The sequence below is a fragment of the Gobio gobio genome, assembly GCF_949357685.1.
Source record: "Gobio gobio genome assembly, chromosome: 22".
In the NCBI taxonomy this organism is placed as follows: Eukaryota; Metazoa; Chordata; class Actinopteri; order Cypriniformes; family Gobionidae; genus Gobio; species Gobio gobio.
In genome coordinates, this window is record NC_137118.1 from 7,090,377 (window position 1) to 7,162,465 (window position 72,089).

The 72,089-nt window shown below is 38.0% G+C and overlaps 1 protein-coding gene across 3 annotated transcripts; it reads left to right on the forward strand.

Moving 5' to 3' along the window:
* The first annotated feature begins 4,166 nt into the window (after positions 1-4,166).
* bbx (BBX high mobility group box domain containing) lies at positions 4,167-60,318 on the forward strand. Of its 3 annotated transcripts, none has more exons than XM_079804840.1 (17): positions 4,167-4,702; positions 15,835-15,916; positions 29,408-29,579; positions 39,044-39,301; positions 39,515-39,716; positions 41,655-41,722; positions 44,255-44,335; positions 44,494-44,568; positions 45,292-45,369; positions 48,441-48,518; positions 49,900-50,764; positions 51,191-51,329; positions 54,455-54,603; positions 54,789-54,878; positions 55,246-55,434; positions 57,180-57,372; positions 57,481-60,318. In XM_079804840.1, the coding sequence occupies exons 3-17, from the start codon at positions 29,421-29,423 to the stop codon at positions 57,560-57,562; spliced, it is 2,706 nt and encodes a 901-aa protein (XP_079660966.1). In that variant the 5' UTR covers positions 4,167-4,702; positions 15,835-15,916; positions 29,408-29,420; the 3' UTR covers positions 57,563-60,318. The 3 variants fall into 3 exon arrangements, with proteins under 3 accessions (XP_079660966.1, XP_079660967.1, XP_079660968.1); XM_079804841.1 differs by having other exon boundaries at positions 57,183-57,372; positions 57,481-57,638; XM_079804842.1 differs by having other exon boundaries at positions 4,377-4,702; positions 48,444-48,518.
* The last annotated feature ends 11,771 nt before the right edge of the window (positions 60,319-72,089 follow it).

Here is a 72,089-nt window from a genome sequence, read left to right on the forward strand (position 1 = left end):
CCTCTCAAAAGAGAGGGATTGTATACAAAGCCGTTTACAGAAAGGGGACAATGGAATTCTGAAGCCCTTATTATCACTCTCAGGACTGTGAAAGATGGGAGGGGTTAATAAAGACCAAAGCAAACACCTTGATTTATTTCTGAGCCACTTCTATTGAAAGCAATAATCTGATCAGTCATTAATGTGTTTTTCTTCAACTCACTCTCTCTCTCTCTCTCTCTCTCTCTCTCTCTCTCTCTCTCTCTCTCTCTCTCTCTCTCTCTCTCTCTCTCTCTCTCTTTCAGTCCCTCAACGGCTCCCTTTTACAAAAAGCCTCATGCTGTTTTAATGTGATTAATCAAAATACAACTTTTGTGGGAACAGAATGTCTCATCAAACTTATCTGACCAGGAGGTTAATGATTGGCCAATTAGATTAACTTACAGAGGCTGATTCCTTTGGTTTGAGTGGTAGTTTTGTTACAGTCAGTCCACTTTCATTAAGCAGTCATTAATAATCACATGGTTGCTTATGGAATATCACGTTTCACATTCATGTGGTTGTGCTGCAACTCATCATAAAAATGTGATAAACATGTGACAAACTACTAGAGTGATTCAGGTACATTACATTTAAGTAGTCAAGTAATCATCACATTCTTCGCTAAACATTATAACTTGTCATCATAGTCCATCAGAGAAATAGCAAATCTATGAATATAAATTTGCCAAATGACAATCTTGTAGAACATTTTCAAGGTACAAAAGGTATCTGCCTACAAAAGACAGAGTAAGCTACACACATGTTGGCTATACTGCAAAAAGAAAAAAGTTTATTAGGTGATTTACTGGTCAAGATAGCTTGACCAAGCTTGAAATTGCTCAAAGGCCATTTAAAGCCAGCAAGCTGACTAACTTAACCAGCCTGGGAGAAAAGCTACCAGCAAACCAGTTTAGGCTGGTATACACGCTGTTTTTGTTTGTTTTTTCAGCGGAAATAGAGTTAAATGTCGTATTGCACGAAATATTGACAGAAAAGCGTGAACTTAACAGTTATAAAAGCATCGCGTCGTTCAGGTACGATTCTGCCTCTGTTGACCCCCCCCTCTTCCTCTTCCTCGATCCTCATCATCATTCATCAATATCAACGTCATAAATAACAATAAACATAAATAGCTTGTTTTATTACAGCTCGTGTATGACCAAAGTGACATGTAGAGGTGATAATGCGATGCCCACTCTCGTGTTAGCACGCAGAGCCGTATCAAGAAAAACTCTCATAAAGAGGGCAACGAGACAGGAAAACCGTGGACCAGTGAGTGTGTGTGAGAGAACGAGGCTGTGACACGAATGTTCACACGCATGGTTTATCGTCTTTTAACCACACCGAGCTTTCAATAGTCGTATGTAAAGAGTGAATACGGGGCAAATACATCAATGTTGTTCACTAATGTGTGTTTTGCACTCGGGGACTGTTTAGTGTGAAGCGTATGTCACTCGCTCTCTTTTCTCGATGGCGTCTCTATATCGATAAATTCACACCTCCTGTTGATCTAATGAATGACAGTGAACACTTCTTCTGTAACTCTTGTTTGTCTTATGTGTTATGTGAATGTCTAGGACATTATGAAGATGTGGTTTTAATCTCTCTATCTCGGAACCGTGCCGAAATGTTTCGCGCACTCTGAGTGGTTGTCTCGGGCTGTCACTCAAGCGTGTGGCCAATCATAACTGTCCTTACATGAAAACTATATTTTCACTCACTGCATGTACAGTAGACTGTATGTTGCAAAAAAGTGAACAGAGAAAGACACCATCGAAGGGGTGCGAGAGGTGGACAACGGAGCTGTTAAGTCACTTTGGTGGCCTGTTGCAGGTAAGTGGCGACGCACATGCTCTGTTAGACTTTATTTCACCAGCGCAACGTCGATCTGACACTAATATACAACATCCAGGAAGCTCTAGAGAGATAGTGGATCTGAATCAGAAAAGCATTCCCAGCATGGTGGTGTCATCCTCTAGAAGTAGGTGCAGTGAATCAACTTAAATGCAGCACAGAAGTTTAGGCAGAATGGTTTGACTATAAACATGTTTTGTAATAAGGTAGCTGGTCTAAGATGGTTCACCAGCAAACAAACCAGCTATCAATCATCAGTCATATCAGCCTAATGTAGCCAAGCATATTTCTGCAACATTTCTAGCTGGTCTAAGAGGGTCATTAAGCTGGTAGACCAGCAATAAACCAGTAATCGGTCGGTCATGCCAGCTTATGCTGGTCAGGTAGATTTTTGTAACATTTTAGCTGGTCTAAGATTGTCATTAAGCTCTTGAACCAGCAAAACAACAACAACAAAATCAGTGATTGGTCAACCATTAATGGCTCTTTTTTTTTTTAAAAAAATGGTGATGTGACATGGGTAGTCAAGTGCACTAGAATGTACCAAATTAACTAGAATGTGTTTGAAGCATGGTTCTGGTTTCTAGCTGACAGGCAACAAACCAGCTTAAGATGGTAAACCATGTTTTTGCAACATGGTCAAAGATGGTCATTAAGCTGGTAGACCAGCAACAAACCAGCTACCAGCTGGTCATATGAGGTGGTGAAGCTAGTTTTTGAAACATGGTGACTGGTCAACCATTTAATTATGATATAATTATGATAATATTTGTACAGCCACACACTGTACAAACTAGTACTAGATGTGTTTTGGTATGGTAGCTGGTCTAAGATGGTAAATAAGCTGGTAGAACAGCAACAAACCAGCTACCAGCTAGTTATATGAGGTGCTCAACCTTGTTACTGGTCAACCAGCTAATTATGATGATGATACAGTCCAGCCACACACTGCTGACAGACTAACTAGATGTGTTTGGGAGCATGGTAGCTGGTCGAAGATGGCAAATAAACTGGTAGACCAGCAACAAACCAGTTACCAGATTACCACGTGACTTGCTCAAGCTGGTTTATGGAACCTTGTGACTGGTCAACCAGCTAATTATGATGATGATATAGTCCAGCCACACACTGTTCACAAACTAAGTAGATGTGTTTTGGTATGGTCACTAGTTGGTAGCTTGTCCAAGATGTCAATAAGCTGGTAGACCTGCAACAAACCAGCTGCCCGCTAGTCATGTGAGGTGCTCAACCTTGTGACTGGTCAACCAGATAATTATAATGATGATAGTCCAGCTAGTCCAGTCACACACTGTTCACAAACTAACTGTACTTTGGTATGGTAGCTGGTCTAAGATGGTAAATAAGCTGGTAGACCAGCAACAAACCAGCTACCGGCTAGTCATGTGAGGTGGTCAACCTTGTGACTGGTCAACCAGCTAATTATGATGATGATATAGTCCAACCCGCACTGCTTACAAACTAACTAGATGTGTTTTGGTGTGGTAGCTGGTTTAAGATGATAAATAAGCTGGTAGACCAGCAACAAACCAGCTACCGGCTAGTCATGTGAGGTGGTCAAGCTGGTTTATGGAACCTTTCGACTGGTCAACCAGCTAATTTTGATGATATTATAGTCCAGCCACACACTGCTTACAAACTAACTAGATGTGTTTTGGTGTGGTAGCTGGTTTAAGATGGTAAATAAGCTGGTAGACCTGCAACAAACCAGCTGCCCGCTAGTCATGTGAGGTGGTCAAGCTGGTTTATGGAACCTTTCGACTGTTCAACCAGCTAATTTTGATGTTGATATAGTCCAACCACACACTGTTCACAAACTAACTAGATGTGTTTTGGTGTGGTAGCTGGTTTAAGATGGTAAATAAGCTGGTAGACCAGCAACAAACCAGTTACCGGTTAGTCATGTGAGGTGGTCAAGCTGGTTTATGGAACCTCGTGACTGGTCAACCAGCTAATTATGATGATGATATAGTCCAGCCACACACTGTTCACAAATTAACTAGATGTGTTTTGGTATGGTAGCTGGTTTAAGATGGTAAATAAGCTGGTAGACCAGCAACAAACCAGTTACCAGTTAGTCATGTGAGGTGGTCAAGCTGGTTTTTGGAACCTCGTGACTGGTCAACCAGCTTATTATGATGTTGATATAGTCCAGCCACACACTGTTCACAAACTAACTAGATGGTAGCTGGTTTCTGGCTGGTCAAGATAGTTTGCAAGCTTTGACCAGCTAATGACCATCAGGGTCATTAGCTGGTCAAAGCTTGCAAACTATCTTGGACCAGCAGCAAACCACCTACCGGGCCATAAGGTGGTAACGCAACCAGCTAGAACCCAGATATAAAAAAACAGGTTTCGTACTAGACTGGATTTTCTAACAGGACACCGACTGAACGATGATGGTAATGATGATGTGACACGGTAGGCCAGCGAGTCCAGCGCTGTGAACATCCACACACTGTGCACACGGGCTTCATAACAGAGCAGTCGGTGGGAACACTTGAACGCACGGAGGGGGAGGAGGGCTGCGAGAGAAAACAAGCCGAGAAAATTATTCGCCTGAAACGAAAGTACCAACACCAAGTGGCACTGGGTTCCCACCGTTATTCGTTTTCGGAGTGGTCGGCGCGATTGTGATGTAGTTTTGTCGACTTCACGCTGCGGTGTTGCTCCCTTCCAAGCATCCGGTAAAAATAATATAAGTGTCTGTGGGGCTACTGTACGGACGGCCAGTGCAGAACTGTTCTGATGTGTCAATAAGTTTGAGGCTGGAATGAGAAGGCCCTGGCGTTTCGACCGGATTTCAGGGGTAAGTTTGCTTTCACATATGCTGCGATGACTGAAAACTTGGACATATTTTGTTTGCGAAAAGCCCGAGTTCCGATTGATCGGGAGCTCTCGCTTAGACAGTGCGAAATACGTGCCAGTTTGTTGTGCTTCTGCATAAACAACTTTTGCGATCTGCGTGTGTGACACCTGCTCTCACCGAACATCAGGGTTTCTGTGAAATTCACGACGATTTAACATGTACGACCGACCGTGCGATTATTATATGGGTCTGCTAATGACACGTTCAGGCGAGCTAGAGCAATCTCGCATCACTGGCGCTAGCAGGCTAGCCAGCTACTTTTATTCTATCTGACTGAACGGAGCGAGAAACCCGAGCACAAAACCGTCTCATCTGAAAAGTCTGCCCTGAAAACCCCTAGTTTAAGTAATGAAAGCTTGTGGAGGGGTATCTCTCTCTGAAAATGCCCTGGCGGAGTTTGACAGGAGTGAGATTTATACTTCATCTTCCCCAAAGCAAGATGGACTCTCGGCTGTCTGTCTTGTCAGAGCCCAGATCGACATTTTGCACCGAGATGCAAACCGAGCACAGTTCAGATAAGGGGTCAAATGAGTTATAAAACGAGCACGATGGCTTAAATAATCAGAGGATATCGTCGACATGGTGCTTTGTGGAGTTCTTGATTCGGTGTTCGATAGTTGTGCAGGGACACACACACACACACACCGAGAGAGCACCGCTCTCCGGCTGTACCTGAAAACGAAACGCTGCAATACTGTACATATCGTCCATCCACTCGACAAAACTGTGTCGGATTTGCTTTAATACGACCTACATGAACGATCCGAAGTATGGCAAGCCTTTTAAACATTGCTTTCTTAACTTGCGTCTTTAATAACGTTACTAGGTCTTATTGGGGCTTTCCACACTTGATAGTCAGTCTAAACCCCAGGGTAAACCAAATAATTCATGTTTCGCATTGCTCATAATTTTCCTCGGGGTTAACAATTAATCCTTGGTATTCCTAATTGGTGTGAATCTTCACTGGTCTCACGATCATGTCAACGATTAGTTGCATCCTCAATTTTCAAAATGACTGCACATGGCTACATTTTTGTCAATGAATACAAGCAGACAAACTCACTTTTTATTTGATCTGCTCCAAGAAAGTACACTTCCTGAATGTAGCAAACATCTAACACGACTTAAGTCTGAACACAGCACCTGACAACCATTTTAGGACTAACAAACACTAGTGAATACTAAAAGCGCATGAAACTGTCAAGTAGTGTAGTTAAGTTACAATAACATTCGCACATACACTCACGCGCATGCACGCACACGCTCACGCACTGTAAATGTTAAAATAGTGGGTGCATTTTTTATTACTCGCTTTTGTATTTCGCCATTTTACACTTGCGCGTATTTGACAAATTATGTCAGAGAAACGTTAGTATTATGGTCTATTACGTCATCGATGCAGAATCTTCCACATCGCGATGCGTCAATGCAATGATTAAATTCAACACCCCTAATTCATAAAATGACATTTCACACTGTACATTCTTAAACCCGGGTTAACGTCCTTATTTACATATCTGTGGTTTCACTGTCACTGATTGGATGAACTATGCATGCAAAATGTTTACATAAATGCTCTAGCATTGCGCATCCTCATATTCTATACTACCCAGTATTATCAAATGTATCCCGAATTGACTTTTTGGATTATAAAGGTAAGAATCAAATGTTCTCTTTTTCGTCGCCATTTGACATTTTTCTCCTCAAACGCTGAAACTACTGTATATACCACACTCAGTGTTTCCACAACGATTAAAGCATGTGAATATGAGGCACACGTTTGGTTTTCAGTTGCAAAGCATCTAGCCGTAACATTCTAACGCTGCATTGCTTCACAGTGTACAAGTTTGGCATCGCGAATGGGGGTTAACACTGCAAAAGCAATGCTAATCCTGCTTCGAAATTACAAGTGTGAAATGCACCTTTACTCCGGATAAAAAGCAGAGTTTAGAACGATGATAACCTGAGGGTTAAGTACCGTTTGAAAAGCCCTATTTCTTAAAGGATTAGTTCCCTTTTTAATATACTTTTGCTGATAATTTACTCACCCCCATGTCATCCAAGATGTCCATGTCTTTCTTTCTGCAGTCGAAAAGAAATTAAGGTTTTGGATGAAAACATTCCAGGATTGTTCTCCATATAATGGACTTCAATGGGCTCCAAACGGTTCAAGGTCCAAGTTTCAGTACAGCTTCAAAGGGCTTTAAACAATACCAAACGATACCAGACGATGAATAAGGGTCTTATCTAGCGAAACGATCAGTTTCTGCGAGAAACCGAGCAGTATTTATGCTTTTATTTGACCTCTTATCATCTCTGAGCTCAGCCATAATTTCTGCCAAGTGAGGTCAAATACGAGCGTGGTCATACTCATAGATGTATACGTAGATGCCTCATTAGCGCCTGCACGGATCAGTAGAATGAGGCATCTACGATCGATATATCTATGACCACGCTCGTATTTTGACCTCACTTGGCGGAAATTATGGCTGAGCTCAGAGATGATCACGCTCGTCTGATAAGAGGTAAAATAATAGCATAAATACTGCTCGGTTTCTCGCAGAAACTGATCGCTTCGCTAGATAAGACCCTCATTCATCGTCTGGTATCGTTTGGTATTGTTTAAAGCCCTTTGAAGCTGTACTGAAACTGTCATTTGGACCTTGAACCGTTTGGAGCCCATTGAAGTCCATTATATGGAGAAAAATCCTGGAATGTTTTCATCCAAAACCTTAATTTCTTTTCGACTGCAGAAAGAAAGACATGGACATCTTGGATGGCATGGGGGTGAGTGAATTATCAGCAAAAGTTTATTTAAAAGTGAACTAATCCTTTAAATTCACTAGTATCTGTTCATTAGATGTAAATGCATATGGCGATAAAACAGGTGTTCACATTAACCATTAACAGTGATCTGCAGCAGGAAGTAATTAATTCGGCATGACCGTTGGCGATGCAAAAAGTTGAGAAGAGTTAAATTTTATGCAAGCGTGCATGAGTATGAACTGTGACTGTAAACCAGCAGTACAGCGACTCACTGATGCCCAGCAATTGAATCGCTCTGTGTGAACGACCATTCACGACTGTATGTGAGCATGCTTAGCAATGAAAGGGAATTATGGATATCCAAGTGTAACGGGTCGTCGAAAAAGATCAAATGTAAAGTGGGAACTTGGTCCAATCCATCAAGTTGTTGATTGGATTTTGAGATGTGGGTGTTGCACTCAAAAGTAGAGGCAGATGAACGTGAGCTCGCAAGTGCTGAGTTTAAGAGGAGCAAATGATTGGAGAAGTCTGGCATATGTCACCAGAGAGAAGTCTTGTCATTTTCACCTGAAGATCCAGTTATGTTTTGTTTAAACATTACGAGGTCAGACTTTTTTTTTTTTTTTATTATTATTTTTTAAAGAAACATATGCATGGATAAATTGTTCACTATTAGGTCAGTGACATTTCATGCCGACTTTAACAATGCAAATGCGGAGTGACCTGTCTCTCGTCAGCTACTGTAGTTGAGTGTCGGCAAAATGGAGAAGTTAATCCTTGCAGAGTGCAATTTTCTGATGTCTTTGACAAATGCAGTGACTATATAAATTTAACTATATTAATTGTGTATGGACCCAAATAGCCCTGCGTTTGTGGTCTTGGCACAGATAGATGGCCGCACTTGCACATGTTGATGCACAAAATGACATTGAACAACTTTTTAGTGGTAGTGACTTTTGATTATTATGTTAGGTCAACAGAACTAAGAATGGTACTAGCAACCAATCAATGCAACGACTTATGAAATGCAACAATAAAGTTGCTGGTGTGAACGGGGCGTTAATCATTAGTAGACATGTGCCGGTATACGGTAATACGATATACCGCAATAATGAGCATGCACAATATTGTTATCGTGGGCACTTCAAAATACTGTGAATAATTATTTCTTACGAATTATTCAGATTTTTAGAATGCATATTAAGAATACTTTACCCATCAACCACTGAAACCCAACGTGCATGAGCCGAGCACATGGCGGAACGGCTGAATGAAAACAATAAGGCTCTATTATTTAACATTAGTTCATTCATTAACAAACTGACAATGAAAAATACTTCTAAAGCATTTATTAATCTTAGTTCAATGTAAATTTCAGCAAAATAATGCCACATTATTAAAATCAAAAGTTGTAACTGTATTATTTAATGGACCTGAGCTAACACTAACAGTTGCGTTTTGTAACTAACATTATCAAAGAATAATAACTGTAAAAATGTAGCTATTCGCTCTTTGTAAATGTTAATGCATTAACTAGTGAGACCTTATTGTAAAATGTTACCTATTGTTCTTTATAATTCTTTAGCAGTTTAATGTTAACATATTTGTTTACTTTATACATTTTTGTGTATTGCTTTATTGTATGTTTGGTTATTTTTGTTATACGAAAGTTATTAAACCTGTTATAGTATGACAACACTTTTTTTGCAACAAATTTCAATATCGTGATAATACCGTATTCCGTGATAAAAGCTTTAGCAATTAACTGCAACTTGAGCATTTGATACCGGCACATGCCTAATCATTAGATACTAGTACTTATTAGTGTTGTCACGATACTGGAATTTCCAACTTCGATACGAAAAATATCGATATTCGATACCATTTTTGATACCATAGTGAAAACTTCTATAATTTGTTATTATCTCATAGTTTTTTGATAATTTGGGTAATTTTGTTGCTTACACACAGCACAAGGGAGGCTTTATTTGAATTGTTGAACTACAGTTACTAGGGATGGGCATTTTTGTCAATTTCTCATTTCGATCATCGATAGGTCTCAAAAACGAGTACTCGGGGGCGGGGCATGTGCAGGGGGCGGGGCATGTCCGTCATTGAGATAATGAAAACTATTATGAAAATGGTTGTTGACAAATACAAACGTGACATGAAAACAGGTATATGAAAACATGAACATATAAAACAAAAAATAACTGCTAGATTATGATGCATAAATGTCTTTGAAAAAGAAACATCTTTATTAAATGACCGTCTCAAATAACCAAGTCAGTAATATCGAGCATTGCATTTGAGCTGAAACTGTGAAATAACACCACCCTGCAGAGCTTGCTAGCTGGTTAATAAACTCAACCAAACGCACCCTATATCAATATTAATATGAAGATTAATATGAACCTATAACGACATAAATCAACACAAACGGACATGAATGCACACGTGAACTTCAGCGTGCTAGATTTTACAGGCTATGGTTTGAAACTGAACATTTTGAATGCGCTCTCCCTTAACAACGCTGATACACGGACAACGAAAGCACACAGAAGCAACATTTTATTAAAATAGTGTTCTCATTATAATGCTTTGACAGATTGACTCTGCACATCATGCACTTAATTGTATTATTCATGATCGAAGCGTTTACAGACATCACTGCGCGTTTTCGAACTCATAACGAAAAACAACTTTAAATAAACTAGGTCTAGCCTACTGTTAAAAAAATACGAGAACAGTATAGCACTGCTGCATTAATAATATTGTAACGTACTGCTCCGAGACAGAGGTTGAGAATCCAAATGCAGCTTTATTTGTAAGGGGTAATCCACAATCGTAGTCAAAAATAGGCAACAGGTCATACACAGGCAAGCAGTCCAAACAGGCAAACAAGGCAGGAGAGACAGGCAAACGGGTAATCCACGGAACAGGCAAGAAATCCAAAACCAGAGACATGAAACCAGGGAAACGCTCAGAAATGCAGTTTATAACAAAACAAGACTTCGCACTTGATGAAAGAGTGAACATGGTTTATATAGGCTGGGGTAATGGGGTAATGAGGTAATGTGACACAATGAGTGAGGTGCAAACAATGAGTGATGATGAGTCCGGGCAAAGGATTATGGGTAATGTAGTTTATGATGAAGTGACAAGTCCGGGGTGGAGTGACAGTCTGAAGTGGAGTGCCCTCAGGTGGTTCTCATGGGCACTCACACTGGTGAATTGTGACAAATATCAATGATTCTGAGAAAGAAATAGCCTATCTAAAAGGAATATGACCGTCTCTAAACCATCATGTCAAGCATGAAATATGCGTTTGAGCTGAAACGGAAGAGATTGAACAACAGCCGGTATAACGGCAGCGCTTTTCTAGCTTATTAAGCTCAACCAAACGCGTTTTATATTAGATTAATCAGATAGTCAACATAAAAGTAATCTTACAACGTGCATCTGCAGAAAAGGACGCGAATGCGCACATGAACTTCACGCGCTAGTCTGAGTGTTCTCGCTAGTTTCTCTGTGGATTCCTTTAACAGCTGATACACAAGGAACTAAGCACAGAGAATTTACAGCATTCTAATTTCCATCGTGTTCTCGTTATAATGATATGACAGATTGGCGCTGCACATCTTGCACTAACCATTCAATGAACACAGTGATTCCAGACATCACTGCAGTGCCTCAGTTCATTTTATTTCGCCGCGGTCTGGAGGCTGTATAACGCTAACCAATCAGACCTCCAGCGCGCAAAACGACGCAATAACCAATAAAAAAGAGACAAATATTTTTTTTTTCAGGGCGATCATCGTTCTCATGATCGATGATCGCTGTCACGTTCGAGTACTCGATTACTCGACCACTGTTGCCCATCCCTAACAGTTACAAAAAAAAGACAAATATACAAATTGCAAATGATGGCACAAATAAATATAATAGAATAAAGAGACTAATTAAGTAAACATCGGAGGGTTTAACAGTAGGTTTCAGGTTTTCAGTTTGAGAGGCAGCTTTGTGCGCAAGGCTTAAAAAAACAACAACCTAAAAATAACAACAGTGCCCAAACTATTATATTCAACTGCTTATTTTTAGATATAATAATTACACTCAAATAAAACTTAAACAAATAAAAACTTCAAATATTAACAGTAAATAAGCTCCTCTCTAGGTTTCTTTAATATCTAATAAACAAACTGTGAATATTGGATAACTTTCCTGAGGTAAATGCAACGTTAAGTGTTTTGCGTCTTTCCACACTTATAAAAACAAATAATTGAGCGATTACATGAGAGATAATGATACATTTCAGTAGTGCTGGGCGGTATACCGGTTCATACCGAATACCGGTATTTATTTTTTTTATGATATGAATTTTGATGATACCGCAGTACCGGTATATGTCGCTTTAACAACGTTCGGAACGTGGCGCAGCGCGTCATTGTTTGAGAGGGGACCCATTTCATTGATGCACTGTATGGCTGAATCCTATACCCTCATTCACTATTCCCTACGTTATCACATTTGAAGGAGTGAATGAAAACGTGCGTGAAGTTGGACAGCGTTGTGTGTACATCGGCTGTACACTCGTTATTGCGGTGCAATGGGATATAATGAGTGCACTCCAATAGGGTTTCGGACACCACTACAAAGCGCTGTCCCCTCCAAATAATGCCCTATTTGAGGTTATGGGGGCGATTTCGGATTCAGCCCTTGATTACAGCGGGGAATTCAAACTACACGCGGCGCGCGCGAGAGAGAGAGCGGTTTCTGCGCGGAGCGCCGCTATGGGATTAACAGCGTTCTCCACATGGATCATATAGCACTGATTTAGACCGGAGCCAGCGCGTTTAAGTTTTTAATGGACATATTTCATATACTCTACTGCTCTAGTCTAGACATGAACCAGAAGCGTGCGCGCATATTTCATCACGTCTTATTAAAATGAAATGTATGCACTGATTACACTGATACAACCGTGTGTCTAATCACGAACGCGCTGACACAATGGATTATTCTGCTACACAAAAGACAATGATGTAAATGAATAAATAAACTGACAATTCAAAGAAGAATGGGCCAAAAAGTAACTGCTTTATTCTTTCTATGTTAAACTGATGTGTCATTCTTTCAGAAAGTGCTCTCTTTGATATCCACGTTTCTCCTCGTTTTGGCAGTTTGTTGTTATATAGGATTAGATTTTTAAAATGCTTAAGGTGCCCTCAACTCAACTTTTAATATTCAGGTGTCTGTAAGTATGACTCTGAGTGTGTTGCAGGTCTTTGTTTTATTAGTTGTTGTCTCTCCACAGCATCATTTTATGAGGCATTGTTAACCTGTATTAACTCTAGTGTGGAGTTTTTCTAAAATATTCACTCATCATGACAGTAAAACAGGGTATTCTAGTGAATCTCCTGCAGTATTTCCTCTCTCAATCAGTAGAAAATGTGATTAACACCCGGTCATGCATAGGGGAAAAAATACCGTCATATACCGTGAAACCGATATAATTTAGAAAAATACCGTGATATACATTTTTGGTCATACCGCCCAGCACTACATTTCATTAAGTTGTACTGTATCTTTTGACGTTCATGCATGTTTTACTATAACTTGTATTAAAGTGGAAGAAAAGACTTGTGCTGCCGCTTGAACTGAGGCGCTGCAGCGATCTGTCACGTCACATTATGAGCGGAAAAATGGCTTTTACTGTTTGAATTTTACAATAAAATGGATAGAATTTGAAAGCTCTTGTATTATTGGATGGTAGGCGAGCTACAAAAAATGTTTTGGAGAAAAACGTGGACCTCAGGTGAACTTCAGGTGATTCATAGGGTCAAATAGCGTCTACTTTAAAGAAATGCAGAATCATTGACAACATTCAAAAGTCAACTAAAAACGAATTTCTTTCGTGAGCACTTAACCTCATAAAAAAAAATTACCTTTCTTTCCTCTTTCTTCCCTCTTTCCCTCCCTACTCTAGCCTGTGCTACACTGAGCAATGTACACGGACTCAGTATTTCAGGCACTTGTTGCGCTTACTCGACTCTTCGTGACCAATCGCTTCCTGTACTCCCAAGTTGTAAGTCGCTTTGGATAAAAGCGTCTGCTAAATGCATAAATGTAAATGTTTAAAGGATTAGTTCACTTCAAAATTAAAATTTCCTGATATTTTACTCACCCCATCTCATCCAAGATGTTCGTGTCTTTCTTTCTTCGGTCGAAAAGAGAATACATTTTTTGAGGAAAACATTCCAGGATTTTTCTCCACATCATAGACTTCCAGGGCAACCAAAATGTTGAAGGTCCAAATCAATGCAGTTTCAAAGGAAGGGCTTCAGAGGCTCTGCACGATCCCAGACGAGGAATAGGGTCTTATCTAGCAAAACCATCGGTCATTCTCAAAAAAATAAAAAATAAATAAATTCCTTAATAAGTTCCTTACGCAACAGATTTATCAGGAATTTATCAACCCAAGCATCAGCATCCAAAGACCACATTATTTTGACACAGCAGGCATAAAAAATGTTTAAAATAAGATGGTTATCTTGGCAGAATTTTAAGTTATGAATCAAAAAAGATGTTCCTGAGATTTCGGTGATGACACTGAAAAGTCGGAACCCGGCTTAAGTCACAATTTTCTTGCCTTTCCCACACTGACCTGATTGTTGCTCTTGCAGATTGATATTAAGGTCTTTTTGCTGATCATGATTTTACATGGCTGATTCTGATACCGATTTTTTTTTTTTTTTTTTTTTTTTTTTTTTTTTTTTTTTTAAGCAACAAACAATAAAGAATGAAAGTATACATAAACAAGATGTTTATTTGGTGTTTAACAGGCCAAATTGGCTTTTGGCCAATGAAAACAAGTCCGCAATCTGAAATTAACAGGAAATTAAATTGGGTTGAATTTATGTGAAATTAAAGGCAACAACTGCATATTCTGCAATCCAAACAACACAATCAACACCCATTCAACAATCCAAACAAAGACGTTACTTAAATCAGCATTTGTTTTTAAATTCAGTGTCAAGGAAAAAAAGTCTTTACCAGTGAAATTTATTAAAACCAAACTAAAGTATATAAATACATTGTTCCAAAATGTTAAATCAAATAAGTTTAGTGCAAAGGAAAAAAACAAAGATGCTGTTAAAAAGGTGCTTTTTAAATCAAATTAAGTCAATGTAATTTTAAGGTAAAATAAAAATGATCATCCTACACAGAACTGATAGTATTTCATTTCAAAAGTGCATGCAGGTTCTTCTTTACAAAAAGAAGCATTTAGGCTTTGGCACAATTTCGTCTGTTTCGTTTCTCATCCAACACAGCTCACTATCTACGCTTGTGCAGGGCGCGGAGAGGTAAGCGAGCGCAGGAAAGCGGCTCTTATTTGTTTGTACAATAAATTCCATTACTTTCTTTGTAATGGCTTGCGCTTTTGGACTATCTCTGCTGTAAATCTGGCTTTTTAGAATTATGGATTTTACCGATGGTTGAGTGAGGGATGATGGTTTTGGCTGTTTTGCATTATCAACAAATTTTCGATACTCATCGTGTTCTTTCGGGTGATGAACTTTCAAATGTCTGATCAAGTTTGTTGTACCGAATGTCTTCGCTGATGTTCCTCCACGATTAACAGATTGCAATCTTCACGTCCTGCTTGCATATTTCAAAATACTTCCACACAAGTGACATGTTCGCGAATGATTGCAATATAAGGCGCACTTCCGAAAAAATCGTCATTAAAAATACCAAAAAATTGCGCGCTAGAAGCAAAAAACGGCCGGTCAACCGGTGCATCCCTCGTTTAGACAGTATTTTTGTTTGCACAAAATAAAATGTAGTGTCAATAAAATAAGTAATTTCAGTATTTATCATGTTATAAATGAAAATATGAGTACTATATCTCTCATTTGATCATTTACAACAGTAAACACGCATTACCCATTATTGTAATTTTGACCGATATATCGGTCGACCTCTACTAATAAATATTAGTTAGGGAGTAAATGTTACTACAGCTTGCCATAACTGAAGTGGATTGAATGAATTCAATGTATGCTGTGAGCGATGTCATAACTTTATGCTTCCATCAATAACACCAAAGATGCCACCTTAGTTTGAAGCTGAAGTGGGGAACGTATGCCTCTAACTAATCATATCCACAACACACAGTTAAATTGTCGCTTACTGATGAGGTCGCACTCGGAACAGCGTTATTTGGTGCATTTGGCTTTGCTTTCTACGATTTATTCCTGTACTGAGGGCACAGTGTGTTTTTTTTTTGTTTTACTTTGTAGGTCATCTTCATCGCATGATACAGCCTGACTGACAGATCCATCCTCATCTTTCAAATACCGTATTTCCATATTCTGTGGCTCTGTAAGTACGCCTTCACTTCATGCCATGTGTTTTTCCCTTTCATCGGTTGTTATATCTCTTAAATTCACAGACTAATTGGGATCTGATGCCTTAACATTACAGATCAAACACTCATTACATCACAGATTTTAAGCTCGCGTCTGTACATAATCACCTGCTTATTGGGTTGTGCTCAATCCGAGATAAAACACATATTCATTCTTCAACCTTTTATCATGCAAAGAGCCAGTCTGTTCAAACATGATCTACTTTTCTGAATGACTGCATCAATAACAGTGTACTTTTGATCATCATATTACGGCATATTATAAAATGTACAGCTTGTTATTCCTTTAACCCTTCCATTGTAATCGGTAAGAATAGACTATAAATACCACATTGTTTTTGGTATTGGAGCCAGGCTTTGTGACATTGCAATGCATATTATCTAATAAAGAATTTTCATATTTTAATCAAATTGATTTGATCAAAATAACTCTAAAAAGTGTTCCATCTGTGGTATTTATAATTTGACTCATATTTTAAAAAACAATTACGACTTTTGGCCTTTCAACTTGCTGTTTTTAAATAGTTAAAACTATATATATCAAATTTGTCTATGATACAAATGGAAATAAAATTGTAATTGAAAATTAAATTTGTAGCTCTAAGATATATATATATATATACAGTTTTTTACTATCAAAGGCAATACAGAAATTGTTATAAAATGTGAGATATTATGAAATGCTAAAAGTGAATGAATTTAAGGAAAAGTTCCTAATCAAATTTTGATATTTTAACAATGATTTTCATCATCATATACTTTAAGATCAGCAAAAGTGATATTCTTTAAAGGGATGGTTCACCCAAAAATGAAAATTAGCCCATGATTTACTCACCCTCAAGTCATCCTAGGTGTATATGACATCCTTGTCCAGACGAATAAAAATCAAAGTTATATTAAAAAATGTCCTGGCTAATCCAAGCATTATAATGGCAGTGAATGGCAGCCCAAAATTTGAATTTTACTTTATAACATGTTAAATATGGATATTTTTCTTACACAATCCCATTTATTCACTTCAGAAGGCCTTTATTAACCCCCGGAGCCGTGTGGATTACTTTTATAATTGATGGATGCACTTTTATGGGGTTCAAATTTTGGGCTGTGTCACTGCCATTATAATGCTTGGATTAGCCAGGACATTTTTTAGTATAACTTTGATTTTATTCGTCTGAAAGAAGAATGTGATATACACCTAGGATGACTTGAAGGTGAGTAAATCATGGGCTAATTTTAATTTTTGTGTGAACTATCCCTTCTATTATCGTTTCTTTAGATCCATTGAACCCTAATTAAGAATTCATGAATTTTCGATGTTGGTTAAATTAGGGTTAAAAAGCAATACATTTTTGTATGTTTATGCTATTCAAGGTTGTTTTTTCACTCTTCACAAGTTCACTGTTGATATTTTACATATGAATAGCAAAACGGCTGTTGATTTCTGAAACATTTCACTTTCACAGTATCATCAGACTGTTGTAGGTTTGTTTTGCATTCATCCAAATTTCATCATTAAAGTTTGATTTTATTCAATTATTTCTGCTGGTAAGTAGCAATGATATTTTTTCTAAATAATAATTTGTATGATTTAGATATTGTTTATGTAATAATGCAATGTGTGTAATTATATTATACCCTTAATCCATTACACATTACACGTAATCCATTACAATTTTAGTCGATCAGTTATTATTAAGCATAGAATATAAATAAGCTTTAGAATCAGTAGATAAAACTTAAAAAATAACCACATGTGAATATATTAGCAAATTAACTTCACAACTTTTACTTGCACTGATATAGCAAGATGTTTTCTTTTAGTTGTCCTCTTACATAGGCAACTCTTTTCTTTGTGCTATGTATATTTTTCAATCTCGTAATATTCTGCAGACGAGAGAAGTGAATGTAATTGGCTGTTTCGCTACTGATGTCACACTTTTATTTGCACATGCTCCATAGTTATTCATAAACTCAGGATCAAAGCCTGAGATGCCAGAGAAAGTTGATGATCATGGTACCAACAAAGCCTGATTGGATTGGTTTGGTTTTGTCAACTCAAAACTAATCCTGTAACCCCGAGTTTGTTATGGTATATTGAATATTGTTTTATGTAAAGCAGCCTTGAGGCTTAAAGCCACATTGCGCTGTATAATTGCATTCTGACAGATGAAACTGAAAGATAGATGCTGCGATGAGGAATTTTGCCACACCCCTGCAGTGTAAAAAGTCCCACTAACTCGTTTATGATAATCTTTACATTTTGACCTTTTAATTGATCATCAAGCTATATCTTTATAAGTTAAAATGATTAGTCAATAATAAGGTATCAAGGTGCCACAAACTTGTATTTACCTGTTTGTCAGTATCTACTGCATATGCCCCGTTAAGCTTGCTTTTCAAATAGAGCAGTTTAGACTGCATTCATATTAAAGTTATGATTAATGTCATGCACCAGGGTTACATTCAAATAAATATACTCATTTGTTTAATCTTGGATGGCTTAAAAGATATAGAATAGGATTAAATCGCTAGCTTTAAACATATAGGTTTCTTGGAAGTATAACGGCAAACCTGTTGCAAGTCCTGTATCCCTCTCTTGGTTCTGTGAGGAAACTCTTGTTTCATTCAAATTTTGGAAATTTAGATATAATTTGTTTTTGAAAGTTGTCCCTGCATGGCAAGTGCATGAGAGTACATAAGGATCCATGCAAACGTAAAACGCATGCAGGAAGGGTTGAAACTTTTATTGTAATGTCCCTTTCAAAATTTCCAATTTAATTTGATCATGTTGCCTGAACTGAAAATAAAGCATTCACTTTTCACGACAGATTTCATTTGACAGTAATGATATTGGTATTCACACCAGAGAGGCAGAAACAGTAGGGCCCTATGAAATCCGTTTTATTTTTTCACAAATTCCGTTTTTTCCGTTTTAATTTTTGCGAATTCCTTTTTTTCCGTTTTCATTTTTGGGAATTCAGTTTTTTTTACCCTTAACTGTTATTTTAGTCGTAAAAAAAGTGTGTTTTTAATGTTAATATAATAGAACAAAACATAGAATAGGAATGACCTTAAATTTATTGAGGTAACAAACATCATATTTACTTTTCAGGACAAACACTGCAACATAACACTGCACTCTAAGCACTTCAATTCACAACTAAATATTAGTGCTGTGAATTGATAATTAAAAAAAAAAAACTAATTAATCAAATTTTTTTCTGTAATTAATCATGATTAATTGCAATTAAAAACATTGGAGTTTTTAATATTTTGATATTGTAATAATTTCATTTACTCTCCAAATTAATTTAGAAACATTTTAAAGACAGTATATTTTAAATGTGTGTTGTAATGGCATCTTTTTATGAATGAATGCCAGTATTATTGATATTAATGTCTATATGAAACATTGATGACGTTACATTACAGTATAACTGAAAGCTCCCAATTTCAACATTTATTAGGCTTTAAAAAATAACTTTTAATTTAATTGAACTTAAAACAATCTTTACATAACCTCATTATAATAAATGTTATATTTACCTGTGGCCTTCCCTGTCAGACATAGTCTACACAGAAACTGAATAAAGTTATCAACACCTTTCTTAACTGCATAAATAATAAGTGAAATATAGATTAATCATCATTAAAGCTACAATCTTCTTTTCCCGTTGTTCTTTGAACATTAATGACAGACATTATCAGTGCTCCTGTCACTTTAAGATCTACCTCAGCCAAACTTGATGTGGATAAGACGTGCTGACCCGCGCATCTCATTTTCTCTCAAGTTCATTTAAGGCATTATTTTCCATACAGTACATTAAAGTGCATTAAAAACAAGGCAAAATACAGCAAGCACTCCCCACGAGGGAACTGCTCGGCTCGGTACTGAGGGCTTAGCGTTGAGTTTCTTAACTTTTCCGCCGACGAAAGCAGAGCTGTGGTGAGCCGCTTCGCCATACTCTCATTGTTTTGAAGGCGGAGCTGAAATGACGGGAGGGGTTGTGTTGCCCAGATTTGCTTCCCCCGGTCTGCATTTTCCCCAGACATACGTTCTTCTCCCACGCAAAACCGCATTTCATTCCAAATATGTCAAATTCCGGGAAATTCTGCGTTAACAATAGATTCCGCGTTAATATGCCAATTCCACGATTCCGTCCGCGATTCGGTGATCGCGGAAATCATAGGGCCCTAAAACAGTTAATCAGAGAATCGGTTTACTCAAACTAAAATCAAATAATACATGATCAAATGTCTACGAGATTTATAAGAGTTATTATTCAATCCTGATTGTTTAATTAGAATATTTATTAAGCTTAACGCCTTACATTGCGATTGTAACCTTTTTTTTTTTATATATATATTTGTACATATTTTAATAGTAATGTTAACCAGGGCTTGACATTAACTTTTTTTCTCACCAGCCACTGTGGCTTTCCAAAGTCACTAGCCACTCAGCATTTTCACTAGCCACACTTTTGACATTCATACCATGGGGGAAAACTGCCAGATAGATATTTTTAATATTATCTCATAATTTGGCAGCATGTATATTAGGCTGCTGCCACTTTAAGACCTGACACAAATCTCCAGCCTCCTATTTCAACCAGTGACGTTTAGATCTCATAATATTTGCACGCATACTATTGCACTATTTACATTCACGAAAGACATATCCGACTGTTTTTATGTGACTACTCACTAAAGATGGACATTTTTGACACAATTTTGTGCGTATTTGACCATGAGCGTCAGTTTGGTTTGAAATGTGCTGGGGACAGAGACGCATTCAGAAGTGCATTTTCAGAAGTGCTGTGTACATTTATTTTTCTCTTTCGCGCAGGTCATGTTTTGAAAGACTATGTCCTGCAGCTTACTAATGTAAATAAATAAAAATGTCAGATGAGAGACATATTGCGGGTCTTATAGCCTATCTTACTCATGCCGACGAAAGCGCCCCGCGAATTCTTTAATATTTTTCATTTTTGCAATTTTTTTTACCACTTCATTATCAGAGTCCCACTGGAGCCCGTGTTTTTTTTATCCTCCCTATTACACATTAGTTACAGCCATTAAAATAGTTCAGTTTTGTTTTTAATGTCAAAGTAGATATATTTCGTTTTGTTTCTTTTTGTTTCTTTTGTTTTTGTTTTGTTTCTTTATTAAGTTAATTTAGAAAAATGTTTAAAGCATTTAATGTTTGTTAAACTAAAGTTTTTGCTTTTTAAAGTGACGAACAAGCGGCCAGCGGCCGACAGTGAGTTAACCCAACACTTTAGCCTCTGAAATCAACACTTGACTTGTCTTGCTTATTAAATCCATAAAAAACACTTAAAGCATCGTTTAAACGTTTAGCCTATTATCACCACCATCACAGTAAAAAGGCATTTTTGACAAGATGAGGCAGGCAGATCGCAACGGCGCGCGCAAACAAAACGGGCTACACAATCTAAACAAATAATTAAAAATAAAAAACATGCTGGTTGTCTTACCTTAGGCTACACCTCTCCGCGAAATGAATATATATCCGATCTTCAATTCCCGTGCTATATGCACATTTAACGGAGTTCATGTCAACGAAATCAACCGATATGAGTATTTTATTCATCAGCTCTTTTCAACATCAAAGACCGCATTATGAGAACGAGCGACCTAAACACTGGTAAGAGCATTTAGTCTCATTAATTTTAATGAAGATGATTGTGCTTTTGAGCATCTAAAACTTTGATTATTTTCATGCATATGCATAGCGCCGTCCTATAGCCTAAAAAAGCCCGAAGCCCGGCCTGCGTCTGAGGTAGGCTATGACTGGAAAATTGTCCCGAAGCCCGGCCCTAGGGCGTAAAAAAGTCGGGGCCCGTCGGGCTCGGGCAGAAATGTAGGGCTCTACTTTGAGTAAGGCTGAAAGCGTCTTTCTTTTTAATACATTTCTGGAATGTCTCAATTACAGTAGGCCTAGCCTATAGATAATTATGATATTTGTGGCTGCACCGGGGTCCGTCATTACGCTAAATCATGAGCGGTCCATGGCACCTGCTACCCATGGCTGTTAAGAACTGTATAGGCTACATCAATCCATTACAACAATTTCGTGTTATGGGCACTGCCACTGATACAGGCAGCGGAAGAGCCTATTTTACGGAGCTTGCTTCTGCTTTTCAAACGTTTTTACAACAAAAGATGTCGTTAAAACGACATAAGATCTCGTTATTATGAGAAAAGATGTAGTTAAAACGACATAAGATATCGTTATTACGACACAATTGAGTGGAAAAAATAATATGTGTGTGTCAGCAATGCTTCACCGCAAAATTGAACTCGAGGTAAAAAAAAAAAAAAAAAAAAGTGGTGGGTACAAAAGGACTCATGACGAAATCTGGTGGGTACGCGTCCCCCCCGTCCCCCCCGAAATCGACGCCTATGTATTTGACTAAGGAAAACCGAAAATGAAAGCGAAAGTGTTGAATCTGAGCGCGCAGATTGCTTTAATAGTGCAGGTGCAATGTAGCTTTTGAAGCTAGAAGCAGTTTGCTCATTTTGAGAGCTAAGGAAAGTTTCCAAATGACTGATTTGATGTGATAATCTTTGTTGATTAATTTAATAATAAACATTACGCGGTAATTTCCCGCTTTATGTACCCAAAACTTGCAAGTGGGAGTAAAATGATGCGCAATACCCACGACAAAATTCAGACCCTGTATGGTTTTGATTTAATATCGGTACTTCAGTATTAGATTGGGGTACCGTACCGAAGCCAAAATTGTGGTATTGAGCCATCCCTAGTGTGTATTTGACTGTTCAAGCGCAATAAGCAGCGAAAAAGCTAAACTCCTTTTTGTACCGAGATGCGCCTTTATGTGCGCGCACTTTCACCGTGTCCTAACTAGACGGAATGCGATAAGATTCCAGCCTCAAGCAATTCGTCTGTCCACACCAGACGCGACGCGACTACGAGATGCGATAAAATCAATCAAAAACCACAGCCAATCAGAACAGCGTGTGGGCGGGCTCTCGCGACAAGTGTACGGCACCAGAGATTAATCTTGACGGCATTCGCAAAGTACATAATCAAATTCACAAATATTACACCATTTAAACATTACTAAAAATACATACTGAGTTACTAAAACAATCTTTGTCGTAGAATATACTTGTTTGTACGTTCTTTTCAAGATCTGAGGTGAATTATCCATTGTTGCTTTTAGTATGACTCCGTTACAAAGCTTGAGCATTAAATGATATTCAAAGTCACATTACACACTTTTAAAGCACATAAACATTACCTGAGATTATCATTGCTATGTTTTGTGGTGTTGTTTCAGCCACAACGTCGCAAAAATAGAATCATTGTGTGTCGCCGTTGCGGCTGGTTAGGACAAAAACTCAAATGAACATGGAAAAGATTACTTTTATTACGCGTCGCGTGTAGTTAGGACACTGTGTTTGGGTGTGAGAGCACAAAATCTGCGGGAATGAGTAAAATTATTAGCAATACGCACAATCCCATGCTGAAATTCAAGCCCTGTAACACCAACAATATTCATCGCGAATGAAATGAGTGAGTGAGGGGAGGCGGGTTTGTGTGTCACTCGCTGTCGGAGAGATGAGAGAGAGAGAGAGAGAAAGGGCTTCTGGTATTGTGTATCTAGTCAGTGAAAAATGAGTATTGAAAGTGCTTCAGATATTTCAGTATTGAAAAATCTATATTTTTGACAACACTCCTACATTTCACTTACTTTATTATTTCACATGCCTTTTTAAAAGACTACAATTGAAAAATGTATTTATTTGTATATAAAATTCAAACCGGCTAGTAGGAGTGACTGTTACACGCCAGTGCTGAAATACACCCGCATTTGGCAGGGTTGGCAAGTGTTAATGTCAAGCCCTGATGTTAATATATATTTACATTCTCATAACCATGAATTACTGTATTATCCATTAGGGGTGTAACGATACAGTCGTGTCACGATTCGATATCAATCGCGATACTGAATATGTAAATCGTGATACGATATGTATCCCGATATTTTAAGCCAAATTAAAGAAGAGGGTTTTTTTTATTTTTACTTTTTTTATTATTATTAGTGTTTTATTATCAGGACCCACAAATATTCTCCCATTGCATTATTATACATTATATTCAACATTATATATAGTCGTTTAATGTACAACCCCAAATCAGAAAAAGTTGGGACAGTATGGAAAACGCAAAAAAAAAAAAAAGAAGTGCTTTCTAAATTTACTTTGACTTGTATTTCATTGCAGACAATATGAACAAAAATATGTCATGTTTTGTCTGGTCAACTTCCTGTCATTCGGACCTGCAACACATTTAAAAAAAAGTTGGGACAGTAAAGCATTTACCACTTTGTAATGTTGCCATTCCTTTTCACAACACTTAAAAGACGTTTAGGGACTGAAGACACCAAGTGATGAAGTGTTTCAGGTGTAATTTTGTCCCATTATTCCTGCAAACAAGTCTTAAGGTGGGCAACAGTACGGGTTCTTCGTTGTCGCATTTTGCGGTTCAAAATGCGCCACACATTCTCTATTGGAGACAGGTCGGGACTGCAGGCAGGCCAGTCAAGTACTCGTACCCTCTTCCTCCGCAGCCAGGACTTTGAAATGTGTGCAGAATGTGGTTTTGCATTGTCTTGTTGAAATATGCATGGACGTCCCTGGAAAAGATGTCTTCTTGAAGGCAACATATTATGCTCCAAAATCTCTATGTACTTTTCAGCATTAATGGTGCCTTCACAGAAGTGCAAGTTACCTTTGCCAAGGGCACTGACACAACCCCATACCATGACAGACCCTGGCTTTTGGACTTGTTGCTGGTAACAGTCTGGATGATCCTTTTCTTCTTTGGTCTGGAGCACACGGCGTCCATTCCTCCCAAAAATACCTCAAATACTGATTGATCTGACCACAGTACACGTTTCCACTGTGTGATGGTCCATCCCAGATGCCTCCGAGCCCAGAGAAGTCGACGCCGCTTCTGGACACTGTTAACATAGGGCTTCCTTTTGGCACAGTACAGTTTTAACTGGCATTTGTGGATGTAACTACGTATTGTGGTACTTGACAAAGGTTTGCCAAAGTAGTCCTCAGCCCATGTGGTGATATCGCTTATAGATGAATGACGATTCTTGATGCAGTGCCGCCTGAGGGATCGGAGATCACGGTTGTTCAGCTTAGGCTTGCGCCCTTGTCCTTTACGCACTGAAATTCCTCCAAAATCCTTGAATCTTTTAATTATGTTATGCACTGTTGAATGTGAAATATCCAAATCTCTTCCTATCGTTCTTTGAGGAACATTGTTTTTAAACATTTCAATAATTTTCTCACGTATTTGTTGGCAAACTGGCGATCCTCTGCCCATCTTTGCTCCTAAAGGATTAGACCTTTCTTGGATGCTGCTTTTGTACCAAATCATAATTACAATCACCTGTTGACATCACCTGTTTCAAATCACATCATTATTTAACCATCTTACCTCATTACTAGCCCTAAATTGCTTCTGTCCCAACTTTTTTTTTAAATGTGTTGCAGGTCCGAATGACAGGAAAGGATGCATATTTACAAACAGTGTTGGGGGAAACGCATTACAAGTAACTTGAGTTACGTAATAATATTACTTTTTCAAGTAACTAGTAAAGTAACGCATTACTTTTCAAATTTACAACAAAATATCGGAGTTACTTTTTCAAAAAAGTAACGCAAGTTACTTTTTCACATTAGTTTGACTGACATCTCTCCTGCCCCCATGTTGTGAAAAATAAGTGGAGAGGCGTGTGTGTGAACATGATGGTTATTGTAGTTCTAGACTAAATGTGAGCATTTATTTATCTCACTTGCACAATAAAGATTCTGTACTCCTCAAAATGAACAAAATTAGAGGACTATGCAAACCTCCAATAATTAAATGTTAAATAAAACAAATATTTTTATGCATTTAATCTACCTTTATTGACCAATGTCGTGCTGCTGACCTTTGATGATTCAGTTAAGCCATGATCAAAAATTACTAGATTTTTTTTATTTATTGGTAAAACGTTTTTCTCCTGTGTCCTATTCTTCCATTATCCAGAATGGCAGCACATTTTTACCTCAGCCTGAGGCCTATTATTTCAATTTTGGTATGAAGAGGTCTTTACATTTGCACAAAAAAGGACTTTTTTTGCTATTAAAAAACAAAACAAAAAAGCAAGCCCAGCCCAGGTGAGAAAAAGTAACGCAAAAGTAATGTAACGCATTACTTTTCTTAAAAAGTAACTAAGTAACTCAATTAGTTACTTTTTAAGGGAGTAACGCAATATTGTAATGCATTACTTTTCAAAGTAACTTTCCCCAACACTGTTTACAAATGACATGAAGTTGACCAGACAAAACATGAAATATTTTGTTCATATTGTCTGCAATGAAATACAAGTCAAAGTAAATTTAGAAATCACTTCTTTTTCTTTTTTTTTTTGCGTTTTCCATACTGTCCCAACTTTTTCTGATTTGGGGTTGTAATAATGTCACTGAAACTCCGTAAACTTTCATTTTTTCCCCTCACTCATTACTCGTGCTTTCAATGCAGGCAGCATTCTCTCCCAGTGCTCGCTTTGTCCGGCCTCTCCTGCTATTAATGCACTATACATATAGAATAAACTAAAATGCTTTGAATAATCATGCTACTAAAACTAAATGTGATCTGGTGATTTAAATGATGTTTGCACTTTCACTGAGGAGTGCCGGTTTAAATAATGTTTGCGCTCTCACTTTGAAGAGTGCCGTTCTGGCAGCGCGTGCACTTCGGATGATCAATGCAATCAATCACAGTTCTAATCGCAAGAAAACATGTCAAAATGACCACTCTCAAACTGTAATTTTTTTATTTATTCTGCATTTATTCACTTATGTTGTATTCGCGCGTCAGGCAATCATTTGAACGTCCGTGTTTACTACAGTATGTGCGACGTTAAATCTGTTCATCAAGCCATCGTTCGTGTCTCTTCAGAAGACTTGGATTTGGATTAGACCACTCGATTAGTTCTTTTTACGATGCCTTTATGACATTTATTGGATTTTTTAAGTTTGAGAGGAAATGACTTTAAATGGAGGGACAGAAATCTCTCAGGTTTCATAAAGAATATCTTCATTTGTGTTTGGAAGTTAAACGAAAAAATGTCATGATGGTGAGTTTACATTTGTGGTACATTTGTAAATTTGTGTTTGGGTGAATTATACCTTATAAATAGGCCTACTACATTAAGTTGAGCCTTGGATAAAACAACTCTATATCGCGAATCGTATCGTTTCCATCAACGGTACATATCTTCATATTTTTATATTGCAATATATCGTTTAACGATATATCGTTACACCCCTTTTATCCATATATTTTTGGATGATTATGTTTGAGATTTTTTTTCATAAATGAATGACAAACTTTCCAATCCGAATTCATTTTTTGTCATTTTTATTCTCATTTGATAATGTAAGCTCCTGTAATGTCTGTTTTATTGCACTTTATCAAGCCGTCACTCAATAAAAGGGGCAATTTCCACTCGGGCTGAACACCCATTAGCGCTTATAGTGACCGGTCATAAAGAGAGAACTGCTGTCCTGAAAGACCTGATTGGTAGCTTTATGGAGCTTTACAGTGCTTTGGTTTTCCTTACAGAAATAGAATCAGCATTCCCATGAATTAAACTTCTGTCATCATTTACTCAACTTCATGTTGTTCCAAACCCACAAGCATTTTTCTGTGGACCACAAAAAGAGACGAATGTCATATGAATGACTTGGTACTGTATGCTGTCAGAGCAACATGAACATCCTCTTAAACGTTTGAAATTAACGTGAAATTACACAAATTAATCTTTTAAATGAATTAATATGATTCGGCGAACAATTAATTTACTGTAATTTAATCAGCAAACAATTAAAAATGCTAACATTTACAGATTTTTTTATTTTCTTTCATTTTCGTTTCGAGATTTATTCTAGTGACAGTCACAGTTATAGTTATAGCAACAAAGTGACAAATCTGCATAGTTTTGTGAGTAATTGGTAACACTTTACAATAAGGTTTGTTAGTTGACATTAGTTAACTACATTAGTTAACATGAACTAATAATGAACTGCACTTATAAAGCATTTATTTATCTTTGTTAATGTTAATTTTGACATTTACTAATGCATTATTAAAATCTTGTTAACATTAGTTAATGCACTGTGAACTAACAAACAATGAACAGCTGTATTTCTATTAACAAAAATTAATAAATTGCTCATTGTTAGTTCATGTATTAACTAATTTTAACAAATGAGACCTTATTGTACAGTGCTAGCGATTTAATTTACCGACATATATTCTTAATAAGCTTTATCTATATGATACTATTTACATGGGTCTTTTTACATGGAAATGTATAGCTGCCTTTAAAATACTTATCATACTTTTGGGTCCTTGGCATGAAAAAGCATAAACACATCTGGGTTAAATGACATTTACATCCACTAACAACCAGCTATTTATTTGAGTTGTCACATTAACGACGTTGAATGAACGTGCAAGACCTCGTCTAGTGTCAGCATTTGTTCAGTCCTGTAACTGAATTAACAGCAAGAGGGCAGCAGACACCAGCTAAGGACATCATTCCAGAAGATGTCTGCTGCTAATGCGATGTCTAGAAACATTGCACTCCCATATTCTGATCCATTCTGGATCCTTCCTGTGTGCAGTTGTGACACATGATAATTGAGGCACATGAGTTAGGACACAGTCTAGCTAGACGTGAACTGGTATGTTAAGTTTCATGTTGATGTGACTGGGTGTGTGTGTGTGTGTGTGTTCCTCTTCCTGTTAGTGTGCATGCAGCGAGCGTGTGTGAGGTGTGTGCTCTAGTCCTATTGGAGAGGAGGGAGTTTGTGTATGTGAAGGTCACATGTACAGTAGAGCTGCACCGGTGCTGCAGATGCAGAAGAACAGTGCTGAGATAGACAGGGAACCCTGTGACCGCTCTCCATCAGCGAACACTGCGGCGCACTGCACTCGACAGCATGTGTGTGTTTTTTTTCTTCTTAAACTAACAATGCACACGGGAAAACACTGCACATTGAATCTGCACCTGAATCAACTGTTTTAAGGCTCTTTATGAACAGCTCTTGATGCTTAGATTTGCCCCACTTGATTTACGGCCCCATCAAAAATACATTATAGTCTTGTAATCTATAATCCTATGACGCCCGTCAAATTGTATTTACAGTCTGTGGCTGCCTTTATGTCTCCTTGCTTTTCCCCCCTTGTTGTAACCAATTACACATTTCACCTTTAAATGAATTACCAGGCAATGCAATTATCAGTGTGTCATGGCCTCTTTCTGTCCTGTAGTCTGTTATTTGACGTTAAAGGGCCGTGTTTAACCTCTGACCTTTGCCCTCATCAGGGTCAGCAGCAGTATGAAGGGTGGAGGTGGAGGGAAAGAACCTCCGGTGGAGGGAGAGGTCAGCGGAAAGCGGCCCAAACGCAAGTGTCTGCAGTGGCACCCGCTGCTGGCCAAGAAAGCTCCAGAGTTCTCTGAGGAAGAGGAGGAGGAAGACGAAGAAGAGCTGGAGAAGGTGAATGATTACTCAAACTGCATTCACTTCAGTGCATTAACCCTGCCATTAGTGTTTTGTTCATTACTGCAGTTGCTCTTTAAAGACTGGAAGTCTGAAAAAGACATGAAAATTAAATGAGAGTTTTGTGGCTTTTAGTTCATGTGTCTTAGTTTTGAGGTCTTCTGTGCGCTGGTGTAATTCTAAATTAGCTTTTAGGCGATTTAAATGTTTAAAGTTTGTTTATATTACCGTTCAAATGTTTGGGACTGGTAAGATTTTTTTATATGTTTTTGAAAGAAGTCTCTTTAGCTCACCAAGGCAGCATTTATTTGATCAAAATACAGTAAAAACTGTGAAATATTATTACAATTTAACATAACTGTTTTCTATTTGAATATATTTTTTTATTAAATTCATCCCAGTGATGCAAAGATGAATTTTCAGCATCATTAATCCAGTCACATGATACTTCAGAAATAACATTTCTTCTTATTATCAGTGTTGAAAAGAGTTTTAATATTTTTGTGGAAAAATCATACTTTTTTCAGGATTCTTTGATGAAAATCATTTGTACATTATCAAAGGGTTAGTTCACCCAAAAATGAAAATTATCCCATGATTTACTCACCCTCAAGTATCTAGTTGTATATGACATTCTTATGTCAGACGAATATATAATTGGAGTTATATTAAAAAATGTCCTAGCTCTTCCAAGCTTTATAATGGCAGTGAATGGTTGTTTCGTTTTTGAAGTCCGGTTCGGATTCGATATCACGATGCATCACAATGCATTGACGATACACTGCATCCTCATGTATACAATACAATTTTGTCAGTCAGTTTTATGAACGGAACCTTTAATTTGACCTGCTCAAAGAAAACACGCTTCTTGAATGTATCAAACAAAACTCAAGTCTGGGCACAGAAGACAACAGGAGCATTTAGAACAAATACACAAAATACTAAAAGCCACTTCAGGTGGTCTGCGCTCAGTACAGTCAAAGCTCAAGTCTAAATGCATCTGGTTGTTGAAACCACATATGTAAATTTTACTCCTCGCAACAATGCTACAAAAATAAAAAAAGTTATGGGATATATGACATAGCCAGATATGAGGGCGCTACTGAAGCACGCGTCGCCGGAGACGAGCAGCTGCGCATCTCTTCATCAAGCAAACGCACAAACTACCGAAAGTAAAGTTGCAGGTGCTCAACATACAATCATATTCATTAAAAGTAAAGAAACTGAATGATTTGACCAGTGATGTTGCCGCGCGCTCTCCTATTGCGGTCTTTGATTTTGAAATTAGAAATTAAAGACCGCAATAAGGAGAGCGCGTGGCTCAATGATGATTAATAAAATGCAGCCCATATCTGTTGTTTTCGGTGACGTGAACTCAATTAAATCTGCATATAGTGCAAAATGAAGTGAAATGGGAAATGAAGATCGGATTTATATCCGTTTTGCGGAGATACATTTATGTGCCCAAGTGTAAATGAAATAGTTTTGATAAATCAGATAGCTTTGATTTACACACAGCGCATGTGTTCTCCAGGTTGTGCTTACCAGGTTGTTCATAAAAGCCGAAATGTGCCCAGATGTCGTCTGGAGCATTTTAATTACTCACTCGCGTCTCGCCTCTCTCTGCCATTGTATGCTACCGCGACAAAGCACGTACGTGACAAATGATGTCAGAAAATAATCAGTACATTAGAATCGGTTGTGGTCTATTACCGAACCAATGCCGAATCGTCCTCGTTTGCATCGAAGAAACTATTAATTTCGACCCCCCTACTCCACACAGTTCTGGGGGGTTAATAAAAGCCTTCTGAAGCGAAAATATCCATATTTAAAACTTTATAGACTAAAATAACTAACTTCCGGCAGACCGATTACGCATCGATTACGCCTTGACGCATGCGTATTGACGAACGCAGAAGCAATTGAGTTTGTTTCCCAGCCCTATCCGTGAGAGGCGTCAAAGCTTACGCTGCTCCTATACATCGCGTCAGGGGTTACTCTTTTGCCGTAAGTTGACTTGCGTACTGCTGACTACCGGAAGCTAGTTATTTTAGTCTATAAAGTTTTAAATATGGATATTTTTCTTACACACACACGTGCCACTCAATGTTCCCTCTAAGGTGCGCGCCTGTGCAGCCGCGCAGAAAGAATAAAATGGGATGAAACGGTATGGAAATTTCACATCACGATTATGGTGACCCAAATTATCACGGTTATCAATATTATCGCAGTTTTCTTCAAATGAGATGAAACTGTTCAAACAGATGCACACACTTAAAACATTTCAACAAGTTTTATATTTGAAAATCAACAAACAACAAAAAAAATCAAGCAGCTCTATGCACTTTTTTAAGCTAGATTCTATTCTGTGGGATTTCCTTCCTTATAATGGCCGTTGTCAATAGCAACGCATAACGCATAAATAATAATAATTTGGTGTAAATATAATATCTAATATTATCTCTGTAAATATATTCTCAAGCAATATTCTCATCAGTGTTCTATCAGCTGACACATTTAAATCTAGCATATTTTGTGTATGAGCCCAAACAGTATCCTAGTGAAATAATGAATATCCATATTTTCATATGATTTGAGTTTATTTTATTAAATATCAAAAATACTTGACACCTAGATGAACACTTTACAGCTGGTTTTATGAGTGCAAGTCATTTTCTTCAAATGCTATAGAAGTTAGAAACATGTACCAATCTTGTATGTAACTTTAGAAACGAATCGCGAATCTAGAACGTCAAGCCAGCGTTATTCCAGTCATATCAGATGCGCTGTGGTTCTGCTGTGTTTGTTTGAAACTATTTTCGCTGCTGAAATAGAACAAAAACAGTCGACTACTGTCATGGGCGTAGATTACGCGGGGGACGGGGGGGGGGGGGGAGTGTCATTCGTCCCCCGCACTTTACCGAGTCTCACCGGCCCAAGTCGACCCGCTCCGTGAGGGATTCGAACCGGCGTCTAATCGCACCGTTCTTACTGGCCTACGTCTGTTACAAGGGCAAGTTTGTTTACGTAGAAGCCAATGTGAATAAATCTAGATTTAAATTCAAAGACACAAAATAAAATATACATGACCTGTCATTTTATTCGTATCCAAAAACAAGTTGCTCTGAACACCATGGAGTGCTAACACTCTCGTGCAACACTCTAATTCATACTGGAAGCCGGAGGGCGCCCTCTCACAGAAAGTCCAAAAAGGATTCGTAGAAGTAATCACGTTCCAAAGGCATTCAGCGCTGAACCAGCAACTGAATAAAAAGAATTATGACTGATGAAACGCGGCGACAAACACGATTTCGACAATATATGGTTCATGTGTGTTTTTCAAGCCATCTCAAGGTATTTATTGACAATAAAGTATATGAATAATGCAGTGCTAACTGACATCCTTTTTAATGTTTAGTATCTTCTGCTCACCAAGGCTGCATTTATTATATAAAACAGCTGTTTTCTATGTGAATAATATATATATATATATATATATATATATATATATATATATAGTAAACGTGTAATTTTTTCCTGTGATAAAAGTTGAACTTTTCAGCATCATTACACCAGTCTTCAGTGTCACATGATCCTTCAGAAATCATTCTAATATGAGGATTTGCTGCTCAAGAAACATTTATGATTATTATAAATGTTGAAAACAGTTGTGCTGTTTAAAAATGTTGTGGAAACCATGATGCATTTTATTTTTCAGGATTCTTTGATGAATAGAAAGTTAAATTAACTGCATTTATTTGCATTAAATAAAGCACTTATTAAATATAAATCTTTATTTATATTATAAATGTCACTTGTGATCAATTTAATGCATGTTTAATGAATAAAATTATTAATTTCTCTCTTTTTTAATCTTACCACAAAAGTTTGAATAGTATCATGGTTTCCACAAAAATGAAGCAGCAGCACAACTGTTTTCATCATTGATAATAATCATACATGTTTCTTGAGCAGCAAATCAGCATATTAGAATGATTTCTGAAGGATCATGTGACACTGAAGACTGGAGTAATGATGCTGAAAATTCAGCTTTGATCACAGGAATAAATTACTTAATTTCTTTTTACTATATATTCACATAGATAACAGCTGCTTTACATTGGCTTTTTTTTACTGCATTTTTTATTATATAAATGCAGCCTTGGTGTGCAGAAGTCTTCTTTCAAAAACATTGAACAATTGTAATTTTTTTAACTTTTCTAAACTGCCTTGTTCAGTGATATTTTTTTAGCATTGCATAAAATCCATGGGTACTTAATGCACAAGTGTTTGTAGTGCATAAACCAATCATAAAATTGGCATAAAATATAGGGGAAAATATTATACATATTAGTGGTTATTGTTCAGTAGTGTATTTTATATCTTACTGAATTAAATGCAAGAGATCAATTAAATCTGTCAATTAGACAGAGGTCAGAAAAAAACGGGTATTACACCTGACATTTCTGTCCCCCTCACTTCTGAAAAGACGGCTTCACCCCTGACCACTGTAGCTATGATGAATGAATCTCCTGCATACGTCGCATGTTTTCAGTGAGTGAGAGCGCGCTCAGCCTCTGAACAAAACTCGGCTAATCTGAACGCCTCTGATTATTAGAAACACGTGTGGTTAGTTATAATACGCAACGCGATTATAACAGATGGCTTTTGAGAAGACGATAATAAGTTCAATCACCAAAGAGGCTAGTGTGAGTGGTAGTAATACCAGACGTAGTTTTGGTGAGGTCAAAGTCCACTTGCCTTGCGTTCGCAGGTGTGAAGTGTTTCCCCCTATTACAGTGACTCTCTTCTGGCATGTTCTGCAGACTGGGTGACGATCTTCGATTAAGTTTCCCTCAGGACTTTTGTAAAAGCCAAAATATGACCACACCTCAGATTTGGTCCTTTTAGAAGGCTGAACAATCTCCCGAGTGCTGTCACTGCCTTCTGCCATTTCTTCTCATTCAAAAAACAGTTGCGCCTGCACCTGACTAACGCTGACTGGACAGGATTTACCGCGCGTTTTCAAAATCGTGATAGTCACGAACGGTTTTAATGATAATTAATTTTTAAACGATATTACTAACCGTTAGTACATTTTATCGTGAAACTGGTAATCATTCCATCCCTATGCCACGCAGACGACAGACACAGATGCGAAATGTGGGGAGAAATCCATTTGATTGTAGTTTAAATGAGAAATAATTGCAGTGCTCTGTTCAACCGCGATAGAGTTAGTATCGCTATCGTGTTAGAACCGGTGGATGCGGTTTACAGGTTTCATAGAAAGACAATGATGTCATGTGTGAGCAGCAGTGAGTCGTGTTTGCGGTTCAAATAGTTCAAAATGAGAGACAACGAGAAACGCAAAGACATGTGAAATAAAACCTCATGTTTTAAAGAAGAGTGGCTTGATTAAGTGGTGGAAATAACAGATGATGGACACAGCACGGTAACAAAACAGACATTTACAGTTACACCCACCACAAGTGTAGCGTGCAAACCAGAACACCTCAGTAACACACGTCAGTTTAAATACATTTGTGTGTGGTTTGGGTTTCTGGGATGTTTAGGTAGATCTAATAGCTAAATATGTTCAAGGGAACGTGTGAACTCTTTTATAGTTATTTAATTAGGCTACTTCAGTATGTTGTTTTTAAGCAAATTGGAGCATTTAAACTGATATACTATATCAGTTTAAATACTTAAATTTGTGTTATATTATAGGCTATTATAAATATATTATATTGTAAGCTTAATAAAGAATTGATCTCACAAGGGGATTGTTTAAGGATCATTGCCATTAAAACGTTTGAAAACCCCTGCTATAGAAAATCTTCATCATAAGCAATAAACAAAGATTTAAATTTGATGGTTTAATGCTGCCTGTCGCCAATAAATGACTGTACAAAAACACGTTAAGAACCATCTCAGTGGAACTGCTTAATTTTTTTCATATTTTATTATGTTATATTATTATAAAGAATTGAACTGTCCTGGGGGAGATTTGAATAGTATTTCTTGGTAAAGACTACAGTTAACAGCACTGTAAAATGTGCTCAATTTAGTGGCTTCCGACTTAACTGTTTTTTTTTTTATTTAATATATCACTAAGTTACATCAAGGGTTAAATAAAATAGAAATGGCACATTAAAGTTAAAACTGGATGATGAAACCACTTTTTTCTGTGCGTTTACGTACGCTGTACAGGTAAAGAATGTTTTTGCTCAGTTGACCAAAATGTCCGCCCAAAAGAGAAGTTTTGCTCAGCGAGGTTTTGCTTTGCTGCACCTCTTCAGAAGGCCTTTAGTAACCCCCTGGAGCCGTGTGGAGCAGTTATATGATGGATGGATGCACTTTTATGGACTTCAAAACAGAAACAGCCATTCACTGCCACTATAAAGCTTGGAAGAGCCAGGACATTTTTAATATCTGTCTGACCGTTTAATGTCTTTACTGTTGCTTTTGATCAATTTAATGCTTCTTTGAAGAATAAAAGTATTTCTTTAAAAAAGATCTAATTGAACCCAAACTTTTGAATGTATATTGAGAGCTCTATAGCCTCTTTAGAATGACAATAATCAATAGCAATAGCCTGTAGCAAATCATGCTTGGAATAACTTTAGTTGGGTTAAACGAAGGCTATTAAAAATAGACATGCTATTTCCATCCGATCTGTTTCAGTTTCAGAAATGAATCAGTTCAACAAAATCGTTAAACAAGTTTGCATCGTCTTTAATGTTGCATCATTGTTGAATCATTGGACTGTCAGGCTCAGTCAGATATGTAGAATATACCACAATTTTGTAGCTTTGCAACACTGTAACTGTAATTTCTGCAGTTTGCATCCGTCTCTGCTAGAAAGTTTGCATATTTAATGACAGCAAAATGCACTCCTGTCATTAATGTTTTAATTCAAAATACCTGTACTTGGAAAACAACAGTAGCAACAGAAGTGTGTCTACTTGGAATGATGGGCTCTGAATCATGTGTTTGGTCAATTATTAGATAGAGGAAGGACAAAAACCGCACTACCTTAGGTAATGTCCTTGTTGTTCAGATTCTGTTTGTGAACTCTGGAGGTTTATGAGGGAACTGCATGGAGTTCATGAGTTGATGAAAAGCTAATAATTAAGTAAAGCATACAAATGTAAAAATTTAAATAGTTTTAAAATAAAAACACAGCTGACAAAAAAAAAACTTTGGGAATCCCTTGGTTATTATGAAGGGATTCATAGGAATTCCAACAATTATAGGGATAGTTCACACAAAAAAAAAGAAAATTCTGTAATTATTTTCTCACCCTCATGTCGTTCCAAACCCGTAAGACTTTCATTCATCTTCGGAAAACAAATGAAGATATTTTTAAAGAAATCTGAGATATTTCTGTCCCTCCATTGATAATCCATGCAACTTTGTTGCTTCAAAAAAATTATAAAGAGATTGTAAAACGAATCCATATGAATTGAGCGGTTTAGCCCAAATTTTCTGAAGAGACACGAGTGCTTTTTATGATGAACAGATTGAACGTAGAATTTTATTCACATATAAACACTCATCGACGGAAGCTCAAGCATGTTCGCTTGATGTGCGAGAACCAATGAGGTTCATTCTCGTGTTACGCAGCACGTTTGAGCTTCAACAAGAACCAATGAGGTTCATTCTCGTGTTACGCAGCACGTTTGAGCTTCAACAAGAACCAATGAGGTTCATTCTTGTGTTACACAGCACGTTTGAGCTTCAGCAAGAACCAATGAGGTTCATTCTTGTGTTACACAGCACGTTTGAGCTTCAACAAGAACCAATGAGGTTCATTCTTGTGTTACACAGCACGTTTGAGCTTCTGCAAGAACCAATTTGGTTAATTCTCATGTTACACAGCACGTTTGAGCTCCAGCAAGAACCAATGAGGTTAATTATCGTGTTACGCAGCACGTTTGAGCTCCAGCAAGAACCAATGAGGTTAATTCTCATGTTACACAGCACGTTTGAGCTCCAGCAAGAACCAATGAGGTTAATTCTCGTGTTACACAGCACGTTTGAGCTCCAGCAAGAACAAATGAGGTTCATTCTCGTGTTACACAGCACGTTTGAGCTTCAGCAAGAACCAATGAGGTTCATTCTCGTGTTACACAGCACGTTTGAGCTTCAACAAGAACCAATTTGGTTAATTCTCATGTTACACAGCACGTTTGAGCTCCAGCAAGAACCAATGAGGTTAATTATCGTGTTACGCAGCACGTTTGAGCTCCAGCAAGAACCAATGAGGTTAATTCTCATGTTACACAGCACGTTTGAGCTCCAGCAAGAACCAATGAGGTTAATTCTCGTGTTACACAGCACGTTTGAGCTCCAGCAAGAACAAATGAGGTTCATTCTCGTGTTACACAGCACGTTTGAGCTTCTGCAAGAACCAATGAGGTTCATTCTTGTGTTACACAGCACGTTTGAGCTTCAACAAGAACCAATGAGGTTAATTCTCATGTTACACAGCACGTTTGAGCTCCAGCAAGAACCAATGAGGTTAATTCTCATGTTACACAGCACGTTTGAGCTCCAGCAAGAACCAATGAGGTTAATTCTCGTGTTACACAGCACGTTTGAGCTCCAGCAAGAACAAATGAGGTTCATTCTCGTGTTACACAGCACGTTTGAGCTTCTGCAAGAACCAATGAGGTTCATTCTTGTGTTACACAGCTCATTTGAGCTTCAGCAAGAACCAATGAGGTTCATTCTCGTGTTACACAGCACGTTTGAGCTTCAACAAGAACCAATGAGGTTCATTCTAGTGTTACACAGCACGTTTGAGCTTCAACAAGAACCAATGAGGTTCATTCTTGTGTTACACAGCACGTTTGAGCTTCAGCAAGAACCAATGAGGTTCATTCTTGTGTTACGCAGGACGTTTGAGCTTCAGCAAGAACCAATGAGGTTCATTCTTGCTACGCAGCACGTTTGAGTTCCAGCAAGAACCAATGAGGTTCATTCTCGTGTTACGCAGCACGTTTGAGCTTCGGCAAGAACCAATGAGGTTCATTCTTGTTACGCAGCACGTTTGAGCTTCGGCAAGAACCAATGAGGTTTATTCTCGCACGTCAAGCAAGTACGGTTGAGCTTCTGTTTATGTTTACTGATAAATATTTATATGTGAATCCAAAGTGGTAGTTGCGTAGACTGTCAATGGAGGAAAAGAAATCTCTCGTATTTCATAAAAAATATCTTGTATTCTGAAGATGAACGAAAGTCTTACAGATTTGGAACGACACAAGGATGAGTAAATTATGGCAGAATTTTCATTTTTGGGTGAACTAACCCTTTAATATTGTACTATGGTGAAATATTGCAGCAACAATGTGTGATTAGTCCTTGATTTTATCTTGTTTCTTTGTCCACTGTTGCTGTTGAAATTGACCAGGCCCTTGTATGTCTCTTTCCAATTTTTTCCCCACTTTTCATCGCAGGAGCCGGTATTATGTGCAGAGAGCGGAGCTCAGGGGGGAGAGTGTGGCGGGATGGAAGATGACAGTGAAGAATACTCTTCTGAGCAGCGAGCTCGCCGGCCCATGAACGCCTTTCTGCTGTTCTGCAAGCGCCACCGCTCGCTGGTCCGACAGGAGCATCCGCGACTAGACAACCGGGGGGCCACTAAGATCCTGGCAGACTGGTGGGCGGTACTGGACCCCAAAGAAAAACAGAAATACACAGACATGGCTAAGGAGGTAAAAAGGAGGCAGACCACAGATAAGAATACAAAATAAAAATAAAAATTTTAAGGGAAGTGTTAAAATGCTGCTAGTTTTTACCTCATCAAAGAACATAAAACATATGAATAGGCTTATCAGTTGTTAGAAAGGATAAGAAAAATGCTAATCTTAACACGTTTAAATCTATTATTTGATAATGTTCTTGATAATATGTTCTGTCTGACACAGTACAAGGATGCATTCATGAAAGCTAACCCTGGTTACAAATGGTGTCCTGCGACAAACAAGCCGGTAAAGAGTCCCTCCCACTCTGTGAGTAACGCCCGCAAGAAGGTCTGGTCTCTTCCCTCCAACCCTAGCAAGGATCCTTCAGTTGCCAAAAAACAGGCCAAAAGTGACAGCACACCCCAGCTCAACTTCGCCATGGCTGGTAGGAACAATACAAGCACCTGAATATGTACACACATGCACTACTAGGGGTGGGAATCACAGGGTACCTCACGTATACCACACGATACCAATAATATCACAATACAGCAATAATCAATATATTGCTAGACAATCCTACAATGAGTCATCACTATATCTGTCTAACTATGTAAGCAAAATGCCTGTGAAAAGGTTAAGTGCAGGTTTTCCAGACTTTGGACTTAAACATGGCTGGGGCATCTATTGATCCCTCTCACTGCTGTTCGCCATTCCGTTACAAACCTCTTTTTCTTAGGCTAGTTAAAGGATTAGTTCACTTCAAAATTTTTATTTCCTGATATTTTACTCACCCCCATCTCATCCAAGTCTTTCTTTCTTCAGTCGAAAAGAAATTAAGTTTTTTTGAGGAAAACATTCCAGGATTTTTCTCCGCATCATAGACTTCCATGGCAACCAAAATGTTGAAGGTCTAAATCAATGCAGTTTCAAAGGAAGGGCTTCAGAGGCTCTGCACGATCCCAGACGAGGAATAGGGTCTTATCTAGCGAAACCAACCAAAAAGAATATACTTTTTAACATAAATTGCTCATCTTACGCTGCTCTGCGACGTGCCAGATTGTGTAATTACATCGGAAAGGTCACACTAGATGTAGGCAGAAGTACCACGCCGTGTTTACAAAGCGCACATGCGAAGACAAATACAAACGTCTTTTAGCAGGAAAAAAAAAGGTAAAACAATGATGTCTGACGATTTTGTAGTTGAAGATGGAGTGTGTTTTGCTAAAGGGCGTTTGTATTAGTCCTCGCACATTCGCTTGGGGCGGTACTTCCGCATACGTCTAGCGTGACCTATATGACGTAATTGTGCAATCCTTGGCACGTCGCAGAGCACCGCAAGATGAGCAAATTAGGTTCAAAGGTTTTTTTTTTTTTTATGACTGTTGGTTTCGCTAGATAAGACCCTATTCATCATCTAGGATCGTGCAGAGCCTCTAAAGCCCTTCCTTTGAAACTGCATTGATTTGGAGTTTCAACATTTTGGTTGCCATGGAAGTCTATGATGGGGAGAAAAATCCTGGAATGTTTTCCTCAAAAAACTTAATTTATTTTCGACTTAAGAAAGAAAGACATGAACATCTTGGATGAGATGGGGGTGAGTAAAATATCAGGACATTTTCATTTTGAAGTGAACTAATCCTTTAACAAATTATATTCATATTTCCCTCATTCATGTCTTGAGCGCCACCTAGAGGAGCCACAAAGTAGTGGCACTGGGAGCAGGGAAAACTATTTAGAGCGCTTAAACTATATTTCAAACTATTTTATTTTAATTAAAATATCGATATTTGATGCCAGCATATCGATTCTCGTATTACACGGAGAAGGACAATGATATATTGCCCTAAAGATGTTTCGACCCACCCCTATACACTACTGTTCAAAAATGTGGGGTTGATATCTGTTTTTAAAAAAGGCTTTATTATTACAATTTAAAGGTACAATTTTCTATTTGAATGTATTTTTTTTAAATAATTTATTCCTGTGTTGGCAAAGCTGAATTTTCAGCTTCATTACTCCAGTCTTGTGTCACATGATCCTTCAGAAAACATTCTAATATGCTGATTTGGTGCTCAAGAAACATTTTATTATTATTATCAGTGTTTAAAACAGCTGAGCTACTTAATATTTTTGTGGAATATGTGACAATGTTTTTCAACATTTATTTGAAATGGAAATCTTTTGTAACACTTTAAATATCTTTGATCAATTGAATGCATCTTTGCTGAATAAGTGTTCATTTCTTACAAAAAAATTGAAATCTTATGCAACCCCAAACCTTTGCTTAGTAGTGTACATATTCCATCACTGCATTCCATGTCACTGGATCACTGGTTGTTTAACTGTATTGTCGGACATTTTTCCTCTGCTGTGTTTATAGATCCCAATAAGATGGGGGGCCTAAGCATGCTGCTGTTAGCCGGGGAGCACGCGCTGACTGCCAGAGAGGTACAGTAACATCATTTTAATACATATGAACATTACCTTTCAGCACAAGTACCACCTTTGATCAAATCAAAACACCCAAGATTGCACTGTGAATGGAAACTTTGGGACTGCATGATGTAATGCCGTAAATTAGAAATGCACACTTCCATACCGTTATTGGAAGATTTTGAATATTTAATTGTGCATGCTGTTTTTATATTTAGAATACCTTTGCCGTCACTATAATTTAATCTTTAACCCCTTTCCCGCCAAACACAGAATTTTCCGGGTTTCCATGTTTTCACTGTTATACGCTAGGAGGTGCTATGACACATCTTGAGAAAGAGTGCTGAATCTCCTGATCAAAACACAAGCGAAGAAGTTGCAGAAACAAGCAATATCATATGTACTGTAATCATATGCATGTATAAAATGCATCTTACATGTGAGATGGTGGTCCAGTGGGTTAAACCATGCAACTGATACGCAGGTGGGATTGTCCCTGTAATAAGGTCCCTGTAAGTCGCTTTGTATAAAAGTGTCTGCCAAATGCATAAATGTAAATGTATAAAATAACACGATCATCAGTATTAAACAGCCAGAATTTTAATATCCGTGCATCCATAATTAATATCAATACATCTGTAGTTCACATGCAGATGAGAACAGCATCCGAAAACACAAATACTCCACAGTAATAACATTTAGAAAAGATTACTGTGTAATTGCACATGTTAATATGCAGATCAGTTGTAGGAGCACGGTGTAACAACCACAGTCGAGTTAAATGAGGTTTTAAAACCAGGAACACAAAGAGGGCTCTAGATGAGAATAACAGTTATTAGTCTAGATCCATGTCCTCATATCTTGATGTGATTGAGACAAATCTGCATCATTCTGTACTCACGGCAGACCTCTGATATAATGAGCACATGATCAGTGCTCACGTAAATAGACTGTGACAGGCCCATCTCCGCGGATACAGCAGCGGCCTGTGACTAAACAGACTGGGATGACTGTTTTGGGCCCCAAACTGGGTTTGTGTGCCATTAGGAGGTGCATAGACTTCATAAATTGTAGAGCTTTTATGAGGCGTTCGAGACATCAGGCCAATGTGTGTGTGTCTGATTTCAGCGATGCGAGCTGATTGTGTGTTTTCCCGTGAGTTCCTCAGACTCTCACCCCTGTTAATCCTCTGTAAATTCCATTTTGCTGCCACTAAGTGATCCTAATTGCCTTCGGCGCAGTGCATTTGTCACTGAACAGGGCCACGGGAGGTTAATACAAAACAAAAGGCAGCGCCTCCATGTTTTGCAGAATAATACATTGTATGTTTAGTCCTTTTTAAGGGACAGGGCTGAATCCTCTACCTGTTGACTCTCTTTCTGTTTGCTCAGGAATTGTCCTCTAAGTCCCTCTGTTGTTAAACACAATCTCACACACCGCTTGATCCATAGCGACTGTGCCTGGCATTAGTGCACTGCAAGTTGTTCCAAGTGAAAAGACACTGCTAAATTAATTGACGTTGCTTCGACAGACTTTATTTTCCTGGATTGCCTAAAATAATGAAGTAATATCATGTGTGAGAATTGGTTTCTATTCATTTAATTCAATGTAATATCATGTGTGAGAATTGGTTTCTATTCATTTAATTCAGTATACATTCAAATATTTTTTTACTGTTACATAAAAAACAATATATGATATTTCTGGTACCCAATGCAGGGCAATCCTTTGCTTTTGATGGGCGGCATTTATGTTTTCTTGCCCTGCACATCAACACTAGCTTTCAAAAGGTTGTGGTCAGTAAGATAAATTTACTTTGTTATTTAATATATCTGTACATATTTTAATAATTGTATTCAGGAAGAACTCATTAAATGCGTTCGGGAGTAATGACTGCTAAAAATGAATGGATAAATGACATAAAATGACATATGAGGAATATATTACAATTGAAAACTGTTATTTTGAATTGTAATATTTCATAATATTAGTTTTTACTGTATTTTTACAGCTTTGGTGAGCATAAGAGAAAATATTACCAACCCCAAACTTTTAAATGGTAGTGATCTCCAGATACTTAAAAAAAAAACATTATATCAAATGTGAATATTTAATAGTATTTAGATAAGTTTTAGCCACTGTATCAAAGCCAGTTAATCATGATTCTTGTCCTGCAAATGTATTTGCTGCTAAATTATGTAGCATTATGTAAAAAAATATATAATAAATATAAGTGAAAAAAAGTATACCGGTAATTATAATATTTTTTATTTAAAATAATTTATTTAAAAGAGGTGACATGCAGCAAGCTTCCAGTGTAGACACCTCAAGCTGTCACATTGTCACTTCCTGTAATTTATTGGTATTTTTTTATTTTATTGAATCTACCTGTGGCTTTTCCATCAAACTGTCAACAGAGGGAGGTGTTGAGTTGTAAATGTCAGTGGTCATTTCAAACAGGATGTTGATTCAAGATTGTTTACTTTTATAGCCTTGTTCTGCTTTACTGATTTCATTATTATTATTTTTTTCATGCTTTCATTTTAGATTTCCTCCAGCTCTTCCCAGACAGGATGCACAGATGTTGCTAAGCACACTGGGAAATCAGCCCTTTTCCAGCTGGCTGAGGTGAGACCACCTGAAGACTTGTCAGTTCTTAACAACAGACCCTTAAAAACCTCCTTAGCAGTGAGACGCCTCAGATGTGGATGGTTGGCTGCCTGCGTCTAAATGACTTGCTTAATGATCGGAATGCATTTTGTTGACACTTGACTTTTTCTCCTCAGATTTCTTCCAGTCCAGTGCAGTCTGCTGGAGGAAGTAAGAACGCTGAGGACACCAGCTCTCTCACACATGTAGAGGTGAGGGACAGTCTAGTATGGTTTTAGACACATAGGGCCCTATCATACACCTGGCCCGACGCAGTTATCATTTTCACATCCAGTGCCATGTTGTTTAAATAGCAAATGCACTCGCATCTGTTCGCTCATGGGCGTGCTGGTCTTTAAACAAGGTGTGTTCAGGCGCATTGTTGGCACGTAGCTATTTTAAAGCATTGACACTATATTTTTTGTATTATTTAAAGGGCCTGTTAGTAATATGCACCTATAGGCAGGTGCACAACACTGCTTATTACACACAAAGACATGCAGCACCACACAAAAATGTTTAAATATTAAAAATAAAAGTATTTTATTCTAGTCTTTCCGCTCACAAATTCCGCCATGTAAATAGCGAGTCCGCCATGGTGCAACCGCAACTGGCTTTTAAAGGGAATGGGAGATGAGACTCTGATTGGTTTATTGCATGTTACGGCCAAAACACACCCATGACTCATTAAGAGACTAGGTACAACACTTTTGGACCATGTGGCAGGCGCGTTGACCGTTTTTTCCATCGTTAAACAAGCAAAAGTGGATTCGGACACGCCCTAAGTGCACCTGCGCCATGCACTTCAGACCATGTGCTCAGATTGTTCAAATTGGGCCCTTTGAATGTAACAATTGCTACATTTAATGTGGAAGGTTTTGATTATCTTGTGAGTTTAAGATGATATGCAAGCTTTGTTTTGCTTTAATTCTTAGGCCTCTGGACCATCCCAGCCAAGCTCACCAGACCTGCCCAAGAGTTGTGTTAAATCACCCCTGTTTCAGCTGGCTGAGGTACGGTTGTAATAAACTCTCTCCTAATAACTACATTTGCCACCCTTGTAACCTCCTACTGTCCATCCCACCTTAAATGTTAGAGCTGGAGCTAAGCCTGCTCCATCTACCTTATTCTTAAATGCATTTTGGGGTGTTCACATTGACTGGAATTTTTTTGGGCAACAATAGAAAAAAAAAATAAAAAAAAAATGTATTGAGTAATAGTAATATAAATACTTTATTATTCTAATACCAGAGATCTAAGCTGAAACCTTCTGGCTTTTTACCCCACAACTCTTTAGCTGTTTATTTGGTTTCAGTTACTAAGCAAATATTCTGCAGTCAATGACCACAGCAAAAACCCTCAGTAACTCACTGAGTGCCAGAAAATGTCTCGCTTCTGCTTTTGCTGGTGTATTACCTGCCAGAACACCGACTTCCTCCATCCAGGCAGCCATTTTGATACTCCTGCATTTCCAGTTTGTTGTTTTTGTTTTCTCATCATCATCATTAACTGGAAAGACGCTCAGCTGATTTTGTTTGGTTTTAAGAATTTGGGAAGTTTGCACTTAAACAGTGGCACAAAACGTGACAGCATGTGATCGCATGTGACAAGCGAGGATTGTTGTATTAGGCAGTTGTTAGTGTTAACTAAATACTAAAACTAGTAATTAAAATAAAGAAAAATGAAAAACTTCAAATACTTAAATGGAGATTAGAAATGTTGAATTACTAAAAAATAGAGATCAAATAAAAATACATTAAGGCTATATATAGAAATGTAAGAAATATTAATGTATTATTCAAATATCACAAATAAAGCAAGAAATATAAAAAAAGCAACAAAATTACTAAAACTTTCAAATGAAATGAAAATAAAAGCTAGGCCTAATATTCCTAAAATATGAATAAAACTATAGTAATATATACATACTAGTAAAATAACACTGCTATTGGGCAGGGGTCTTTTTAATGATTTTTTCTTGTGGCAGATGTGAGCAAATCCCATACATTGAATAAGGGTCTCAAGTCTTATAGGACCCAGAGTATCATAGAAATAGGGATCTTTTGGGCCAGTAAGAACCTAGCAATACCTTGTCAATCACCCTTAGAGGAATAGTTCACCCAAAAATGATAATGATCCCTTCATTTACTCACCCTCAAGCCATCCTAGGTGTATGTCTTTCTTCTTTCAGTCAAATACTGTTGGAGTTATATAAAAAAATGTCCATGTTTTTGACATGTTCTAAAGCAGGGGTTTTCAAACTGGGGTCCTCCAGAAGTTTCGAAGGGGTCCCCTGAAAATTATAGAGAGTAAAAAGTCAAAGCAAAAATGGATAAAGTCTACCGAATATTCTAACGGTTTCATTTCTAAATGTTTCTCTCCATTCCTGCCATACACATACTTTCCAGAATTGTATATGTTTGTTTTGTATCTTTCTAGTGGAGTTTTTCCCATTTAGTCCCATTTATTTTGCTCATTGGGGTTGTAAGGCAGTATTCTTAACCCAGTAAGTTAGCTGCTTGCATACATTTATTGTGAAAGTTGCTTATTCAAATAATTTTTAATTGGAAGTGTTCTTCAGGTTTATACATCCAACATTGCATCCAAACTTAAATTGGCTATACTTAATATGTTGGACTTATAATGTCACACTTACTGTTTATCTAACGGTATAAATGTTTTTTCATACATACAAATATATAGATGGATTTTAGGAAGCGGGTCCCTCATTAAGGTTTATCATATTTGGGGGTCCGTAGCATCATAAAGTTTGAAAACCCCTGTTCTAAAGAAACGTGAATGGTGCTCACACATGCAAAACTCGTCATGGTGGCACAGTGTTAAAGGGTTAGTTCACCCAAAAATGAAAATTAGCCCATGATGTACTCCCCCTCAAGTCATCCTATGTGTATATGGCATTCTTCAAGTTATATTAAAAAATGTCCTGGCTCTTCCAAGCATTATAATGGGAGTGAATGGTACCTTGGGGTGCATTCACACCTGTTTCAGTTGGGAGTGTTTGTTTTGGAACCTGGTGCGTTTTCTCACTCAGTTCAGTTCGTTAAGCCATATACAAACACCGCAATCGTGCTCGAATCCGCACCAAAACAACGCTCTGAGATCGGCTGAACGAGGTGGTCTCAGCCCGATTGCATATGAACAAATGAGGTGAGAAAGCAATCCGACCCAACGAACTAAACAGTGTCATAATTCATAACGGCTTAAAGTGTTTAATGTGTTAAAGCAGCAGTGTCTGATTCTGAGAGTGAGCACATTAGTTATCGCAGATAAAAACCAAAGAGCGCCTCTTCGTCTTAAAATGTTGTGTAATTGTTCTTTTCCGTGCATTGCATGAATGCAGTCCTGACGAAGCCGTGCTTCCTGCTCAAACTGCATTATATAGGCTAAATAATAATGCGGGAATGGCGGCTACATTCCTATAGTGTTTGCGTGTGTCTGTCAACAGTTACAAATAAGCCACAATAAGCTTGTGGAGCGAACTTGTCAATCATCTTGATGGATGATGCAGAGGAAACTTGGTAAGAGGTCGCTCTTCCGCCGGAATTCAACTCACGTGCGTCCCTCACTGGAAGCCAGTGATTATAGTTTATAATGTTATAAATATGGATATTGTTCTCACAAAGACATATGTCTTCGCTTCAGAAGGCCTTTATTTACTCCCTGGAGTCTTATGGTTTACTTTTATGAGGGATGGATGTGCTTTTTTGGGCTTCAAAATCTAAGGTACCATTCACTCCCATTATAAAGCTTGGTTGAAAGAAGAATGTCATATACACCTAGGATGACTTGAGGGTGAGTAAATCATGGGCTAATTTTCATTTTTGGGTGAACCAACCCTTTAACACTGTGCCACCATGACAAGTTTTGCAAGTCAGAGCACCATTCACGTTGCTTTAGAACATGTCAAAAATGTTTTAAAATGTCTTTTACTTAAATGCAATTTGACCCAGTAGTAGTGATTTTACCCAGGATCATCCTTAATAAATGAGCAGTCTATATTTTCCTCCATATGTCTATGTGTTTGTAATCAGTCTTAATATGCGTGTTTGTTCTGTCTCTGTAGCAGATCTCCTCCAGTAGGTCTCAGTCAGCATCTGAGGGGAGGCAGTGCGGCCAGTCGGCTCTTTTCCAGCTCGCTGAGGTACATCACCAACCCACAATCACACAGCACAATCACTGCCCCAGGTTACTCAGAGACACAAGACAGGGGACGAATCTTATGCTGCATACAGTATTTGATGTTATAGTGCAGAATTAAAGCTCAGTGAGGCAGTGGCTGGTGGTGACCGGTTGCATGGACAATGGCAGGCAATGTTATGTAATAAATCCTAGGACAGTTTTGATGCGTATGCTGCCACCTGGTGGGTGTTTATATTTTTAAGTCAAAGTGAAATTAAAATTGACCCTATTTACTTTCCAACTGTGAATGATTGATCAGTAAACATTTCCCGAAAAATGTACAACAACAAAAAAACTTACTGTTAACTAACATTTATACTTCAATATAATATAAATAAATATAATATAATATTTATTTTAAAATACAAATATTAGTTTTTTTTAATTATTTAAAAAATATATTGATTTATTTCATTTACAATTAAGCTTTTTTTTTTTTAAAGCAAGATTTTTAAACAATCTACCATTTGAACATGTATTTAAGAAGTGTTTGCTGAAAATTTGTTTTAATATCTTTAATTTTTGCATAAGATATTAATTGGACATAGGCCAGTAAGCACCCTAGCAACTGCATAGCAACACCCTGGCAACCATCCATTTTATCAAAATGTTCTAAAATTACTTGACTTTAGAAAATAACAGATTTATCAATATGTATCCTTCTTTAATATATATATATAATTATTTAAAAATATATTTTTTGATTGCTTTTATTTTTTAAATGTAATTTACATTTAGATTTTAAATTATTTTATTTTATTTTAAAGTAAAACAATATAAATGTATAATTATTTAAAAATATACATTTTAATTGCTTTTATTTAGATTTTAATTTTAAAGTAAACAATACACCAGTTGAATACTTGTATTAAAAAATATTTGATGAAAAAATCTTTCAGTACCATGTTTAAATTACAAAGATTAAAGTTATTTTATATTATAATAATAAAATAAATAAAAATGTTATTATAAAGCAAGTATAATCTAAACCGTTTGAGCAAGCAAAATTACTGAAAATGAGTTTTATATCTTTAATCAATCTTTTTTGTTAAGTATGTGTAGATATATTTACTTAAAACAATACAAAGCTACTGAATAAGAATTTATTTTGTGACCATGTAAACAACACTTTTCATCATTCAAAAATTACTAGTAAATCAAATTAAAGGCCCTACATTTTTCCCAATTTAAACACATTATTGTCAATTTGTCACATTATTGAAGTAAAATTCAGGCCTTCAGGTAGCTGATATGTTGCACGATATCTAATAGCCTGTAAGACATGAATATCTATGCCATAATCGCAAAGCTCCATAATCTGATGTCCTGGTTTGTTCTTATAGATGTGTTTGGCCTCTGAGGCTGAGAAGATGGAAGCTCGATCCTCCCAGCCCTCTGGCGGTTCCTCCTCTCTCTGTGCTCAGCACAGCTCAATTAGCACAGCCATTCCAGACCACGAAGAGCAGGGGGACGCTCCAGAACTTCCTCTCACCACATCGTCATCCTCTACCTCTGGCTCCACCTCATCCTCCCCTACTGACACCATCCCATCTGACATCAGCCCTTGTAAGACGCCGAAGAAGAAGAAAAAGAAGAAAGAAAATAAAGAGTCTGACGAAAATCCTGCATCGCCCAAAAAGGCGAAGAAGCGCCAGTCGCCCGAGTCAGACCTGGAGAGCGTAATGTTCACCATTGAAGCGGTCGCGAAAGGTGCTTGGGGCTCAGAAGAGACGCCCAGGAAGAAAGCTCGTCCCTCGGAGAGCGAAAGCAGCTCCACTACGGACCAATCTCCAGCTGTGAAGAAGAAAAAGTCTAAACCGAAAAAACAGCTCAAGTTAAAAGACGACGCCACGGAAGAAGAGGAAGAAGGGGACGAAGAGGCTAATAAGCCACAGGATGTAGAGATGAAATCTGAGGAAGCTCCTTTGACCCCTAAAGCCGAGTGTGAGAATGAACCAGACATGAAGGTGGAGCCCCCCAGTGGCGTGGAGGACATGGAACCACAATGCTCTCCTTTGCAGCCAACAGAACTGGAGGAGGGAGACGCAGACACCAAACCACATCAAACAAGACAGGAAGATAAAGACCTGGAGGTTAAGCCAGAGAACTGTGGGTCCAGGAAGTCTGAGCGAAGCTGTAAAGGAGCGCTTTATAAGACTCTGGTGTCCGAAGGGATGCTTACATCACTGAGAGCAAATGTAGACAGAGGTAATGCGTGCACACACACACACACACACACACACACCTCCCACGGGTTCTTTTCCTGTTAATTGATTTTGTCATACGTGCTGTCTGAGACTCTATTTGAAACTCCATTTCCCACTAGTTCCAGCTGATCATGTGAAGCAAATAGTAGCTTGGAAAAAGCATACTTCCTAATTTATACATTCAAAAATGACAACACTACAAAAAGTGTTTCAATTGTCCTTTCTAGCATTTTCTAAGCAAGTGCTTCCCAAGGCTGAAGTACCATTTCAATGTCATTTCTTTGAAATGTCTTCATTTGAACTCGTGCTGAATATCATTTAGAATTTCCACTTAATATGATTCAGTTGGCCATTATCTCATGATTCATATTTGAACTGATACAGTGAATGAAAAATGTGCTGTTTGTGCTGCTGGTCTGTTTTCTAGGGAAAAGAGGTTCCATGCGAGGCAGTGTGTCTGATCATGAGGGCAGCTGGAATGATGAAAGCTGGGGATTTTCTCAAGCTGCTACCAGCAACCCAAAAAAGCTCAAGAAGTCCAAGTCTAAAGAGGAAACCACCCCGGGGTGAGCTGTAATTTCTCCATCACAGCACTGAATCTGCAGGGAAATAGTGATTAATCTTTGAAACTTTTTTTTATAATGGATTTTTCCCCCAGATTAATCAAAATGGGTTAAGACATGTGTTTTGGTGTTAAGTAAACACCAGTAAATTGACTACCGCAAACCTTAGTGGTTTGACGTTGGTTTTACGTGGTTTGACGTTGACGTTATCACGTTGCTTGATTTATTTAAATGCTCTCCTCCCATAAGTGTTGTGTCTGAAAGGGAAACTCCCTACAAATGCATATGCAATAAGGTCATGAACTTAATCTCTAGAGCTGCTCTGAGAGTCACTTTATGGACATTTTACTTAGGGATGCACCGAAATGAAAATTCTTGGCCGAAACCGAAAACCGAAAAAGAGGAAACCAAGGCCGAAAACCGAAACACCGAAAGAAATTATGCCAATTATTAGTACCATTGCATTTATGGCTATGACTGTGTACTAACTTTACTAAAATCAAGGCATTGCAATTGCATAAATTAATATTAAAGTTTCAAAGAATAAATCAATTACAAATTATGCCAATATTTATTTAGCACATTGCAACAATGCACAGTATGAAATAAAATTCTAACTAAAATGTTTAACTTGACCCCACTCATTTGTACATTAAATAATAATGTACAGGCCTACAGAAAGGTTTTAAAATTAAATGTTCTCTCATAAAAACAAAGTGCATTTAGGTCTAGTGCATTTACATTTTTTCTCTCTAGGACTACTACAAGAAAGTGCATTCAGAACAATTGCAACTGCTTAAAGAGACAACTATTTTCTCTGTAGGCCTTCAACTGTAGAATAGGGGTGTAACGGTACACAAAACTGACGGTTCGGTACAGCAGTTTTACAAAATGGCTTTTTATTTATTTTTCTATCTGTCCTTAAATGAATTAAATTATAACTAAAAGTTTATTGAAGATATTGCTGTAAACTATATAGGGAGCCCTTACTTGCACATTAATATTAAAGGTTAACAACAGAGCCCAAACTATTAGCCTAAATTCAGTTGCTGTTTATTTTTAGGTCTAATAATCAACACTCAAATAACATAGTACGCAAACATGTAAACTTCACATAAGGCAGTTTTTGCAATAACTTCTAAATCTAATTATAAAATAGTTTTTTATCCAATTCGTTGTTGAAATATAATCATTTATACACAGTGTCTGTCATTTTCATGACAGGTTTATTTAAACATACATGAAATAATCAAGACATCACTAACAGGTTAAGTAGAATATAATGAATATAACGGCTAATATAGAGCATATATTTAGTGAAAGAGTTGATTTACTCTAGTGAATAAAATTCTGTGGACACTGAATGACTGCCTGAGGTAAATGTGATGCTACATGACATTTAGTTTACAGCAGTTATATTGACGTCTTTTCGCCGTTGAAACACTGATTGAGCGATTACACCACATATGATACGTGACAGTAATTTGTAATGTATCCTCAACACACCTTAGATGTTCATTCATGTTTATTCTTAAGGAAGAGATGATCGATCGCGCTCACAGATGTTCACGCGCGGCTGCTTGAACTGTGATGTGATCAGTGATGCCACATTAAAGAGCGTCAAAACGGCATTTATCGTTTGAATTTCGTGATACATGTTGATCGATGTTGGTGTGGGAACTCGGATTGAAGTGTGTTCCGCGCTTAAAACATGCCCACTGTTAAAGATTGCATTCGGAAACCATTCGGTTTCACAGTGAAGTCTGGTCCTCTTCTCACCGAGAACATGAGCTCTCGCTGTCAGTGATTGAGCATGGAGCAGACGTGGGTGTTTCTCAGATATACTGAAATACGTACACACCGCAGACATGTTGCTTCAGACAAGCCTGTGCAGGTCGCGGTTTCTGTTTGCGTCATTACAACATTTCGGCCATGTTGTTTCGGTGATAAAAGTCTTTCGGCCGAAAACCGAAAATACACTTTTGGGCCATTTTCGGCCGAAAATTAGGTGCATCCCTAATTTTACTGTTTAATTTGAGAAAAACTCATATCATATACACAGAAACTCAAGATCTTCACGGCAACCCGTCAAAATAATAAAAGTTTGGTTTAACTTGTGAAAGAAATATATTACTATTGTACAGTATAATATATCTTAATGTAATGCTATTACTAATAAATAATAACAATAATTATTAGGGGTGTAACGATATATCGTTAAACGATATATATTGCGATATAAAAATGTGACGATATGTATCGTTGATGGATACGATATGATTCGCGATATAGAGTTGTTTTATCGAAGGCTCAACTTGCTGTAGTAGGCCTATTTATAAGGTATAATTCACCCAAACACAAATTTACAAATGTACCACAAATGTAAACTCACCATCATGACGTTTTTCATTTAACTTCCAAACACAAATGAAGATATTCTTTATGAAACCTTAGAGATTTCTGTCCCTCCATTTAAAGTCATTCCTCTCAAACTTAAAAGATCCAATAAATGTCATAAAGGCATCGTTAAAAAGAACTAATCGAGTGATCTAATCCAAATCCAAGTCTTCTGAAGAGACACGAACGATGGTTTATGATGAACAGATTTAACGAGGCACATACTGTAGTAAACACGGACGTTCAAATGATTGTGTGATGCGCGAAGTAAATGCAGAATTAAAATTCTTGGATGAGCTAAACATGCAAAAAAATCGGAAATTGGAATCGGCCAAGAAAATTGCGATCTGCGCACATGAATACTTACAAATTTGTTGCTGACTATTTTCATTTTTCAATCAGCGTATTTGATGACGAGGCTAACATTATGGTTTGCTATTATTTATATATTTTTAATTAGGTTAATTGTTTAAAAACAGTTGAAACGCGTCTCAAAAGCTGTCATTTTCTGTGCATTAGTATAGCTTGGTTATTAACTAGATTGTGTACATTTCACGCATGTACCATACTCATATTTGCCATCCCATGACCATAGTATTCAGATTATTAAACAATTTTAACATCATTCCATCATGTTTCAAGATTGAAGTCAGTTTGTTTAGAAGACTGAATCCAGGTGAGCAGATTTTGCACACAGATTGCTAATGTTTTACTGTGTATAAAACTCACAGACTAGGAAAGCTTGAGGAGGAGTTCGAGAAAAAGTTCAACAGCTTACCGCAGTACAGCCCCCTGACATTTGACAAAAAGAATGTGGCGGTCACCAAGAAGAAAAAAACCAGTACATCCAGCCCTCCTGAACCGCCCAAACCTTGCAAGGGTGAGTGCATCGCATGTATGGAAACTGACATCACATCCTCCTGGCCCCCACACTCATTTCCTCATTTGCTTACTTTTTTATTAGGAAGTAGTCATCTCATGTTCAGAATGACATGACTTCCACCTAACATAGCATGCTGTGTTGTATTTTTTTTTTCTTTTCTGTTTGATTGCTTTGGAAATTAGGTTCATCTCCATCTCAGAAAAAGACCTTATTCCACAAGATAGTGAACAAGTACAAACACAGGAAGGAGAAATCCAGTGCCGCAGACAAAGGTGACACCCCCACAGCCATTAGAAACTGTTCTGATGTCAGCTTCATTCTCTGTTCAGACGGCAAGAGTGTGTGCACGAGTGTTGGAAACTGTGCCTGCGTGGTGTTGGTTGCTTTTTGTCCGTGGTTTTGCCCAGTTCGTCTCAGTATTTCCTGCCGCATAGCAGGGAACGCTGTCATATCTAGGTCACTGTATACTCTGGTTATCTTAGAGGGGTAGTTACAGTTATGTAAATACTTTGATGCTTATGGTGTAGTACAAGTGGCACAAGCTAAATGCAATACAGTATCCTAAAGCATCCATCATTGTCAGGATGTCTGCATTTGGACTTCCAGCTCAGTCTTGACGTATTTCATGTTTTCTTTTAGACATCGCCACACCTGACCCCGTGGTTACAGAATCAAGTCCAGTGAAGCCGGTCAGTCCATGTGTGTCTCCCTCACCTGAACCCCAGAAGGTTCTGGACACGCCTGTGGGCAGTCAGAAAAGGAAGGCCAGGAAGAGTAAAATCACACACTTGGTGCGCACGGCCGATGGCCGAGTGTCACCTGCAGAGGGTGAGCTGAACCCACACTTTCCTGCTTCTGTCTTATTCATGATACACTCTGCACCCATTTTTGGTTTCAATGTTACACTACCATTCAAAAAAAAATGCTCATTGAGGCTGCATTTATTTAATGATAAATACAGTAATATCATATATGGTTATATTGTAAAATACTATTATCAAATTTTAAAATTATTCCTCCAATGGCAAATCCGATTTCTTAGCATTACGCCAGTCTTTAGTGTCACATGATCCTTCCGTAAGTGTAAAAATGTGTGTGTGTAAACAATACTACAATAATAAAATTGACAGTGTGTGTCAAGGGACGTTTGCTCAAATAAAAAAAAAAATTCCCTTTGTCCAAATGTCATGAGACTTTGTACGGTTGTCAACACTCTCTAGATCTACAAATAAAAAAGTGAATTGGATCAATATCTGTTTTTATGTTCGTGTGACAAAAAAAGTCACACAAAGGGTCTAGACCCCGCTTAGAAAGTGGACAAAATTCATCCTCAAAAACAGAAACACAGAACACACATACAGAAAGCAAGTGGCACACTTCCAACAATGCATAAAGATCATGCTCACACACACACACACACACACACACACACACACACACACACACACACACACACACACACACGAATACATTTGTTATTGCTTGTCATTGCTGTTCAGTTCATTGCATTTTGATGTTCATATTGTGTATTTTTTACTCAATATGTAATACAACTGTTCATTTCTGTTAATTTTTGTTCTGTTACAGTTAGTAACTGAAGTGTAGATTAAATTTGTAGAATTATAAGAAAATCAGATGTTTGAAATAAATGATAAACTCTAAAGACTCCAACTTTTTCTCTTGTTCAGGTTTGATTCTAATCATAATGGAACATCATTGAAAAAAATAATAAACTTTGACAAAATTAATTAATTTGAATTATTATAATTGCGATTTCATAACATTTAGATATCTAACTGAAAAATACTTGTGAAAAGCAAATAGCACATAGCAAATAGTGGAGCTCTGCAGCCATTTACTTTTTTGTTTCTTTTTTTTTTTTTACTGTATTTTCCAAAAGATGGGCAAAAATCTTACACTAAACCATGTCAAATTATCCATGTTATCCCCACGAATTAAAGTTAGAAATTTGGGTCTTTTATAAAGTGAATTTTACATTAAAAAACAGATTTTGTGTGAAAATCCATTAAAAAATGTATTTTTAAATGTATTTATATAAATGTAAAAATTATTATAAATACTCCAAAAACTGCACCGATGTTGAGTAAAAACATTAATAAAATTAAATGTTGTTGTCTGGGATCTGTGGAGACCCCAAAGACCCTGAGTGTAATTCCCAAACAAAGACCATACAATGTCTCATAAAGCATGCATTATTTATTTTCACCTAAAAAAAATGTTTTCCATTGGTACTGATGTCAGTGTAGAAATGAGTCATTTGCATGTCACCTATGTATACCGCAACCAAAGGTGTCAACCAATAGAAGGTTATAAAATAATCCACATTAAGCTCATCTCGACATGGCGCAACTTCCTAGTGTAGAATACAATAGCTTTTTAGGGCATTTTTGTGGCTAGATTCTTCATATCATGTGACGCGAGAGTGCATCATTAAACTTGTACACTCTTAAAAGTAAGTTTTAAGTTGCTCTGCCAATAAAAGCAGATTGGCGGGAGGGGGGAAATATTTGTCTAAAAGTCTCAAATTTGTTTATTTTTCTCTGTTGCCGCAGAAGACAAATCTAAGGATCAGACCAAGAATCAGGATGAAAAGCCATTCACTCAAGAGACATTATGCAATAGGGGGGTCTGCTACAATGACCCCAGATCAGCGGAAGCGGACGCGCCGGATACGTCCAGCGGCCTCCCGGCCTTCTTCAGCTTAGCTGCTCTCGCTGAGGTTGCAGCCATGGAGAATGTGCACAGGTAGATGGGACACCCTGCAAACTCATGGGCTGTGTGTGTGTGTGTGTGTGTGTGTGTGTGTGTGTGTGTGTGTGTGTTTTAATAATAAAGCCTGTGTGTTCGTTCCAGAGCACAGCGTGCTGTGAGCATCCCCACTGAAGGTCAAGTGAAGGACATGGCTCCTGTGCTGATTTCCTGCGCGGACCAGTGAGGCCTCAGTCTGGCCCGGGCCGGGTTTAGTCCGGACTGGGTTTATGTACGGACATGCTGGGGCCTTATTCTTGACTCTCGGCCCCTGATGCAGAGGGTTTAGAGCGAACGAGAGCGAGAGAGACTGGAAAGGGATGAGGGAAGCTCTGAGTCGGATGAAGATGTTTTTATCCCAGAAGCCTTCACCTTATACCCAACCCCACCCTCCTTCCCTCTCACCCCCTCAGGGCCCTGGGGGAGCCAATTCTGGTCCCTAAGCCTGTTTCCTCTGGTGGCTCCAGACCAGATATCAGACTTTACAATCTGCAAGATATGGCTACTATTTAAGGTCAAGTTTTGCCTACAAAAAGTGCATTTGAAGCAAGTGCTCCCTCTTTGTTTTCTCTATCTTTTACGTTTCTGTTCCTGGTTAGCTTCATTGCACAAACGTCTTTTTCACACAGCAGCGTACACCTTCTCTCGGTCAGAGGAACGTTTTGTGGCTTCCTGCCCCCTTTCTTGCTCTGAATCGTATGAAGAGAGAGAGAGTGTTTTCAGACTGCTCAACCTCAGCCTCATACCTCACAAAGCTGTTCAGATATTTTTTTCCTCTGCACAGAAGCACCACCTTCACCTACATAATGCACAGTCAATGCCTAGATGCCTCTTTCTTTCAAGCAATGACCCTCAATGTGTCTGGTGCCTCTGTAGATGACAGTTAGTCAGAGAGAAACCACCTGTTATCCTCTGGAAAACAGCAGCGCTACATGTCGGATGTTTGCGCAAGACGCGCTGCGGCCGCAGGCATACTGACGAGCAGGGTCCAAAATTAACATTTTTCAGCACCAAATATTTCATATTTATAAATAAATACACTTCCATTCAAAAGCGTGTGGTCGGTTTTGAAAGAAGTATCATATGCTCAGCAAGGCTGCATTTATTTGATCAAAAATACAGTAAAAACTGTCATTTTGTGAAATATTATTACAATTGAAAATAACTATTTTCTATTTCAATATCTTTTAAAATGTTATTTATTCCTGTGTGGGCAAAGCTAAACTTTCAGTGTCACATGATCCTTCAGAAATCATTTTAATATGCTGATTTGGTGCTCAAGAAACATTTCTTATTACTATCAATGTTAAAAACACTTTTTAAGCAGCATTTATTTGAAATAAATATTTTGATCAATTTCATACAACTTTGCTGAATAAATTTATTAATTTCTTTCTTTTTTTTTTATGTTCCTGTCCTCAAACTTTTGAAAGGTTGTGTATATTCTAAAAAATAGCAGTACATATAAAATAACGTTTGTTATAAGTAATCAATATTTCTGGCTAGCAATTTTCATTAACCGTTGGCAGTTGTTGCAAAGAGTTAATTTTAGACCTTGCCTACAAGTGTTTCTGACTGAATCACCCGAAGGAAAGTCAGACAAACCTTTTTATATTGTGACAACCCGTCACTTTCAGCTCTGCGCTCTTCTCTGACATGCACAGCTATCAATGAGTTCGTTATCAGAGCAGTATGGCGATACTTGAATGAAAAAAAATGCATTTTATGTCAATACTTGACCTTACTGCAGTGTGTAGCGTCTTGCTGGCTAATCCAAAAGAGTGCTACTCCTCTCTAATATAGTTTAATAATAGACACTGCACTAATTTTTAGCTACCGTAGACGATCCTTGTAGTTGTCGTTGGCTTTCGTTATAATAGCGAATTTTGTTTGTGTTTTTGCTTTGTTTTTTAGTCTCAAATGAGCTTTTGTATCATCACTGAGATACTCAGCCCTCGTTTTCTTGTACCTGAGGCTGAAGACGCCATTCCAACTCAAAAGTTTTGCTGATTCTGTCCATTCCTCCAAGCACATGGTGGGAGAGAGTAGGAGAGGTAAAGAAAACCGGGATTGACGTAGAAGAGAAAGGAGTTTTTCTTTTTCTCACTCTCTCTCTCACACACACACACACACACCTTGAATTGTGAGAGTCAGCATAGCATGTTCTTCTGCAACGTGCACATCCTGTGTTTCAGGCACTTGTGAGTCAGACCCCTGCGGGGTCATCTTTTGGTCTCCAAGCCAGATTATGTGCTTTGTATCAGCGACACGTTTGGGGAAAAATTCTTTAGTTTTTTGTCTTGTAAAAATATCTAAAAAATTCTTAAAACAAGATCAATTGATCTGAGAAGCAAAATTGTGTTAGATAAGACTTAATTGTATTTTTTTTTACCATTGCCCTTTTTTTTAACAAACCTAACAAAATTGTGTGAAAAATATGATTAATTCAAGATTAGTGCTTGGGCCCTATTTTAACGATCTGAGCGCATGGTCTAAGTGCACTTAGGGCGTGTCCGAATCCACTTTTGCTAGTTTAACAGCGGGAAAAATGGTTTCACATGGTCTAAAAGTGTTGTACCTAGTCTCTTAATGAGTCATGGGTGTGTTTTGGGCGTAACGTGCAATAAACCAATCAGTCTCATCTCCCATTCCCTTTGAAAGCCAGTTGCGCTCGTGCAACTGTGGAAAATTGCGAGCGGAAAGACTGAACGCTTCTCCAGAGAGAAATCCTTTTATTTTTAATATTTAAAAATGTTTGTGTGCTGCTGCGCATCCGTGTGTGTGTGTGTAATAAGCAGAGCGTGCATTGTGCACCCGCCTATAGGCGCATATGTGACCCTGGACCACAAAACCAGTCATAAGTCGCACGGGTATATTTGAACAATACATTGTATGGGTCACGATTTTTCATGTTCCATGAAGATATTTTGTAAATTTCCTACCATAAATATATAAAAAAATTATTATTATTAGTAATATGTGTTGCTAAGGACTTAATTTAGACAACTTTAAAGGTGATTTTCTTGATATTTAGATTTTTTTTGCACCCTCAGATTCCAGATTTTCCAGTAGTCCTCGACAAAATATTGTCCTATCCTAACAAAATAGCATCACGCCAACAATGCGCCTGAACACGACTCGTTTTCAGACCATGGGTGCACAAATGCATTTGCCATTTAAACAACGTGGCGCAGGATGTGAGAATGATAACTGTGTTGGGCTGAAACTAGCAAAAGAACACTTGCGTTGCGCCGGATGTATGATAGGGCCCTTTGAATGAGTTTACTAAAAAGATTCCCTGATTCGTTCAGTGATTCTATCTGTAGGTCATTATGACAGTAAGTGGTGACGATACAGTTTTTTATTTTGTTAGTTATGAATCATTTACTCAACTGAATCAACAGTTATTTATGATTAAAATCAGCCTTATTCATTCAAATGCGAGTGCCTAAAAACTCTTCCGAAAGGTTTTACAAGTCGTGGAGCGGAAATGTGAATGATTCATCTACTCCACAGCGTTTTGCTTCTCAAGTCAATTAATCTTGCTTTCAGGACGCTTGGATGCTTTACTTGAAAACAAGGTGACTTTTGCAGTGCACATCAGTTCCCTGTGTTCTCAGGCCGGTTTGAACCTCAGACACTTCTTCCCGAAACCCTCCAGAGGTCACAGGGAGCCTAGATTAGAAAAATGAAGGAATTCTATAAGCCAGATCACAGGTTTAAAAGCCGCACACTCTTTCACTGTTACAGTCGAGCTTTTTCCTTTTTAATAAGACGATTGATGTTTTGTTTGTTTTGCTTTTCAAGTCACCGATTTTTCTTCTATAAATGATATTGTCTGTGAATTTATGAACTTATAACTAATAAGGTTTTTTTTTGTACTCCTTCGAAATACTGTATTTAATTTGTTCTGCCTAGAACGCCTTCTGTAGGGCGCTGTTTTTCCTCGCTTTGTTCGTAACATTTCGTTTAGAAACCTCAGGCTTTCCTGAGGTGTGCTCTACTGGATCGAGACTGTTGTCAGAAGCTCATATACAAATATCTGTGTATATATATATATATACCTATGCTTACCTGTTAAGCCAACAAGCACTGATAAAGAATGCAGCGCCTCTAGACGTTTAGTTCCTGCTTACTGACGTGCACGTGCGAGGCAACTGCATTGCCGCATACGGCCTACATCTGGTGTGCGTGGTGGGGCGCGAGATCTGTGTCTGAATGTCCCCCTTCCCTGTTATTTATACAATAGAGGCATTTACTCCAAGCCAAGGGTTTAAACCTCAGTGTATTTTAAGTAATAGAAAGCTTGTAGGCTCTAATTGTGCCTGAGGCAGTCGTGAGACATGTTGATGATGTTTACCTGAAAAATCAGGACCTAATCACTTTTTAATAAGTGTGATTTTATTAAGCTAATTTTATAAATCACCTGTACGGCCCCGCTTATGAAACTTTAAAAGTGTGTAGTAGGGTAAAAATATTATAAATCATTTGCAATGTCATTATGGACGATTTGAATTGTATCAATCAGAAATCTGATCGTGAATGATTCTCTCTTCAGATTAGACCTTAAGATTTGTTTAATTTTAAGTAAAAGCATCCACCCTGACTAAAGGTGCGGTCACAGTTTTTGCGTGCAAAATTCAGTCATTACAATTGGGATCTGCGTCAAAGGCGGGTCAAATGAACTCACCGTGCTGGCCAATGCTTCATGCGTCTCTACGCTATTGCCAACAGACCTTTTTTTACACACTAAAGGCCAGATTTACTAAACGGGGCAGATTAGCGTGAGAGCGCACATCCAAAAAAGCGCTGATGGGAGTGGAAACTTCAGCGTGTGACCGACTGATGACGTGCAAATTAAAGAACACAGACGCATTTCAGCAGTAATGGTGTGTGCACACCAAAAGCAGAGCGAACATTCGCGTTGCGTTACTCGCGGGATATCTAGTTTTTCGCGTCACTCAACATTACGCGGTTTCAGGCACATCGTCAACATTTCTTTCTGCCATTTCTTCCGTCATCAAACATGTTGGAGATAACAACTATTGCGGACCCACTTTATATTAGGTGGCCTTAACTACCATGTACTAACATTTGTATTAATCATTTGATACATTGCACTTATTGTGTACATACATGTTTTTACATTGTACTTACATTTTTAAAAATACCTTCATGTAATTACATCGGTAATTAATTTCTGTAGTTACATTTGTAATTACACTGTTGACACTTCCCTTACACCTAACCCTACCCTTAAACTTACCCATACCACCACACCTGTCCCTAACTCTACCCATATCCCACCTCAATATCAGGAAAAGTGTTTTGCAATACTATATGAACACAGTAAGTACATTGTACTTATTTTTTATGTAAGTACATAGTAGTTAAGGCCACCTAATATAAAGTGGGGCCACTATTGCTGCTCTGTATCTGTTGTGGAAGTCCCAAATACGCCAAACGGCGATGTGTCTGGGTTCACAGCACCAGGGCGAACACAACTCTTCTCAAGGAGGAACTGTGCCTGGATGACAGCCGCTTCTAGCGCTATTTGAGGATGACGGATGCCCAGTTTGATAACCTGTCAAACCGGACGTGTTAATAAGCTCTTTACCGATTGGCTTGCGCATCAACGCTTCATGCAAATTTTCCAACTTGCGCGGAAGACGCGATTGAGGCGAAAATGCGTTGCTGCATTGACTTTGTATGCAATCTACTCGCGCGAATAAATACATTTGCGTTTGGTGTGCACACACCATTAGCATCTGGTTTCAGACATGCTTTTTTGGGCGGTAAATTATGGCGCAAACACCAGTAAATTGACAAGCGCAATCGCCTTGCGTGATTTGTTTAAACTCGCCTCCCATAAATTTTGCGCCTGAAAGGGAAACTACAAATGCATATGCAATAAGGTCAGCCACAAAAATAACTGTCCACGCCTTTTCAGCGCTAATTTTTCACTACGTGTCTTTTTAGTAAATCCTGACAGTAGTTTTTAACGGCAAAAGAGGGTTTTGCGCAGGTGCAGGCTGTTAGTAAATCTCGCTAATGTGACCGCACCGTAAGGCCCATTGGAAGTTTGATGGATCCGTTTCCTCAAAGGACGATATATCATAATTTACGCAACTAATTTACCGTAATTGTCATAAGTTACCGTAAGTCGTCTTCCCTCGCGCATAATGCGCCCCGGACGCAATTTTAAGTTCTTCCCGGCGATCAGGAGACGCGGTGAACACGCGTCTTTCTCTCAGACATTTGCCAAAGAAAAGCGAAAATAGTCTGCAAGGGAAATTTCACGATGCAGAGAGCCAGGCTTTATTCCGCTGGGCTTAGCCGGCGGGTCCGTCTTCAGGTTTCAAATGTATTTTATCAGCACAACTAATTCTTCGAATCTTTTCTGACGGTTTTTCCTCTGAATTAACCTGCAGTGAGAGTGGTGTGCAAAATGTTGGCACCTTTTTAATGCCTATTTTAGAAAGACAATATTTGCACCTTAAACCCATACCAAAACAACATCATGTTTTTAAAGGGATTGTTCAGGCAAACATGACAATTCTGTCATCATGTGCTCATCTGCATGATTTTAAGGGAGGCCGCACCCTTCAATAATCAAAACGCCATAAAAGTGGTTCATACGACTGTTTCAAGTCTTCTGAAGCCATATGATAGTTTTGTGTGGAGAAAAGGCATACATTTAAGTCGTTACTGGATACTTTTACGGTGTTTTTTGGGTCGCCATTCATCTACACAAGAAAGAAAGTCGTGAGAAAATGGTGGCAGAATGACATTTTTGTGTGAACGACCCCCATAGAGATTGATCTCCCCATCTCGCCAGTGTCCCCTCATGATTGTCATTCTTAATCGTAAATCTCTCGTGCATATCCAGACGGGGAATATGTGTATTTTAAAATGATTATGCGTCGAATGATAACGCGGCTTATTTGAACGTCCCCCGCATGATGCATCTTTAGAATCTGATCCCATCCCATGATGCCCCCCTGTCATGAAGTTCACCCCACTTTTTTCTATTTAGAAGATGCCTCTTAGCAAAATGCCTCTATGAAACAGAAATTCCTATATTAGCTATAAAGATTATAATGTTACCCTTTTGTGCTAGATTGTCTCTTGAATGTAATGGATTTTGTACCTGTATTTTTCTAATTCCAATCCAGTCTTTCTGTACGCGGTGGCTTTATATGGAGGAATTCTAGGCTGCTTCCTTACAGTACGTGAATAATTTGTAAAAACTTCCAGTCATCCTCAAGACACACACCCTGACCTCCGTAGTGCGCAGCGCGACTGCCACCGTCATATCTCACCTGGAATAACCTTCGCTTTTACGCATTTAGACCTGAAATGTGCAATATCAGCGATCACGGATATCATTTGCCAAACCTTCCACGTTTCACCTTCTCAACTCGTTCCGAGTCTTAATAACCTTGAATATGCACCCCGTCGATGATGAGGATTTTCTCTGCTCTGTACAAGAATGTACGTTCATGGCTTTAGATGCAGTTGTGGCGCCGTCTTTTTAAACGCTTACCCGAGATCCTGTTCTTGATTCCTCTAAGGAGTTTCTACTTGTGTGCTTGATCTGATTATTGTCACTAGTACTGTATGATGCGATGTATGGATCTGATTGTTACAGCCCAGTTGTTGATGCAGCCTTGCCTTACTGACCCCCTGCGTAGAGAGAGGGACCCCTTTGCCATTGCCCTTCTCACTGAGTCTTATGTCATAACACTGTCTGCTGACGCAAATGTTATTCTTTAAACACCTATTAAAGTAACATACATATGAATCTGTCTGTCTGCTGTCTTGCTTTCACTTCGTGAGAGTCGCCGATCGCCTGGTGCGTGCTGGGTCTGAAGGAGGTTTAGACTATAGATTTTTAATCAGTTCGCCAATGTGAATATTGCTTTCTATTAAACGTTTTATTTATGTATTTTTTTATTTGTCTGATGCGTTTGGTTTAGTGCCGTCAAATCGATGAATCATGATTAATCGCATCCAAATTAAAAGTTTGTGTTTACATAATACATGTGTGTGTACTGTGTATAACACATGTATATATTTAAGAAAAAAATTATATTTATTTGATATAATATTAATTATATTAATATATACATGCAAATATTTCTTAAATACAACATGTATAAAATGAGTGTGTATTTGCACACACACATATTATTTAAACAAACTTTTATTTTGGATGCGATTAATCGATATGACGGCACTAGTTTGATTTTCATTTTTAACTAAAAATGTAATTTTAACCATCATTTATTTTAAAGCGATATATTTTATTCATTAAAATTATAAAAAAAATAATTAAATCATTATAATTTGTTTTAAATTGGAATTATGAATAAAAATGTACATTATTAATTACATTTTTATACACTTAGCAATAAAATAACTTAAATTTGGCCATAAAATGCATTTTTATTGACAAAAAATAAATGTTGTATTTATTATACGGCTATTATTATTAATAAACAATTACACTGTTAGACTTTGATTTCACAATATATTGGGGGCTGTAAATAATTAATAGCTGTAATAGCAGTAATATGAATAATATTTATCATCAATAATTAATAATCATGATTATAAAGCAATTTTTTTCTTTTCTTCTCTTTAAACAGCCCTAAAGTGAAATACCTGCGACACAAAAAGGTTTTGAGCAGAACTGTGGTTCTGTGGTTCACTTATTTAGGCTAGTGCTCTTATTGGTAGTGCACACCATAAACAGGTAACGCCTTCATTCATTATGAAGTAACATTTTATACGTGAAGGAACCAGCGGTGTAAATCAGACGCTGCATTCAGTCATACAATGGCCTTTTTACTGGCTGTTTACCACCTGAGTCTTACTATTTTCAGCTTCACAATGTGTGGATGTGAGGGTAAGCAACTGATATTTTTTGTTATACCTTATGAAAAGATATTTATGTTGCTTTTATGTGAGCACACTCTTGAAAACAAAAGTTCTGGGGTTAGTTGCATAAAAATAGCCATTTCTTCAGACCAATAGCCATCAAATCAGACCAATCTACGTTTATATGTTACTGACTTTAAGAAGTTATGAATAGTCTTAAAGAAACAAATTGGAGGAATAATTTGTAAGACTAGTTTTAGCAGTTTATGCAACTGTTTAGAACCTAAAAATGTTTTGCTCTCTGATTCTGTTAGACAGTTGTCCTTTTAATCCTCATTTATTGACAACCACAAAAAAGTCACTAAAACAGTTACAAATAGGCTTAGGTAGTAGAAAGTTTCCAAGTATATCCATATAAGTATATCATGTGCAGACGTGCAACACTTTGACTCAAAATTAGATAGTAATTAAAACAGTGACATAGGCCAGCTCCTAAAACAGAGCCAGAAGAACACCATTATTATAGTGCTAACACATTAAAAACCAAAAAAAAAATTTTTTTAAATCCAACATAAGAAACACATTTCAATTCAAGCAGAGCCGTAACCACCATAGACATTGAGGGAGTCAAGTGAATGTGTGCATATTTAAAGTTTACTTTATTTCCTTAAATTCCTTTTAATCCTTAAATAACATAATTCCTTTAAATAAACCAATAAGACCAATTCCCCACACTACCCCTTCCCCACGCAAAAAAACAACAAACAAAAACCTTTGGTCTAAGACATGGTTACTGCCTTGCATTCAAGTACATCACAATATAACAACCCTTAGCACAATAAACAACACATCACAAACATGCACTTCAACTGTATATCACGTATGGCAACAGCTTTCAACAACTGTTTTTGAACCCAGACACAAACCATCATTACCGTCTGCACAAAATATTTTGATACACGATTATACAAAATATCATATTTACACCATTACATCCCAACATGATTTACCTCAAAGAAAGAAAGAGATCGCAGTAATTTGCTAACTTTTTCATGTAGAGATTGTTTGTTTTTTCTGTAGTATTACTTCGTCATAAATATAATAATTTTGATCAGTGTTGTTGGATTATTGAACCAAGAAACGTCTGAAGAACCTCTACTGTGCAGGTTTCCAGTTGATTCATCAAATATGATGCTATAAATGTTGTATATTGTTGTTTTGAGCAAATGTATTATTTATGTTTAATTTAAAAAAAACTGTCATGACCTTATTTTAGACATCATTTGTTATCCTTACTCCATTACGTGTACCAGTGTGCTGTGGAATGTAGATTTCTATTGAAGATTTTGATTTCTATTGAAGACCATCTTTACTTTGAGCATAATGTACAAAAAACATAATATAGGGGGAAAATGTTTTTATAAATGAATTTGGTAAAGCTTTACAATACGGGCGCACTAATATGCATTAATTCATGCTAAACTAATGCACAGACAATCAAGAGTTAATGTGTGACTCATGAAGAACTAAACCATTTATTAATGATTACTGTATCAGCAACAAATGACCATTCTATATGATTAATAGATTAAGTAATCATTTAATTAATTGTTATTAGTTAAATGTGTCATATTGTATTAATTCCATAATAACATATTATATTAACTAATAGTGTATATTCATATGTTAATTACCACAATGGTTGAAGCCATGCATTTCAACTTCCGCTTGTCTGCTTTAATTAATCATTAGCTAATGATTTGCAAAGGTATCATTATGTTATGACTTTACTTGTTGAGGCACATTACTGTTAACTAATTCAAAATTAATTCAAAAGCCATAACCACAGTGACATATTACTTAACAATTAGTTAATAGTCATGTGACTCAAGTAAAGTCATAACATAATAAAACCTGTGCAAATCGTTAGCTAATGATTAATTAAAGTGGTATAATATGTTATTAGGGAATTAATACATGATATCATAATTAATAGCAATTAATATATAACTTAATCTATTAACCATGTAGAATCTTCATTAGTTGCAGATGCTGTTAACATTAATAAATGGTTTAGTTCTTCATGAGTCATACACTAACTCATGATTATCTGTGCATTAGTTAAGCATGAATTAATGCATATTGGTGCACCCGTATTGTAAAGTGTTACCATTAATTTCTCCTATCAATTTACAGTTGAGCTGAATTACCTTTTAATTTCACTACACAGATGTGAAGTCTATCAGAGCAGATGAAGGAGAGACTGTCCATCTGCCCTGTCACTCACTGCCTGATGAGAGGGATGAAGGTTCTGTAAATTGGACAAAAAAGAGTGAAACTATTTGTGATTTGAAATTGAATTATAAAAATGGGCCTCCCACCGGAGAATGCATTCCTCGTTTTACACTCAACAGATCGTCTTTTACACTAACTATAGAAAATGTTCAGTTCAGTGACTCTGGAAATTACAGCTGTAAAACAAGGAGAATGATTCCACCACCATTACTGGAAAACATCTCAAATCTGAGACTCCATGTTGCAGGTGATTTTGCCTTTCATTAATTATTTATGTATTCATTTATTTGAAATGTCTGCATGTTGTAGACCATCATCTAGATATCCATATACAATGGTAATATAAATGTTAACCTGTTAAACTTGAGTTCATGTTGATGTTGCTCATCTTCCTCCACTACAACACACACAGGTCTGTCCCTGCAGAAACAGAACAGCAGTAATGACACCTGTGTCCATCTGATCTGCTCTCTGAAGAGTCTGAACCCTGAGCTGGTGAACTTCTCCTGGACCAGAGAGGGTCAAGGGTCACTTCATCCATCCACATCTTCTGAGATGAACAGTGAGCTGCATCTGTGTAAACCTGACTGGAGTGATGGAGACACGATCATCTGCCACGCCAGCTACTCAAATAGCCAAATCCAAAGAAGTATAAACCTCACCTCACAGAATGATTCACAGAATGCTCCTGGCAATGGTGGGTCATTTAAACTACCCGTCACTTTAACCAGGACAAACTAGAGCACAGCCAGTTCAGCAAAACTGTTCCACTGCCTTTATCTCTCAAAAGGAAATTCATTTAAAAATGAAACCAGTCCATCAAGCTAACCTGAGATCTGTCTTTTCCAGAATCCAGACAGGACTTTCCAGCTGTTTGTGTGGTCCTTTTCAGCGTCTTCGTCATCACCATCGTCTTCATCTGGATATTGTTCTGCATGTTCAAATGTAAGACCTCCACTGATATCTGCTCTAAATGTATGCAAAATAAGATAGTGTAAAATAATATTTGTATATGAATTGTGTATATAAATATATATAAATGCTTTTCCATCCAACAAACAGAAAGTGTGTGTGATTCAGTTAGAATATGTAGTCCTGCATTATTTGAAAATTAGCTGATCTTCAAGTTACTAAATTAAAAAAAAATTTACAGATTGGAAGATGAAAGTGTGACCTGCTAACATGGACCTCCAACATGAGAGCACCAGAAGAACTTATGGGGTCATTCTGTTACTGTAATATAAATATAAATATGTATTGAATACATAACTCACATGTAGTATGATGTATCATTAAAGGGGACATTATGCAAAATTCCCTTTTATACGGTGTGTGTAAACAACCAGCCTATAATGCTAAAAATACTTTTTTTATATAATCCCCATCAATCATTCTCAATCTCTCATAACGCGCCATTTCATATTTCCCCCTACTCCTACGTAAGAGTAGGGAAACCCCTCCCATGACTGTTGATGATCTGCCCTTTTAGCATAGACACACCCCTGAGTGAGAAGCACAGAGACGCCATTTCTGTTTACTCGCTGTATCAGCTGCTAGAGTATTACAAAGTCTGCGCTAAAAACATTACAAATGTTCTGTTGGATGTACCAACAAACACTCAAGTCTCCATAGACTCCTGGCATCCAAGCCGATGAGGACACTGTGGTTGAATTTCATTTTTGAAGGAAATGTGCAGAAGAATGTCGGTAAAATGTAGACTGGGTAAACCCAGCCTGATCTGCCGGCGATTTGATTTTCGCCCTGCAACCTGTACATTCATTTCTACTGCTTCTGTTACACTTTAGCGGGAACCAATCACAGACCGGCTTATCCACCTGGCGCGCTATTGGCGGGTTTAACACGATAACGGATAGAGAAGCGATGGGTCGTTGCCCATTGATCACGCCTCTTGTGGTCTGATTGGTTGAAGGACTATCCAATGGCATACAGAGTCATTTGAATTACGCTCGTTTATCACGCCTCTTGTGCAGTAGAAAATACAGAGCAGACTCCCCAGACCATGTTCAATCTTAAACTGAGCTTGGTCTGGTGATAGCCAGACAAGGTAAAATGTTATATATTTGCACAAATCATTTTACGCATGACTGCTTCACCAACGAGGGTCAGTACAACGCTGGATTTGCAAAAAAAAGATTTGCCTATTGGCTGCCGTTCCTGGCGTATTTAAGGCGGAGTTTATGTCACCTGGATGCGCATCGTATAATCATTGTTGCCTGTGGGTGTGTGCGCGCAGCTCCGCGGGAGGTATGCACCTAGCTGTTTGGCTAACGTTGTTGCTAGTGCCTATGCACAATTTAAGTGTGCATATTTGTTATAGCCAGGTTATGGTCAGGATTGGTGCGACTTTGCTGTTGGGTACAGGCTAGGGTGACCAAAATGTCCTGTTTTCAAGTCCTGTCCTGGCCCTAATATAACAATTTTCTGTCCATACAGATGGGGCATACTTTAAATATATTGAAATTAATAAGGAATCTTTGAGTAAACTTCGAGTATCATTTGAGTATCTCATTGCCGGGCTGTGTCCTGGTCCTTCGGTAATCAAAATAATGGTCCCCCTAGTACAGGCTGTCTTTCATCCCATCCATCCATCCATCCATCATCTTCCGCTTATCCGGGGCCGGGTCGTGGGGGCAACAGTCTAAGCAGAGACGCCCAGACTTCCCTCTCCCTAGCCACTTCCTCCAGCTCCTCCGGGGGAACCCCGAGGCGTTCCCAGGCCAGCCGGGAGACATAGTCCCTTCAGCGTGTCCTTGGCCTTCCCCGGGGCCTCCTCCCGGTGGGACGTGCCTGGAACACCTCCCTGGGAAGGCGTCAGGAGGCATCCGAAATAGATGCCCGAGCCACCTCAGTTGGCTCCTCTCGATGTGGAGGAGCAACGGCTCTACTCTGAGCTCCTCCTGAGTGACCGAGCTTCTCACCCTATCTCTAAGGGAGCGCCCAGCCACCCTACGGAGAAAGCACATTTCGGCCGCCTGTATCCGGAATCTTGTCCTTTCGGTCATGACCCACAGCTCATGACCATAGGTGAGAGTAGGAACGTAGATTGACCGGTAAATCGAGAGCTTTGCCTTACAGCTCAGCTCCTTCTTTACCACGACAGACCGGTACATCGACTGCATTACTGCAGAAGCTGCACCGATCCGTCTGTCAATCTCCTGTTCCATCCTTCCCTCACTCGTTCACAAGACCTCAAGATACCTGAACTCCTCCACTTGAGGCAGGAACTCTCCACCAACCTGAAGTGGGCAATCAACCCTTTTCCGACTGAGAACCATGGCCTCGGACTTGGAGGTGCTGATTCTCATCCCAGCCGCTTCACACTCGGCTGCAAACCGTCCCAGTTCACGCTGAAGGTCCTGGTATGAGGAGGCCAACATGACAACATCATCCACAAAAAGCAGCGATGAAATCGTGTGGTCCCCAAACCGGACACTCTCCGGCCCTTGGCTGCGCCTAGAAATTCTGTCCATAAAAATTATGAACAGAACCGGTGATTAAGGGCAGCCCTGCCGGAG

Bases quoted from the DNA above. Each gene is read 5' to 3' on its own strand.
- bbx (XM_079804840.1), top strand. From the start codon at position 29,421: ATGAAGGGTGGAGGTGGAGGGAAAGAACCTCCGGTGGAGGGAGAGGTC. The intron at 48,519-49,899 runs GTACATCACCAA...TTGTTCTTATAG, and splicing joins CTCTTTTCCAGCTCGCTGAG to ATGTGTTTGGCCTCTGAGGC. The intron at 55,435-57,179 runs GTGAGCTGAACC...CTGTTGCCGCAG, and splicing joins CCGAGTGTCACCTGCAGAGG to AAGACAAATCTAAGGATCAG.